The following is a 72,089-nucleotide window of genomic DNA, read 5'->3' as shown; positions in this document are numbered from 1 at the left end:
TGTTCAGAACATGCACTGTAGTGTAGTTACTTCAAGCAGCTGCACAGTAGCAGAATAAAGGCAAAAGCACAGCATAATAAAAATTCATAAAACCATTACAGCCTATAGCTCCAACCAAAAGTAAGGAAGTTAATTAAAATTAAATATAAGGGCTGAACCTAAGAGCTGTCTGTTTCCAAACTCCATGCCTAAAGTTTGCACTGATTACCCTAAAACTACAGCAATTTCCACTATTGTGCAGCCCTTTGAGAGAAGAGAGGGCCAGAGTTTAGAACAATAGGATGTCATGGTGTGCAAGAAGCAGGGACCTCTTTAACATGAGCTCTTTTCACAGAGCCCAATCCACTGTACAACTGAGGTTTTGCTTGTTCTTTTTGGCCTTGAATGTTAAATTGATCTTTATCCTAATAGGTCATGCCACTGAATGGCAGGTCCAGTGCAATGGACAACCCTGTCATGAATCTTATTTTCCTATGAGCAACTCCTTTCCCCCAGTGTATCATCTAAATAATTAGACTATTCCCTATGGAGGTCTCCAAGGGGAATATCAGGAACTCCTACAGCTGAATTAGACTATAAAGCAGAATAAATACCTGTGAGCTTTTTCTTTTAAGGCACCTGTGTCCAGTTTGATAAAGGATCCTGTTGGCCCCAATTAGGGTGGAGTAAATTAAGAGGAAGTTCACCTGTGGGCTATTCTGGCTCTGCTTGAAATTATAAAAGCCTCAAGGGCCGGGGAGGGAAGTAGAATTAGTAAGGGTTATGTTAGGAGAGGTAGTGCCTAGAAAGTAGCTCATTTAGTAGAAGTTTGTTAGAGGTATTTTCTAGTTGTGTTTTTCCTTTAGGGGTAGTTTGTTTGGAGGAGTGTTCCTCTTCCTCAGCAGAGGACATTCTCTGGGGCATAGTGTCTTTGATGATTTTTAAAGATATATTTACTTCTGTATAAGATGTGAGGCATTCTTTACATGAAAAAACACTCAAGTAGAAAATGATAGTAGCCTTGGATTTGTTTGACTTAGGCTGATAGCCTCTTCTTCTCTTTTCTCCTACTCAAAAGTACCTTCCTCTATAGCTGGTGTATCCACATGCTTGTGTACAGAATCCAAGAATCTGTAGAGCAGAACTCTATAGGCTGCAGGTAACACACGTAATGTGCCTTCCACTCACACTGCACAAATGCACTGGTTCCACTACATTTGCCTATACAGTCAGGAACTCTGATTTTTCTGTTTTTTTGGGGGGTGTTAAATCTTAAATTTAAAATTGCATTAATAGCTCATTTTTACATTGAATTCTTATTTTCAGAGGAAAATAAGAAAGTTAAATCTTACAAACAATCCTTATGAAATCATCCTGTAATCCTTTTTTTAATGCCTGAGTAATTGATAAAATGATTCCAGAGCCTTTTAGATCAGGATTGGCCAAATATTTTTTTACAGACACCAATTCATTCAAGTGAAAAGTAGTAGAAAAGAAGTGTCAGTTCCACACTTGTGTGTGATTCTGTCACAGAACCATGGGCCTTTCTGAAATGAGCTCCAGGACAAAGGAGCCATCAGCCAACCCAACATTTAGAGAGAGATGGAAATATGTGTTCCACTAGATTGATGCATGTTATTGGCATTTAAAAGCCTCAGGCTTGGTTCCCCCATACATTGTGTTTATATGAAGCTGGATATGAAACAATAATAATAAATATTTTGCCAAGCAGGGTTCTGTTTCCAAGCAAATCAAAATTAAGGTTATTCAACTGTTTTTGCTTTTTTGGCTCAAAGGATACAAAACATATAGCTGCAGCAAACCTAAATGTGCTTTTGAAAGAGTGTAGGTGTTCTGTGCTGGATCCAACAGATAAGGAGTTAATTCCTTCCTCATGTCTCTGGTTGCCCACAGTCACACAGATTGTGCGGCAATGAGGCAGGTCTCCACAATGGAATTAATGTGGAGCTAAGGGCTTAAACTGCAGAATCCTAGACTAATGGCTCCTGGGGATAAGATACAGGGTGTCTTATACTGGGTCACAGGTGGGTTTGCTTTTTAAAACTTTCCCCTGCTTTTCCTTTCTCCACTTTACTCCTCTCCTTTTACTGGGAGATCTAAAGGCTTCTGGCTTGCTCCCTATTGCTGTCCAGAATCTGGGAGTAGCTGTATTAAGCATCTGTATTACACACGCCACATTCTGCCCATCCAGAGGCAATCAGAATGATTCTGGAGAACCTCCTCCAAAGTCTGGGGCAGCCGTAATAACTGTCCTGACCACCCAGCGGGGGCAGCCCTCACCACTGATGGAAATAAAAGTCATGGAAGTTACCTCAGGTTCCTGTCAAACCTTTGGGAGAAAAGCTCTTTCTGTGCAAGGCTTGGCTGCTGGGCTGCACTAGCTGAATCTGTCCAAAAAAATGTGTTGTTCTAAATAGCATCTATCTTAATGTAACAACCTATTCCAATGTCACAGAACAAAGTGTTCGGACTGATTAGCTTTTCTGTGTCTTTAAAGCTGCTGCCCTTAGATTTTCCTGTATGGTTTTGGCATGCTGGATACACTTTAAAGGGAATAATAATAATACCAAGCTATTATATAGCACTTTTCATCAGTAGTTCACAAAGTGCTTCCCAAGGAGGTCAATACTATTATCCCAATTTTACAGAAGGGAAACTGAGGCACTGTGAGGGGCAGTGTTTTGCCCAAGGTCACCCAGCATGCCAGTGGCAGAAATGGGAACAGAACGCAGGTCTCCTGAAACCCTAGCCAGTGCTCGCTCCACTAGGCCAAAAGGAAAGAGCATTATTAGTGAGTAGAGCTGTACAATGATTTAGCTTCCTGGGTTTCTTTCCCAGCTGTGCCACTGACTCATTCTATGACCGGGGATAGTCGTAACTTCTCCATGCTTCAGGTTACACATTTATGAAGTAATACCTACCTACCTGCCCCCGCTCATTCACACAGAGTGGGTGATTAGAGATTGGAAAAACACTTTGAGATCCTCAGATGAAAGGTGTTATACACCATAAAAAGAAAGTATGGTTATATATTATGTAAGATTTACCCAAAGACTAACTTAAGGGGATGACAACTCAGCTAAAGGCTGGGGAAAGTAAAATATGATCACTTCAAAGATGTTCTGACTTGCTTTTCAATATGCTTAATAATTTTGGAATGCATCTTTGAAAAAAGGGCATTTGCCTTATAATGTACCATCTACCTTCTCTATATATTTTACTGCTTCATTTTATGTAGAATTAATGTTTATAGTGTAATTATTTTACTCTTTGGGGTTCTTTTATGTTTAAATATGCACAATTGAAAAGATTTTTTTTCATAAAAATATGTAGAAAGCAACAAAACCACATTATATCCTGGGCATTATATCAGAAAACTTGTGTTAAGGTCTTTTTTTCCATGTCAGTTCCTTAGGGGAGTACATATTAAATCACATAGTTTGTATGGCAAAATATCTATGGCTTTTCATAATCAGTGATTCTCAGAAAGAACTTGGCATTCTAATGGGACACACACCAGATGATGGGTGGCTCTGAAAACAACTTATGTATTTCCTCATTAGATAATTATGAACATGACAACCACTCCTAGTTTTGCCATTAAAAAGTCCACGTATGAACTCATGCAGAATTTGGGCTGAAGCTCGTTTTCAAATTCATAACAGATTAAAAAATATATATGCTCCTGGTCAAACATCAGGGAAAGGAAACTGGCTGTGTTTTGGCTTAGATTGGCAAAGAAGAAATTAAATGCTCCAAAAGGATAAATAAACCATTCTAAAAAATAAAACACTTAAATGAGAATGGGAAGAACATGAAACAAACCATGAAGAGAAATGAGAAAGGCACAAAGGTAAAGCCAAACCTAACAGATAAGTATCCTTCTTCATTCAGACTTGAAGTAAATGTTCACTGATGATTCCATCTCCTTCTCATTACAGAGAAATAAGGTTTTAAGTTACAGACCAGACTTCGTACCCTATGTAGCCCATTAGCTTTGAATTACGTGACACTGGCCCCCAAGTCCTCTCTCCTCTAGTCAGTATGGTACAGATTTTTATACTGAAGTGCTTCTTTGTGCTTCAGAAGTTGTTGGAGGAAAACAAGAAGTTGTAACCCCTGGCTAAGGGAGGTAGGGTCATTTAGGACCCAGGAAGATGTGGGAACCAGGTTTGGTTTGGGGCAGCTAGGAGATAGTTGAAGCTATTGTAGTAGGGAGGGGGGATGTATCCCCTCTCCCCCCAGCCCGCTTTTGGACAGTGATGTAAGATTTGTCTTGACTAGGATTTAAAGGTGTGTCATTAGAAAATAGTAGCTTTCCAAGGAGAGTATTCTAACGTAGGCAAGGCAGGTTGTTACTTTTAACATGTACTAGAGCATCAAGTTGAAGCCTTCAATCCCCTACTCTTTAAACTGATCAGTTTAGCAGATGCTAAAGTAGAGCTTTGGGTTGTGTACACTAGAATGTTAGAACATGCTAGCTAACATTCTAGCAACACATCTGCCTCCTAGTCAACCCCATCCCACATTTTAGTTAAGGAGGCTGAATCCTCATTCTCCACTCCAGCAAGGACTAGTTGCCACACTGCACCTTGTTCTAATATCTGCAGTACTTTCTTCAAGGATGGAGAAGTACATTAGCTTGACATTTCTGCAAAATAATCAGCAATAGAATAGTTAACGTCAACATTTTAAGTATCCCTCATTAGGCTTTGGAGTGATTACCCCATTGTGATTACTGGGAGCAATTCTCACCTCTCAGAGGGCCTGGTTTTCTTCCTCCATGTCCTCTGATCTGAGTTCCGGATCACTTTCCGAAGCTGCTATGTCCAGGGCTTTTAAGATTGTTCAGAAGTTTATTAAATCTACATTTGTGATATCATTCACACTTAGGCCATGTGATAATTCTATTATTCCTTTGTACAGCTAGTTGAATTTTTTTGTTGGGAATCAAATATCCAACACATTTAGTTCTTTTTTTCTTTTCATTGGTGAATCATTCCCAAACTGATCCTGATTTTTGCCAATTCATTCATTATTTGCACATGTGCACTGGATAATTTAAGTGACGGTTATTAAATAGAATAAAGTGAAATAAATAAGTGAGGGTGATTAACAACTTACCCAGGATTGTAGTGGAGTCGCCATCACTGGAAATGTTAAAATCTAAATATTTTTTTCTAAAAGATATATTCTAGTTCAAACAGGAACTATTTTGGGAAAGTTCTATGGCCTGTGTTATGCAGAAGGTCAGACTAAATTATCAGAGTTGTACCTTCTGGCCTTATAATCTATGAAATCTATGAACAAACTTCAGCGTATAGGGAATTTGCAAATTGTTCACATTGACTGTTCATTCTTAGTTATTCATGGTCACCTAAATCACATAGTTAGACTTCTAAGAATTCGGGGGGGCAGGTTAAATATAATTTTGATAAATATCATCAATGTTTCTTTTTCAGCTTTTAAAAATTTATCATTTTAAAATTTTACAGTTGCACAAAGTTATGGGTTTTAAGCATTTTTTTTATTTTTATCAATTTAAATGTTCACAGTAGTGGGAAATTATGCAAGAGAGGGTCAGACGACAATTTGATGACAGTAGTGTGACATTCCCCTGGTGTTATCCGGACCAGTGATCTGCTAGGTCACTCCAATCCTCGACTCTGGAAGCCAGCCTTACTCTGCTCTGCTGTGAGAACCCCAACTCCCAGGCTGTTCATGCACAGTCTCTGGCATGTAAGCTTCTCCCAGCATGTGAGTGAGCACTTTTGGCCAGCCACTGCTTGCATTGTGCAACCGAATGACACTAGCCAATATCTCCGATCCCAGACACAACTCTAGGAATCTCCGCCTTGCAGTGTCCAGTTATGCCTGCTGGATGTTGCAAGTGTATATGAGTTCATCAATTTAACAAAGAAATTGATCTGTACCGGGCTTGTTATACCAAGGGGAATCTTTGACACGCTTCAAACCAAACGCACTGCTTCAGGTAGAACAGTGGCTCTCAAACATTTTTACTGGTGACCTCTTTCACATAGCAAGCCTCTGACTGTGACCCCCCCTTATAAATTAAAAACACTTTTTTATATATTTAACACCATTATAAATGCTGGAGGCAAAGTGGGGTTTGGGGTAGAGGTTGACAGCTCGCAACCCCCCATGTAATAACCTCGTGACCCCCTGAGGGGTCCCAACCCCCTGAGGTAGAATAAAGAAACAAATGTATTAAACTACAAAAGATAGATTTTCAGTGATTATAAGTCAAAGCACAAGTCAGATTTGGTCAAATTAAATAAAAGCAAAATGCATTCTAAGCTGATCTTAACACTTTCAGTGCCCTTACAAACTTAGATGCATCTCACCACGGGCTGGCTGGTTGCCCTTCAGCCAGGCTCTCTCCTTTGATCAGTGCTTCAGTCGCTTGGTGGTGGTGTCTGTAGATGTAGGTGGAAGAGAGAGGAAGAGCCTGGCAAATGTCTCTCCCTTTTATCATGTTCTTTCTTCCCCCTTGGCTTTGCCCCCCGCCCCCTTCAGGGTCAGATGAGCATTACCTCATCGTAGTGCCAAACTGACCAAGGGAAGGGGGGTGACTCACTGAAGAGTCCAACAGATCCTTTGTTGCTGCCTAGGCCTGTGTCCTTTGTTCCTTGGAGGCTGGGCTGGGTTTGTACCATACATGCCCTGATGAGATGTGAACTGCCCCTGTGTTCCTGGAGAGTTTTGCCTGGGCTTGTTTTAAGCCATGAGGACACATTTTCAGCCTCATAACTATATACTTGAAATTACAACCTATAACATTACTGTAACAACAATGCTCAGTGCATCATGAGCCTTCTAGAGACATTCGACATGACAAACTTTTCATTGGCTACCACACAATCATATTATAAGGATGAACATGGGGGTGCAGGGTTTTCCCCCAAGATAAGAGTGTCACAAGTAGATGTTGAGATTCAACAAGTTACAACTTTATAATCATTAAAACAAATTGTCAACATCACATTTCAAAATATACACAGTCAATATCCCTAAATCAAACTCTAATACATTCTCACACAGCATTTTTCTTTCTTTGCCTATTTGTAAATTTTGATTATTATCGATGGAAATATTTTTCATCAGTTTGTGTGTGTACAATGAAATTGATGTTTACCAACAAAAATCTAATCCTTCCAAGGCTACACATAGTATTGCTTCTGCTCCCTAATTAGATAAATGATTTTTTAAAAATAAGAGAATAACAATGGAAAATAATGAATAACTAATAGCTAATACAGTAGTTCAAGCATGAATAGCCTAGTTTGCTTACAAATACAAGTATCTATATGAAGAATAGCTGTTCCTTCTGTTCAAATAAAAATCCCTCCATGCAAATATTTGCAAATAGCGAGTAATATGGTCTATAAACATGGTCAAATTAAGCAGTTATTGGGAATTTTAATGAATATCCAGAAACACTATTTTTTTCCAGGCAACTTTATTCATTTGATTAAACCACTGGAGATGGCCCTGGTCCAGAAAATTCAGATCTAGATTTTAACCCTTTCCCAAACGTATAAGTGTTCAAACCTAGGGATTTGATTTGAATGTGTCTTTAGTTAAGACATATGGGCTTTGTGGTGAAAGTATGTTTTGCCTAGTCACTGTTCTCATTTACTCAGTGTTCTCAAACAAGAAGTTAAATGAAGGATCTAGTAGTGAGGTTTCTTGGTGATCTTTCAGACTGTCATCTTATCACAGTTCAGCCTCCATCCAGATGCTATGTTTCCAGTAGTCTCTCTGTCGTATTTTCCCCTACTGTGGACACCATGATGTTGACCGTAGTTGTGCCAAAAGCTAGGATAAAAAATATAAATTTTTACTACATGAAACAGATGTTCCTCTTCACTCAGTGCTGATTTAAAGTCAATCTGCAATGTCTTCAGAATAGTCTCATCTGTGAAACACAGATGCTTAGGAAGTGTGGTTGGGACTTTGATTAAATTTATGTACATTACTTTGCTCCTCTTTTAAGGGTGTGAATTAAGGGTAAGTGAAATGGCACCTGATCCTTGCCTGTTTCTACAACTGAGTCTACTTGGAGGTTCCAAAATGTTCAGTTAACTTTTCCTTTTTCATTATTGTACATTATTATGTGTCTCTACACATCTAGGCTTTAGAAAGAATCAGAAGTTGATGTGTCAAATTACCATGGGAATGGGATGATTGCATGTTTGAATATTGTTGGTGATAATGAGATGAAACACCTTGACTTCTGAGCCTTCAGAGGGGGACTCACCAGTGAAGAATTTTAAAGAGTATAGGGAAGGAGATCAGAAAAGCATCAGTTCCCAGAGAGTCACCTACAAGTCCTGCATGTCTTCTGCTTTTAAACAAACTTCCCACTTTTAGGGCAACAGCCAGAGCCTGTGTTTACAAGTAGCCCGTGCTGTTCCAGATGATGATACTTCTGGTGCCACACCTCTTAATGTCATAGGGCAAAACCCCCATTGACTTTAAAGAGAACTGGATCAGGTAATGCCCAATAGGAGCTAGGCCTTGAAAAACACCTACAAGGTCCCTTAATGTTGCAGGGGGGGAAGGAAGGGGACTAAATGATAGGTTGATTACTTACCTAAATTGGTCATTCAGCTGCTCAGGCAGGAGGAGTTACTTGCCTGGGTGGAAAGATGGGCGGGAGGCTGCTGGAGGGTGTTGGTATCTTGAAGGAGGGAATGAGTTCTCGCATCTTCTCTCTCTTTTTGGACAATATGGGTACTTGTTTACCAAATGCTTCTAAAACACTAAGGGTTGACTTGCTGCATGGGCCTATGTGTATATTGGCAATGCTGGGGGATGGCTTGCTGCATATATCTGTGTGTATTCTGCCATTGCTGGGTAATGGCTAAGTGCATGATCCAAGAGTAGGAGATTGGTGCTGTTCTTGGAAAGGTAAAACATGATTATTAGGGTTTTGCCAAAAACAAAACACAAACATACAGTCACCTGAGCTTATCTGTAGTAGATAGCAAGTCACCTTCTTGGGGCTGCCTCTAGTCATAGAAGCGAGGGGCATGCATTACATTAGCATAAATAGTAATTAAATCTCTCCCAGTAGTTTACCTGATACTGTAACCACTTAAATCAACGGGAGCAAGAAATTAAAAGGAAAAATTGGTTAGTGAAGAATATTCAGTAGAAAAAAACCACACTGTAACTCTTTGGTAAGATTCTGTTATGAGTAGCATTTTTGTGTCACATTAGAGAAAATACTTCTTTTGCTGCTTTTAACTGAGGTTGATGTTTGACTACTTGCAGTACATAGTGAAGTTCATGAGAGCAGTAGTTCAGATACAGTAGCTCTGCCTTGCAATCTGAACGAAGGGCTCTTTATATCAAGTGCCATAATAACTTCAACTTTAAAAGATGGAAAAAGGAGAGTTGGGTAGTTGGGGGAATTCATTTACCCCATTATAGAAAATCAGATCCCACAGATTGGTTGTCTCTTTTCAGTGGTGAGTAAAATATTCCTTGAATACATACCATCCTGATTCTGAAGCTAAATTAATAAAAGGAGCAAGGTCCATTTTTTCATCAACACCACACACACACACACACACACACACACACACACACACACACACAAAATTTGGAACATCAGGATCCAGGTCCAGCAGTTAATTTTGGAGGATGATGTTTTAACATTTGGAAGAACTCAGATGATAGATTTGTTTTAGATTTTGTTTTTAAAAAATCAAATAAAAAACATTGGCTTGCCCTGTCCTTTGAAAGATTGTTTTTATTACCTGTGTTCTATTATAAAAAACATATTTTAATCATGCCATATTTTTCTGCAAATTTGTATTGCCCTTGTAATACAGCAATATTATTAAGGACAAGGAAATTCCTTTTTTTAAAGTCATGAGACAACATAAGATTTTGAAAATATGGTTTATAGTTAAACAAAGAATCCATCATGAAATTAATGGAGTACCTGTCTATGGTCATGTTTTTTCCCATATGAATGCAACAGATAAAAAATGTAATAAATTCATTCATCTACAGCCACTTTAAATATCTGAGCTGATCAGCAGTTTCACTGATGTGTGGCCAGACTTTGAAGTCTATCTTAGCTCTCTGGAATTCGACCAGCCACTTTCCAGACCATGTAATGCATTCCAGATCTTTCCACATTATACATTCCAGATGGCCATATGAATTCTTTGTACATTTTCTCCTTTCTTATTTAGGTTATTGGGGTAATTTGGGAATAAAATGTGCATGGTACAAAGTGACAATTGACATATTGTTATGCTATCGTGCTGCTTAAACACTGATGATGGACTTTAATGAATGTTTATGAAGTTTGGGTTTGTTGGTTTTTTCCCCTCTCTTTCAATCATTTTTAAGCTCCTGAATAATGAGACACTAAACATACTGGATTCTCCTCAGGCCACATGGGGCCTGATTTTCAAAAGTGCTGAGCACCCACAACCTTGATTGAATTCAATGCAAGCTAAGAGTGCTTAGCACCTTTGAAGATCAGGTCTCTTGTGAACACAGTCTTCCCCCATGGCTCTGTCTGCGCACCATCATGACCTAGAGAAGAAGCTTTCTAGTGGGATGTTAAAATGGATTTAACACCATTCAAATTCAATCCAGTTCTTACTTAAAGGAGAGGAAAAAACCCACGCCACAATATCAGCTGGTGGTTTCTATAATATGGGTAGTAGCCCATAAGCTGAATTAAAAGAGGCCACCAAGTTTATTTTGGGGGCCAAAAACCCCATATCTTCATAATAATCTTTTGCCTCTATGTCAGAGGAATCTGAGTCAGGTCTTATGCACAACCACACGAAGAAAAAAAGGTAGGCAGCCAAGTAATGTAGGGCTATAATCTGATTGAAAGTTTCTGATATCATCACAAACCTGGAAAGTCACATTAAAGTGGTTTGTCACCCAAACCTCAAGATGGAATTTTTGTATATCATATTACTGCATGTGGCTTTTTTCAGAGACATGGAACAAAGCCTTGGTTAAGGCTACACTGCTCTTGTCCTCCACTGCATCCTCAGATAAGTCTCCCATTATTTTTTAATCTGATTTGAAAAAGGAGGGGTGGGAAAAGGCTGGGAATCAGCTCAGAAAGATGTGAGCAATACCAGAAATCATTTCATTTACACATACTACCAGGGCAAATGAAAAATGCCTACAGAATTTAAGAAATATAGGTCCTGATCCTGCAAACAGTAAGCAGGAGCATAACTTTATCCAAGTGAATAAAATTCCTTATGTTTACAGAATTGGGCTATCAAGGCTATTAACTAAGAATAATATGGACAATGAACAGCTAGTATATTTCCACTATGTTTCATAGAATCATAGGACTGGAAGGGGCCTCAAGAGGTCATCTAGTCCAGTCCCCTGCACCCATGGTAGGACTAAGTATTATCTAGACCAGTGGTGGGCAACCTGTGCCCTGTGGGCCGCATGCAGCCCATCAGGGTAATCTGAAGGCAGGCCATGAGACATTTTGCTGATGTTGTCCGTCACAGGCATGGCTCCCTGCAGCTCCCAGTGGCCACGGTTCTCCGTTCCTGGTCAATGGGAGTTGCAGGAAGCGGCGGGCTGCAGGGACATGCTGGCTGCCACTTCCCACAGCTCCCATTGGCTGAGGAAAGTGAAACGCGGCCACTGGAAGCTGCGGGGAGCTGTGCCTGTGGTTGGTCAATGTCAACAAAATGTCTCGTGGCCCCCAATCAGATTACTCTGATGGGCCGCATGTGGCCCGTGGGCTGCAGTTGCCGACCACTGATCTAGACCATCCCTGACAGGTGTTCAGGAGTGGCTCCAGGCATCAGCACGCCAAGCGCGTGCCTGGGGCGGCAAGCCACGGGGGGTACTCTGCCGGTCGCTGCGAGGGCGGCAGGCAGGCTGCCTTCAGTGGCATGCCTGCAGGAAGTCCGCCGAAGCCGCAGGACTGGGGACATCCCGCAGGCAAGCCGCCGAAGGCAGCCTGCCTGCCGTGCTTGGGGCAGCAAAATACCTAGAGCCACCCCTGCAGGTCTTTGTGTAATCTGCTCTTTAAAATCTCCAATGATGGTGATTCCACAACCTCCCTAGGCAATTTATTCCAGTGCTTAACCACCCTGACAGGAAGTTTTTCCTAATGTCCAACCTAAACCTCCCTTGCTGCAATTTAAGTCCATTGCTTCTTGTCCTATCCTTGGAGGTTAAGAACAATTTTTCTCTCTCCTCCTTGTAACAACCTTTTATGTACTTGAAAAGTGTTATCATGTCCCCTCTCAGTCTTCTCTTTTCCAGACTAAACAAACCCAGTTTTTTCAATCTTCCCTCATAGGTCATGTTTTCTAGATCTTTAATCATTTTTGTTGCTTCCCCAGTAAGCAGATTAAAACTTGTGGTGTTGTGAATGTATTTTTGTTCCCTGAATATGAGGGAGGACCAACTTCTGTCTGTGAAAGAGACAAGCTTTCAAACTCCATAGAAGAAGAGCTCTCTGGAGCTTGAAATCTTGTCTCTTTCACCAGTAGAAGTTGGTCCAAGAAAAAAATATTACCTCACCTACTTTGTCTCTCTCAGATTAAAATCTACTTACTTTGAACAAACATATATGCCCTTTTGAAACTGCTTCTAACACAGTTTCTATCTTTTAAAAAAAATTATTGCTGACTGAGCAGCGAGCTAATCAAAATGGCTCATTTACACTGATATTCAGTTAGTGCTATCTGGAAACACCGGGAATGTGCAATGTGGAAATGGGTTCTCATTCTAATGAATTTCCTTTGCCACAGGATTACAGTAATCACTGTAAATCTACTGTGTCCACTAAAACTTACATCACTATTGGCTAGTATTCCTTTATCTTAATATACGCCTGGGCTTGTTGTGGGACACACACAACTAGTACATGGGTTTTATCACTGGTACCTTAATAGTTCAAGAACCGAAACTGTTGTGGTGGGTTCTCCATTACTGACCATTTTAAAATCAAGATTGGATGTTTTTATAAAAGATGACTTCTAGGAATATTCTGGGGAAATTCTGTGGCTTGTACTGTACAAGAGGTCAGACTAGATGATTACAGTGGTCCCTTCTGACCTTAGAAAATGTGAATCTATGAAATCTTTCAATGTTCTCTGGCATTTTTGCCACTTTGACCACAAGATCCTGCAACATACTACCTATTTTGCTTGCAAACCTCGTCCACAAGTGCTTCCAACCTCAACTTGGTGCTCCACTGAACAGTGACTATCCAGCTTCCATGGGGTAATTGCCACTGTTTTCCACAGCATTCTCCCGGGTGAGCTGATTCCATGGTGTCAGGGCTGGCTCACCAAAGAAATACAGAAAATTTTCCTTCCTCATCCTGAAATTATGGAACCACTGATGCCCATCCCACCAGTCTGTGATTGTGGACATGTCCAAAAAATTGTACTCTACCCACTGAAGACCATCCACAGATACAAGCACAATGCTGTCTACTGAGGTGGCGGTGGGGAAACCGCTATGACAACCTGAAATCTGTCTCTCAGTAGGTACTGCTGGGACCATCTGCCCACAGCCACCTCAGATATCTCATGATTGGTTTCCCAGACCTCCAGTAGAAATCTTACCTGCTGTGCCAAGAGTGAGAGATGAGTTTTCTTCCTGGCCTCCATTTTGAGGAAAAAATTAGGAAACTGCACTGGCATGAGAGTTTATAGGAGTTCCCCAAGGAATTATGGAAACTTGACTTCTTCTCGCACAATTTTCCTGAGCTACAAGGTCTTCCAGACTCTGAAAAGCCACTACTTCACAGAGCTGGAAAGGCATTACTACTGCACTAGTGTGGACATGAAGCAAAACTCCAACTCTCCTGCACCCAAAATAGCACAGCTAGTGTGGAGACACTGCACAATTGTTTCATTTTTTTAAAGTTCTCTGTTTGCAAATAAAAATTATGTTGGCTTGAGTCTCTTCTGGAATACTGTTTACACAACACCTTGTCCATAAGGAGCATTTCAAATCAGAGCAAATTAAGTACTCTCCCAATGTGGTATTAAAATAACAAAGAGCTCCTCAGTACATTTCAGTGGGACTGGTGGTTTCCTTTGCCAGCACCTGTGACTCACCAGCTGTTAGTGTGGAAAAAAGCTATGAAGCTGAAGTGTACTTATTCCAACAGTCATTTGACAGATGTTAATACACAGAACAACAGAAGTCAGCCCCCAGAGAACTTTTTCTTTCTTTCTTTCTTTCTTTCTTTCTTTCTTTCTTTCTTTCTTTCTTTCTTTCTTTCTTTCTTTCTTTCTTTCTTTCTTTCTTTACTGGACAGGAAATGAAGCTATATTCACATCCACTGCAGGGTATAACATCAAAAAAATATACAACCATCTTCCTTAAAAGATGAATCTGGGCTCTTCACTGTGAGAATTGTCATGTCTTTGGAACAGAAGGTATGCGTCGCTGAAAATCTTCTCTCTTTCCCACCTAATGTAATCCCAATTTCAGTTATGTGTTTTCATTCTGAATATAGATGTGACTCTACAGATAAAACCTTTATAAAAATGCCATGTTGTGAGTGTGCATATTCTTAACATACATAAACTAATAGTAACATACCTATGCTAATCCTTTGTATATATTCATTATGGATGCTTTGTTGCAGCTCCATGGTTAAGTTTTTTTTCACTTAAGCAGGAATTCAACCTCTTAGTTTTGTATAAAGAATTCATAGACTTTAAGGTCAGAAGGAACCATTGTTATCATCTAATCTGACCTCCTGCACATTGTAGGCCACAGAACCTCATCCACTCATGCCTGTAATAGAACGCTAATCTCTGGCTGAGTTACTGAAGTCCTCAAATCATAGTTTAAAGACTTCAAGTTACAGAGAGTTCACCATTTACATTAATTTAAATGTGCAAGTGCCCCATGCTGCAGAAGAAGGTGAAACCCCCCCAGGGTCTCTACCAATCTGACCTGGGGAAAATTCCTTCCCAATCCTAAATATGGTGATCAGTTAGACCCTGAGCATGTGGGCAAGACCCACCATGCAGATACCTGGGAAAGAATTCACTGTACTAACTCAGAGCCCTCCCCATCTAGTGGCCCATCTTCAGCCATTGGGGATTTTTGCTATTGGCAGTTGCCAGTGGGCCACATGCCATTGTAGGCATTCCAATTATACTGCCCCCTCCATAAACTTATCAAGGTCAGTCTTGAGGCCAGTTAGGATTTTTGCCCCCACTGCTCCCCTTGGGAGGCTATTCCAGAACTTCACTCCTTTGATAGTTAGAAACCTTCACCTAATTTCAGACCTAAACTTGTTGATGGCCAATTGCCCACATTGGTGCTTAACTTAAATAACTTCTCTCTCTCACTGGTATTTATTCCTCTGATGTATTTATAGAGAGCAATCATATCTCCCCTCAGCCTTCTTTTGGTTAACCTAAACTAGCCAAGCTCTTTGAGTCTCCTCTCATAAAGTAGATTTTCCATTCCTCGGACCAGTCTGTAGCCCTTCTCTGCACCTGTTCCAGTTTGAATTAATCTTTCTTAAACATGGGAAACCAGAATTGCACACAGTATTCCAGATGAGGTCTCATCAGTGCCTGGTATAATGGTACTAACACTTCCCTGTCTCTACTGGAAATACCTCACCTGATGCATCCTAGGACCGCATTAGCCTTTTTCATGGCCACATCACATTCACGGCTCATAGTTATTCTGTGATCAACCAATACACCCAGGTTTTTCTCCTCCTCTGTCACTTCCAACTGATATGTCCCCATCTTATAGCAAAATTCTTGTTGTTAGTTCCTAAATGCATGACCTTGCATTTTGCAATATTAAATTTCATCTAATTTCTATTACTCCAGTTTACAAGGTCATCCAGATTTTCTTGTATGATATTCCGGTCTTCCTCCGTATTGGCAATACCTCCCAACTTTGTATCACTTGCAGATTTTATGAGCACACACTCACTTTTTGTGGCAAGATCCGTAATAAAAATGTTAAGATTGGTCCCAAGATCAATCCCTGAGGAATTCCACTAGTAACCTCCCTCCAGATTGACAGTTCATCTTTCAGTATCACCCATTGTAGTCACCCCTTTAACCAGTTCCTTATCCACCTTTCAGTTCTCATATTAATCACCATCTTCTACAACTTAACTAATAATTTCTCATGTGGAACTGTATTAAATATCTTACAGTAGATTAGATCATCTGCATTTCCTTTGTCTAAAAAATCAGTTATCTTCTCAAAGAAGGAGATCAAGTTGATCTGGCATGATCTACCTTTTGTAAAATCATATTATATTTTATCCCTATTACTGTTACCTGTATGTCCTTAACTAATTTCTCTTTCAAAATTCCAAAACCTTGCATACAATTGAGGTCAAATTAACAGGCCTGTAGTTTCCTGGATCACTTTTTCCCCCATTCTTCAAAATAGGAACTATATTAGCAATGCTCCAGTCACAGGGTACAACCCTCAAGTTTACAGATTCATTAAAAATCTTGCTATGGGGCTTGCAATTTCATGTGCCAGTTCCTTTAATATTCTTGGATGGAGATTATCCAGGCTCCCTGATTTAGTCCCATTAAGCTGTTTGAGTTTGACTTCAGTGTATCATCTCCCAAATTATACCATCCAATCTATGAGAAAAGACTGAATAGTCTGAGGATTTTCAGGTAAATCTGACAATTTATACAGCATTTTGAAATTTTGAAGATAGTTCAAAACCTAAAACTTTGAAATTGAAAAATAAATTGGTTTATTTTTGTGAAATGTTAAAAAAAATTACATACTTTAAGAAAGCCAGGAAAACAATTTGAAAAAACTCTTTGCATTTAAATAAATAAATATCAATTAAATCTCTCCCCGTAATTTACATGATACAGCATCCATTTAAAACTTCTGGGGCAGGAAATTAAAAGGAAAAATTGGTTAGTGAAGAATGGACAATTCAAGATGGCTTACTTTTTTGGATCTGATGATTTTTTGGGTTCCTTTAGCAAATTAATTACTGATTTTTGAGATTTGAAAAAAAGACTGTTTTTTTATATTTAGCCATACGTAAGGGAAAAGCTAATTTTAATGTTTGTGGGTTTTTTATTTATTTATTGGCAATATTTGGCATGCATATTTTTGTTTGGCTAGTGTTGATCAACAAATATTTTTCACATGAAATGAATTCTCCAGAATCTATTGTTCTTTTTTAAAAAAATGTTTCTAGTCCTTATGATCATAGAAAAAACCTTGAAAATATGAAGCGGGTATTGCATTTCCTGACTAGTGATGTATATATTGATGGCTAGTACTACTGTAAGACACATTGTGTCAGTGTTTGATGGAAAATGAGAAAATTGGCATAAAATGATTGTTGCTACTTTTGATTTGTTTATAGGCATTTTTGATACTCATCTCTCAAAATATGTGCATACTCCATCACCATGAATGAACTTAGCCTTACAATGCTCCTGTGAGGTAGACAGAAAACTGAAGCACTGAGACATTAAGCTACTTTCCCAGGTCCCACAGGGAGTTTGTGTCAGAAGCAAAGGCCAAATTACAGATCTCCTTGCTTTCTATCCTGTGCCTTAGCCACAAGCTCACCCTTCCGTTATTTTAGGGAATACGTGCCTTCAGTACCTAGCTCTGCCTCCAGCATTGCTGGAGTCAGTAAGGGTCTGAGTCTCTTTTCAGGGTGTTTTTCTCCTGCATAATTCCATTGATTTCCTTGAAGTTACTTCTCATTTACACGAGTGTATCTGAGAGGAGAATCTTGCTCTCAGTTTATAAAGTGAACTTTTAAATGCAACCGAATTGATGTGATATTTATCCCCCCCAAAAGTGTGTTTAAATGTCTATGGTTTTATTCTCCACTTTTTAAAAAAAAGAATACCAATTAGCTCCACTAGGTCTGGAGCGTCCCCCGCTAATTGGCAAGAATGAGCCAGTACAAAAAGAATAATGCATCAGTTATTGTGGGTCTGATTCTAATCCCAATTATCATAATGGCAAGCTTCCCACTGATTTCAATGAGAGCAGAATTGGGCCCTACATCAATGTCTTCTAAATAAGATGCAATTTAAACTAACTATAACATCTGGGCTCTGATTTGCTTCTCATTGACACTATTATAAATGAAGAATCATTTCAGTGCCGTTATTGGAATTACAACAGTTTAAAACTGGTGTGAGAGAGAATCAGATCTTTGATTTTCTTGTTTGTGTAAAGCACTCAATCTCTTCCTAGGTAAATAAAATGGTGGATAAACATCCATAATACACAGATATTCATGGCCATCCTCTATTCAGCTATATCAAAACATCTGCGGAAGATCTGCTCTAATACACTCACACACACTAACCCCCTCCCTGCAAAAACCCTGTGTTAATTATTTCAGAAATGCAGATTCCTCCCTTCAAGCCTCTTCTAGAAACAGAATAGCACCAACATAGACTTCACCTTCTGGTTTTTCAAACCTTAAACTGTACTTCAAATGCAATTGCTATGGGGGGCCACAATAATAAATTCTCCCACAATCTGCATCTACAAATGCTTAACCCTGTGTACAACAGTGACTATTGTATAACAATTCAACATGCTCTGTTTCTCTCTGGAATAATTGTACAAGCAGGTCTCTCCCTGACTACCACAGAGAGAGCAGACAAGCTGTGTGGGTGGTCTGGGGCTAGGGAAGCCAGAACTGTGAAGGAATGAATGACCTCATGGATTCAGATGTCGGGTTTATGAATCCATGGGTCTCCTCCATCAGTGGCATACAGAAATATATGTTAGGTTGGAGCATTTGATACAATGTTCATCTGCAATACTAATGGTACAGCACATGTATAAAAAGTAATTAAGAGGACAGAACTGTTTATCAAAGTTTCCTTGTTGACATACTTACAATATTATTAATGTATTCATTGTCATTTGTTAAAATATAACACCATATATGTGCACGTCTTGACAGACATAGGCCCCAATCTTGCAATCTTATTAATTAGTGTGGATGTGTGAACCGGTGTGGTCACCTGTCCCCCTCCCCCCCCGATCTGCACTGCCCTGGGAAGTCAATGAGGTTCTGCATAAGTGAAGGGGTTCCTGCTAATGGTGTCACCTGCAGGATCATGACCATAGAGTAAGAGATGCTCCCTGCCCTAAACAACTCATGATATAAGATAGACAAGAGAGCCAAATAAAGACAAGACACAGGCCTATAATTCAAGCAAGGATCAGCATGCAAGCTGATTGGTGAGGGGAAGAGAGACACATTGGGTTTTAAGCAGAGATTGGAAAGGAGCAGTGGGAGATGGGCCCAAGTGCAAGAGACAACATGACAGGAGAGGCAAAGCCACATGAGTGGGGAAGTGATGAAGGGAGCAGTAATTTTTATACAGTGCAACAATCATAATACCTCACGGCACACGCACAAATGTTAAAATCCATAAGAATCATAATTCTAACTTATTATCATGGGACTCATTTTCAAAAGTGCAAGTTTTCCTATGCAGCCATGTGTGCAAAGGTTAGAATTGACAGGCACACTGTTATCCCAACCAGTAAGAAAAGATTAAAGAAAAGAAACTAGTGAACTGCAATCAAGATGCTTCACTACCAAGGAGCATGTAAAGCTGCAATAAGAACTGTGAGACTTTGCTAGTATCATGTAGCTACTCTACAATTAGACCAAAGCCAAGATGCCAAAGAGCACTGCAGGCATCCTTCTCTGGAGACGTAATTTAACATGAATGCTTGTTGTGTTGTGATACCAAAGGGAATTGATCTTGCATATTCCCTAGAAACCTTTAGATTCTCATGATATGGGTTTCCTTGCTGCAGCTCAGGTTATAGGCGGAACATTGCAAGCATGATATTAGAGATCCTCACTCCCTCCTTGGCGTTGGAAGACTCTACTGGCGTTCTGGCTGCTGACCAAGAATGAGATACGTGGGGTAGAGTGACTCTGAGCATAACATGCCTCTTCCTGGAAGAGGGCCTACTTGAAAGGATTCCCATCAGATTGAAGATGTGAGCAGCTACAGGATTGGTATGACATCAGCATCTATGATCCTTAGATGGTCATCCCATCCAGAGTGAATGACAGAATGTGAACCACAGGCGCTGCACTTTCCATCTCCTCTAGAAGGAGGGAGATCTAGTGATAGTAATGAGGTCCGCTAGAAAATGTGCTTGCTTTGGCAGAGATTGACAGTGATTTATTCAGCTGAAGAAGCAGAAGGAGCAGAGCTGCACCCCCACCAGTTAGAAAGTGTTCAGAGCATCAAGTTTTTACAGTGCTGTTGACAATTCTTGCTGCCGTGTCTAGGATAACAAAATTATGAATAATTCTTAGCATTTATACAAGGTAAATTGATGCAGTCTAGACAGAAATGTGTGTCTAGAGAGACTTGTTTCTGACTTATACTGTATATGATCCAAAGTTGGTATCACTGTAATAGGTTCCGTTTAGGGAGCTGCCATGCCAGGTCAAAAGCTAACAAACGACAATGTTTCATCATTCTCTTCTGAGCAGAAGTAGCAGCCTGGACAAAGGGTGGTTGGTCAGACTGTGCCATTTATTGGCTGTAAATTGAATGTTTTAAGGTACAATTAAAAAAGTTTAAAAAACCCAGCCTTTTGGTCCCTCTTAACTGATGCCTTTTTTTCTTTTCCATAAGACAACAAATGTTTTGCAGCTTGGTTCTCAAATACCTAGCCAGCTGGCTCATACACAGAGTCTGAGTTGTTATTATTTGGCAATTTCCTGATGGATGATCTATTCGTGGTCACAGATCAGAGACTTTATATTCGTGCTGGGGGATCATTTACAGCTAAAGGTCTCAGCCTTTTCATGAGGAGTCCCAGCCACCGTGTGTCTACTGCACTCCAGCCGGCATAGCATGAAAGCCAATGACATCAAATAATCCTACATTCTTGCTTTAACCTCAGACATACTAGTTTTATTATAACAATAGTTTGTGATAGAAAACCATGTACTGTACAGGAAGGTACATTTACATTAATAAAATATCTAAGCATATGACAAATATTTCCTTTAGGAATATCCATTTTTCTTGATTCTCTTTCTCGTCACACAAATCAGCAATTTGCAATAGAACTAGCAATAGGTGTTAAATTTGGTGGTTATATGAGGTACGGTTCATATTCTAATTTGCCATTCACATATTTTTTAAATCAGCTTTTCAATGAAAACCTGCAGCTACAGGTGCACCTCAGACAGCAGAACTAATAATCCAGCATAATTCATTTATTGAAGATCTAACACCTCAAGGCATTCTTTTAAAGTGTTGCTGCCATTTAGTTAATATTTTCCACCTTTTCTTTAGGTAATTTCCTAGTTTTCTATAGAGAAAGAAAACACTGCAAAATAATTACACCCACAGTTCCAAAACCACTACTTAGCACATAGTGAACTAATTTAAACCTGGGCAATTTGATTCCAACTTTTCCCCCATGTGAAGCAGATGCTTTGCCAAGTCTGCAAGCTGGACAAAAAAGTAGAACAGTAGCATGTGAGCACATCCCTTAAATCTAGGTGTAAATTATACCCATACAGTGGTATATCTCGGTGTGTGCATATAAAAATATAATATAAAAATAGAAAATATTTTATTTATATATATGATATCCTAACATAGGGAAACAAATTAATTTCACAACCTGACCACTGTACATTTACAATTTCATTTCAGGCCATTTCATAGTCACAAAATATTGCTGTTTGTGTGTGTTTTGTGAAATAATGCTTTTGTATCAAAACATTCAATTTTAAAAATGTTTTGGTGAAAATATTGATCCTTTATTGTAACACACTTTTGGAATTGGAAATTTAGAATATCAAAGCTTTTGCTAAAAAAATAGGACCAGTCTTTAACATGAGAGACTAAGTCGTACTGCAGCTTCCTATTCATAAATAAGCAAAGTTGGTCACAATAGGTAAGAAGAAACAACCAACTCCTGAAAAAATGTGCTAGTTCATTGATCAATTCACATATCAATATACCTTGCAAGGCAAGATTTGGTTTGATTTTTAATCTTCACACTGTATCACAGTCAGAGGTTAGACTTACTAAAAATGCAAAATACACGATGATACCTTTCTAATACCACAACACGTGGCTTGCAATAGGACTGTTATAACTAACTCTTCATTTAAAACTGAAGGTCCCAGGTTTTTAAAAAACAGATTATAAAGAACACTTTCTAACACAATCAGCTTGTCTCAACAAAAATGTAATGCTAGTTAAGGAAAATATCTGAAGCCCAATTGTAACTGCCAGCAGACTAGGCCCTTATATTATGGGTGTTGTTTTGGGGCACCTGACTGGCTGCTGATTCCCTTTTTCAAGTGGTGACAGAGGGGCTGTAACCTAACAAAATCTATGCTAAAAGAGCAACATTTGGGTTCTCAAGAGGAAAAAAGGAGTTAATCAACTGTTGGGTAGGTTGTGCCTAAACAAACAGGACAGAAGTCTGTCAGCAACTCTAAGGTATGTGAGAAGTGATTGCCTGAGGAAAAGAGGTGAAGGAATTCACTGCATGATGTTCTCTTAATTCATATTAGTACTATAGCAGATCCAGCTGCTATGCTTTATTTTGTTGTTTTATTGCCAGCTCTAGGCTTCATTGGACATCAACCATAAGTGAAGTCAGAGGAAAAAGAGCAAGCAAAGTAACTCAGACTAATGGCCCAACCTATGAGGGGATGAGCACTCCCAACACTCCTCGAAGTCACATAGAACCTTGCTAGCAATAACATGACACGTGTAAATACAGTTATGTCTGATATCACCTAGTGTGGACGGGGTCTCAATTCTGAAATCATAACGAACAAGGAAAGTGTGAAAATTTCAAATCACACGTTCAGCGGTTAAGGCCCTGCAATTTTACCAGCAGGACTAGCCTTCAATGTAACAAGTAAGGAGCTGGAAGGCACAGCTACAAACACTACCGGTTTCCCTGATATCATAAAAACGCGATTCACTCTTTCTGTGCGGGTAGGTTTGCAGTGTATTTTAACTTTGTTCCTGATCCATGTTACAGCCTTGAGGCCTGATTATGATCTGAGAAATTCCATTGAAGTCACTTTAGGCTGTGGATACATTAAGCTCTTATTTAAAACTAGCCAATGTTGCATTATGATGGGTGCAGCTCCACTGGTAAGAGTAGTGATGGTGTTAATACAGCATCTGTGTTTTTGCCACTATCTCATCTAACTTTGTTCAGAACAGGTCTAGATAGCAAAGTTAAAATCCCCAGTGACCACTAGCTCCTTGTCTAGACTAGCACTGCCACTGTTGCTTCCATTAGAGGAGCTGACTAGTGGTCATGCAACAGTGAGGAATGTTAAGAGCAAGCTAAATGTATATGCACATCTTATGGTACTGAACCTCACCTCACTACACTGGTTTTATAGCGGTGTCACTCTGTTGTCATCACTGAAGTTCCTCAGATGCAGTTGAAGGCTAATTTAGTTGTACTATTTAAGTACTTCAGCTTCGATGTTGTTAACCTTTGCACACGTATGTATGTACATGACAGCTCAACTTGCACATGTATCAGAGGATTTGCCGAACTAAGCTGGGCACATTTACTCTTTGAAAATCTAGGGTTGGGGCCATATTATTCCCTGATGTGACTCTATTGGCTTCAGCGGAGTTGCACCTGTAAGCAACCCACAAGAACTGAATCTGTTCCAAGGGACCAAATTCTGCCCTAATCTATATCCTATGAAACCACACTGAAGTCAAAGTAGTTGCATGGGATGTAAGTCATGGCAGAAGAAGGCACATGGTCAGGCAGACCCCTAGAGTAACTGGCCACCTGTGTGTGCTATTACCTGATTTGCATCAATGGAGCTGAATCCAAGTATGTGGGAGAAGAATTTTTCTTTTCCAAACCCTCTGATCATTAGACTAACCAACAGAGGCATAAGTGCATTTCAGGACCAAAGATAACCTTTGCAAACAAGTATTCAAAATTCTCCAACACTCTAACAAATCCAGGGACGCTGGAAGAAAAGTTTAATTTTTTCCAGCATTCAGACGGCAACAATCAAGACCAGCATTCCTTGATTCAGAAAATGATACTCAATTTTTCTCTTCTCAAATTACATGAATTTCCTCATGGGGATCTCCAGGAAGACTGTTCAGCAGAATACTGTTCTCATAATTTTCTTCCCTAAAGGCCTGGTCCTTCAGCCCTCACTCTGGCAAAAGTCCCACTGACTGTAACAGACATTTTGCTTGAGTCAGTACTGCTCACTGGGCCCTTAAAGAATAATATAATCTCTACAGTACCCACAGATAAAGAGCTGCCATGAAGTCCTCAGCTGTTCTTTCAAGTTAAGCTGCTCCCTTTTAGCAATTTAGAAATCTGTGGGGTGGACAAGCTGACTCTGAGACCAGCCACATTTCCCAAAAGCCTAAAGCACCCAAGAGATCTGTCTCAATCTGCTAAATGTCCACACATTTTATCTTTCAGTCAGCACTCTGATAAACAAGGGAGTGTCCAGATGGGCCTTGTGGCTCTTACCTTGGGTAGCTGATTGCTTTACAAAAAGTTTGTTTGTTTGCCACTTCATAGTGCTAAGAGAAAGTTGATTCATATTGTGCTTTTCATCCCAAAGGATCCAAAAGCACATATCTCATATATATGAATTACTTCACCAACCAATAAATGCTCGAGGGGGAAATGTTGCAGCTGTTTAATAATGCACAGCCACACTGCATACCAGTTCAGGACAGGAAGTGGAGGGTAGCATAGTCAATTGATATGGCAGAGGGAAGCCAGGCAGGCAGAATATAATTATTTGATTTGGAATTTAGCCAGAGCAGGGGGATTAACACTTCTAGTTTGGAGAAAAATGCTATGTGTTGATCATGCCCTTGATTTTTCATCTCATCCAAAGCACCATACACAGGGCTCTCTTAAAACTATGCTCAGGAATTGGTTTAGTTTTGAAACAAAGGGAAGAATGTCACCTACGCAGTTAGCAGTACTACTTGGTTTATAAAAAGAAGAGCTTACCAGACTGTTGTTGTGCTTTTAAACGGGACAATTTCCTATATCTAACAGAGGAAAATAAACTCCTCTGGACTAGGCGCTGGGGATGAAGATTTTCACTGCTGCCAGCAGAATTCAAAGGTGTCAGAAAGCAAGAGGGTGTTTTAGGAATTCAGGAAATAAGTGCATAGTCCTAAGCACAAGGACAAAGTGTTCCACTAGAAATGCCTGATGACTACCTGAATAATCATCAGCTGACGTAACAGTTTCTCTCAGAGGGCGCTTGTCCTATTACACACTTATGGGTTTGAGCTGAGGTTTTGCTGTTGAGCACATCAGAATGCTGTTTCCTACTCAGGCACTTGTAATTAGTTCCTGAAGAGCAGGAATGATCTATAGTGACCAGCCAGCTTCCCTTTATGTAATGTCATTTGCATCACTAAGTGGTGGTACAACATCACAACAAAACATCTTAATGCAACACAGTGTCATAACACAACATCACAATAGTTTCCGTCTCACTGGATTTCCAATGTTCAGGTTCAGCCTGGTAGACTGGGTCAGACAGATTCACTTTTCTGCCCATGCTGTTTGCCCAACCCTAATAATTTAGTGGAAGATGTTTTAGAATCATACTGAGTTTTAAAAATTAGAGTGCTTGCATATGATGCTAAAAATAATATAATAAAAAGTAAATAACATAGCATTTTATGGATTGAGCTACATATTAAACAATCTGTTTGATTTTTTTCTTATCTTAGCATGGGTCTAGCTGGAAATTTAAATCTTTTCACTATGAAATTCTAGCTGAGGAAGAATGAAAATTGATTTAATAATGATTAGTTATGGTTTAATATGCCAGATCAGAACACTCTCATTTTTCATTCTGGAGCTCAGGGTGAAAGAACCAAAGGGAAAAGAGAGAGGATTGATTGAGCGTCAAGTGAAATGTTCCCATGCCAAAAGATGTAAATATTCCTGATGGTCTTTATTATAGAATATTAAGAATCCATGACAAAAGCAAGGAAATGAGAGAACTAACAAAGGTAGAGAATAAAAGAGGGCATTTTTGTTATGGCTGTAGGTCAGGCACCTAAGCACATAAAATGCTAGCTAGTCATTTCTGGAGATCATGTTCCTAGGCCAGTTTGAAGTTACAAGAGTATGAGTCCTGTTTTGACAGACTTCATGCTTAGAAGTAACAGGATGAGTTCATACATAAATACATGAACTTGTTATAAAACATGGAGAGCAGGGTCTGCATGCCTGATATTTTGTGTGGGAGCCCTGCTGCCATTTTCCATTACTCACTGGTAGAGTAGTTGGGCTGCACCAAAAGGGGTAAGTAGCAGTAATCTGCTCCCTTAAAAGGAGTGAAGTAATCTCTCCTTGGAGCAAGGAAAGAACTGAGAAGGAATCGTGATTCAAAATGCATCCTCTGGTCTGCCCCTGGGGCAACTGCATAAGGCCATGGCTACACTTGCAAATTTGCAGCGCTGCAGCAGGGTGTGAAAACACACCCTCTCCAGCGCTGCAAATTGCGGCGCTGCAAAGCGCCAGTGTGGTCAAAGCCCCAGCGCTGGAAGCGCGGCTCCCAGCGCTGTCCGTTATTCCCCACAGGGAGGTGGAGTACGGACAGTGCTGGGAGAGCTCTCTCCCAGCGCTGGCGCTTTGACTACACTTAGCGCTTCAAAGCGCTGCCGCGGCAGCGCTTTGAAGTGCAAGTGTAGCCATAGCGTCACAGCAGATTGGAACGTTCCAATCTAACCCTAAGCTAGGGGCTTGGCTACACTTGAAAGTTGCAGCGCTGGGAGTTACAGCGCTGGTCGTGCAGCTGTGCAGGAACAGCGCTGGTGTGTGGCCACACTCACAGCTACCAGCGCTGGTGTGTGGCCACATTTGCAGCATTTGCAGCGCTGTTGGGAGTGATGCATTATGGGCAGCTATCCCAGCTTTCAAGTGGCAGCAACATGCTTTTCAAAAGAGGGGGGTGGAGTGGGGTCTAGTGTGACAGGGAGCGGGGGGAGAGAGAGAGTGGATTTTTGGAGCCAACACTGTGTGTTTAGCTTCCTGCCTTGAAAAAATCAGAAAATGTTTCCAACCCCTTAGTCTTAACTCTTAATTGCAAACAGCCTGCCTCCAACACGACTCCCCGCTGTTTCACTCACTCCCTGCCTGCCTCTCATTTGATTGTTTACAGCCAGGTACAGATTGATCACAGCAAACAGGAGCTCTGTTTGTTTTTTAGATAAGCAACACCGGCAACGCGGAGCTCGTTCACAACAAAACAAAGAGAGGCTGCATAACAAAACAAAGAGAGTAATTTAGTTAAAAGCATTCTGGGATATCTCCTAATACCCTGGAGGCCAATTAAAGCGCTGGTGTGTGGCCACACTTGACGAGCAGCGCTGGATCACCAGCGCTGCAATGCTTATTCCCCAAGCAGACCAGGTGTTCAGCCAGCGCTGCAGCCAGGGAGTTGCAGCGCTGGATGTGCCTTGCAGGTGTGGACAGTTACTAATTGCAGTGCTGGAAAGCCTCCACCAGCGCTACAACTTGCAAGTGTAGCCAAGCCCTAGGAACTGTTGCAGGCACAATTGCTTGAAATGGTTGGTTGCCTTGCTTGGCCTTGCAACCGTCTAGCATGTTGTGCACAGAGCACTTCACAACTGCTGTCATACTGGTGTATTTGGGGACTCCTGTAGCACCTGTGCCATAATTCCCAGCACTGTTGCTGGGAGCAGGGGCTTTTGCATAATTTCGAATGTGTAGCACTTGCACTGTATGATAGATTAAGGGCTCCTCTTAACGGGGCCTAGATAAGATATCATGATGATAGGCACATTATAAATGCAATATAGTGGTAGGTTAGCTAGCACCCAGTGAACTGGCATAGCTGCTATGCTTTTGGTTTCTTGTCCACACAGTAAGGAGAAATCATGGTAGACTGTGCAGTTTAAGCTGGACCTGTGCCAAAGACACATACCCATGTATTGCAGCCTACCATTACAAGTAACGTGTAAAATGCTTGAGATGGCTGTTGTGTATATTGTGCCCATATTCAACCTACTCCAAGGAATGGTTTCTTGAAATACATAGATACAGCCAAACATATCTGTTTTTATGATCTCGGCATCCCTTTAATGCTATCTACTCCAAGAGCACTGGAGTTATTTTGGGTCTAATCTTGCAACCCGTAGTCCTGCTCAATCAGGTAAAATTCTCACTTAAGTCAATGGAAGTTTTGCAGTAGGATTGGGCCCTCTTCCTTTTACTTTAGATCAGTTCTTTTAAAGCAGTTGCAGTTTGTCTCCTTCAGGCATTTGCTCAGACAACTATAATTTTTTACTCAACAAACTTTTGAAAATCCACTCAGCTAATCTTTTAGGCTCTGATTCAGGAAAGCACTTGAGCACATGGTTAAACCTATGCACATACTTAAGTGGTTTCCTGAATAGGAACACTTTCCTGAATTGAGTCTTTAATAATGACATTTTAGATGAGCATAAACTGCTATTTAGAATTTACAAGGACACCCTAAGGAAAATACGGTTGGTAGAGAACTAAATCTTGTGAAAAATACTGTTGATGCATATTATTAAATTAAAAATAGGTGATTAGGTTTTGGGACAAGATACTACAGAGTGCTGAGTATTTCCTGCAAGGTTCTGAGTGTTCCTAGGTCCCACTGACATCAAGCATGCTGAGCACCTTGCAAGATCATGCTTCGACTGGACAATATTTTAAAACATGCCTGTTATGACACGAGAGAATTGTATAATTTACTATCTTCTTCTGTTCATGTGTAAGACACAATTACTTCAATCTGATTGATAGTTACATGGGAAAGGGAGATTAAAAATAATAGTCAAAGGTTGAATAATATTTCCCAATTAATTTTCTACAGCTATAGCTGTAGGAATTGAGCTTCAGAGCAAACATTTGTAACCTTTGATTTATGTGTTCCCAATTAGTAATACTGGATGAAGCCAAACAACGAAGATGGAGGTGGCTGGGGCATGTGTTGAGAATGGATGCTGACAGACACCCTCGTATTGCCCTACGATGGACACCACAAGGAAGAAGGAGGAGAGGTAGACCATTGGGGACGTGGCGAAGGACCATTGAAGAGGAAATGAAAGGTATGGGAATGAAGTGGGATGAAATCTGCTGTCTCGCTCAAGAACAAAATGAATGGAGGAGAGTGGTTGGCGCCTTATGCTCCACAGGGAGTGAATAAGAAGAAGAAGAATTAGTCATTTAAAGATAAGGAATAAAACCAAACTGAATTTTTTATGGTTTGAGCCTCCAGAGTAGTTACAGATAATTTAATTTAGTGGAGGGCTGTGAATGACCTAATGAGTGATAAAATTAAAGCCTATTTAATATAAAATAGTTAGTGCAAACGGGAATTACAATATAGCCATACACTGCATTTATACTCACATTCTAAGATGAAATGATGCATGCAGGGGTGATCAGCGCCTGAATGAGATGAATGGGAATAATCCTTTCTCTAACAGTACTTGATTGTGCCTAGGCACACCTAATCTAAAATTAGCATTTTTACAATCAGTTACAATAACACTCCACAATTAATTAGGATTATGTCTGTCTTTTACCATATCTATATGTCTGCAGCCATAATTAAAATACCTTCTACTCCCTCATTTATTTAATGTTAAGCTCATCTTTAATTAACATCTGCGTAAATGCCATACCAAAAGCTATTAATATAGATGGCATTTTCCAAATATTAACATTTTATCAAAAACACTTGTAAAAAACAGTTAGGACCAAAACATGTTTACAACATGACCTGGGATTATGTCCTAACTTCTCTCTAATTTGCCTCTGAGCTGTCTCACTTCACTCAGCTATTACCAGGCTTTGCCTGACTATTGTCAAACATATTTTTATGAAATAGATTTTTGGGCCTACTTACATTTCAACACATTTTATATAACATAAGTAAGCATCACCTCTATAAGTATATACTGATGGCAGCATTTACTACTGGGAACACTCTGACAGTCTTAAGTGAAACTACTCATGCACTATGCTTTGTAGTGTTTGCAGGATCAAGCCCTTAGGTAGTATTATCTTTCCTCCAAAGTCAAGAGAAATTTCATGAGCCCTTTAACAGCAGGCATTTGTCACATGATACCTTGAACAGTCTTCCAAATGTCAGCTGTAATGTAACACTCTTCAGCTAAGACAATAAATTGGTCCAAATTTAGCAGGAGAAAGACACCTGGCTCTGTACGTGGTTCTACAAGGAAGAAATAAAGTGTAGTATATCAGGAAATCATGATTAATATTTTTCCCCTTTGGACTTAATTTTGCCATTCTCTCATCAGGTGTGTTGATGGAAGCTGGTAATATATAGCCCTGATAATTACCCCAGATTCCAATGCTGTCCTTCATCAGGGCCTGTGTGATGAAGTCTGAGTGTAGGCCATGATCCTGGCTGCCAGACTGGAATGTGACTGAGGCTGAAAGCTGACACCAGCTCGCTAGGAAAAGGACTGTGCATGAAGGCTGTATCCAAGACAACAGATTATTTTCCATGTGATGCATTTATGCAGCAGAGTTAAAGTTCTGTGAAAGCAACAGCTGTTGCAAAAACATTGTGCTTAGAACTGTAATATGTGTATTACTCATGTGGCACTCCATATATGTTCCATGCTCAACTGTTTCAAACAGAGTGAGTTTCTTCTACTGCTCATTTTTTCTGTAAAGTTGACTGTCATGTTAAGAAAGTAATGGTTCAAGTATGACCAGCTTTGTGCTCCAGTTTATCCCCTTTAAACTGAACCATCTGCTAGAAAGCTATAATCTCACTAGATGTGTGTGCACTCACATATGTTGGTGCATAATGTCGGCAACCAAAACCTGCTGCCACAATTACCATTCATCTAGGCTTTCCAGCTCCCATTCTCAATTTCGTTAACTTCTCCATTGCTAATGTTTTCCATTCCCACATAGCCACTACCTGACCCTGTTCTTGTGGTACCACTTTCCCTTACCCCAACACCCTTCCACATAGGTGAAATGGTTTTGAGTTAGAAACTACAAGACCTGGGCAGAACGGGGACTTCTTCAGATCAGTTCCTTCATAAAGGCCTTTACATTTTCTTTTGCAACCTTCCTCAGCATGTCAAGACTCTCATGCAATTAACTGTCAAGGAGGGAAGAACAGAATTCTGTAAGGACCAAATCTTGTCTCCTCACCAAGCTGGAGTGCAGGAATTTTGCTTAGAAGTACTCTGTGCTGCCCAGCAGCCACAAGAGTCTTCTCCGTACAGGGGAGGCAGGTGGATCTGTCTAGCTACAAATATGCTAGCCATACCATTGCTTCTCTCTGCAAAAGCATAAAAAGAGACCCCCATCGAGAGAGACTCTATGGCATTCAAAGAATGCTTACTTCATGTATAAGTTCCTGGTGTCTTTTCTCCCCTTCTGTTAGAGTTTGCAATTTTCCTTTTTCCAAAAAAGTAAACGCTTTTATGTATTTATTTGCTAAGATTCCTTCTCTTTTAACTCATTTTCTTTTAAGATAAAGAGAAGTATGGACAATGCTAGAAGAACCCCCACAGACAGGGCTGCCGAGAGCAGGTTCGGGCTTTTTTTGGGCCCCCCAGCAAGGGCAGACCGGCTAAACAGGGCCTACGGAGTCGGGGAAGCTGGGCCACGGGCCCCCTTCCGGACCGCCAGGCCTCGGTAGTTTCTACTGTTTCCCCCCCACTTCGTCAACCCTGCCCGCAGAAAGCAAGGCTGCAACAATTGGGTGCCTTACATCCTGCATTTATTTTTCTCTTTTCCTTTCTCTCTTTTCCTTTCTACCTCTTATTTCAGTCTCTCTGCATTTATTTTTTTCACCCTGCTCCATTTTAGACCCTATCTTTTCACTTGATGTTTTACCCTCTGTCTCTATCTCTGCTCCATTTTCAGAGATGCTCTAAAGCACAAAGAATATTTGAATCTGAGTTGAATTTTGAGTTCACTTGAAATTAGGCCAATAAATCTGTCCATTCCAGGCAAGTGTACTGGTAGGAAATTACTCTTCCACCCAGATTGCATTCCAGTATCTGGAGACAGCCTCTCCTAATGGACTTGGTTGAAGTGCGAAAGCAGCTTCTCCATTCTTCACCCAGCAGCTGCTGTCGTCCCAACCATCCAACTCTCACCAGGATGGCTAAACATTCCTTTAAAGCTATTTGATAATGATTCAGGAATCCTAGGAAGCCTGGTAAGTAAATGTGCTTGAGGGAAGTGGGTTACTTGCACATATAAACTCACAAATACACAAAAGAGGGGAGAAAGAAAATGTAATAATACCATTCCTTCCTCACCTCTCAAAAAAACCTTAAAATTTGCAGATCTGATTAAGATAATTAGTTTGAAGATTAATTATGACCATATGAATATGTATGGAAAAAACATAATGATTTACACATATGTTCTTATGTTTTGGAAAAGATCACTCAAAGACGTCTGAACATTCTCAGAGAGAGAGAGAGAGAGAGAATAATGCACAGGCTTGATTCACTCCCACTTTGTTGGTGGTGTAAATTGCACACTATGCCCCTGGTGGAGTGGAAGTTGCAGGGTTTTTACTTTTGCTGCCAGAGTCTTTATGTGCTGAGCATGCCCTCTTGCAGCAGGCCAGTCCCTTGCCTCAGTTTCCCTCTGAGTGTCAGAAAGAATCAACTCACGCTTTAAAACAATATTCCTCCTCTCCTGGGATCTATGCTGTTAAACATAGTCCAGCTCCCAGATGAGCCCCTGTACTATCCTCCCCGCCTGTAGGTTCAGGGCTCCATGGTCTTCCTTATAAGGACTATGTTGTTCCAGTGCTGGCCTCCCAAGCATGGCGGCACGCCGCGGGGGGTGCTCTGCCAGTCGCCGGTCCCGCGGCTCCGGTGGACCTCCCGCAGGCGTGCCTGCGGATGCTCCTCCGGAGCCGTGGGACCAGCGGACCCTCCGCAGGGAGGCCTGCGGGAGGTCCACCGGAGCCGCCTGCCACCCTCCCGGCGACCGGCAGAGCGCCCCCCGCAACATGCTGCCCCAAGCATGCACTTGGTGTGGTGGGGCCTGGAGCCGCCCCGGTAACTGGCCTGTCAGACTACCTCCTGGGGCCTTAAAAGGCCAGTGAAAATTACAATCCCCAACATATTGTGGGCAAACCCCAAAAAGTTTTACCTTAAACATAGAGGCTAAGGGCCAAATCTCCAAAAGTTACTTCTGACTGTGGGTATTTCAATTTGGGAGGTGGGGGAAGAACAGTTTCTCAATCTGGGCATTCAAAATTTGAGGCATTCAGAATTAGAGGATATTTTGAAATAGGCCCAAATGTGTGGTATTCTTTGGTTCAGTTGACTAGGGGCTGAACTACTATTAATTATATTATATAGAATTTATTATTCAGCTGAAGGGTGCGATTTTCAAAAATGCTCCATGTTGTCCTAACTCTGCTGCCCACTGGAGTCAATGGAAGTTTTATCATCGACTCCAGTGAAAGCAAAATTAGGTCAACACTGAGCATTTATTTCAAACTCCACCCTAAATGTTTAGTAAACCTTTATCTTTGTTTTAGGAAAGTAACAGATTTGTATTTTTTATTATTTTTATAAATCCAAAGAAACAATAATGATTTTTAATTAGACATATTTATTTTTAAAATAAGCTCAGATATGAAATTATACTCACAACATCACCAAAAGAAGGGTTCTATTATTCTACCTGTTTGAAAACTCTTTGCCTCTATACAGTTCTTGGTTTTATATCAGAGACTGTTAAAAGGACATTATACCTTTTCTAAGCCCCGAGTTATATTTAGGCTTGAAAGGATTCGTTTTTTTTTTAATCAGAAAATGCTGGTAAATGTTGATTTCACCAGACATGCAGAAACGATAATAATCAAAATGTATAGCTAGGCAAAATAAGAAAAGTGCTGCTTGAGAACTTATTAGAGTTTGATTTAAGCATATTTACTTTGTATGTTTTGACATTTTAGTGGTTATAAATCTTTAACTTTTTGAATCTCAGCATCAACTGTCATTAAATAATCATCCGACACCTCCCATTGTCTGACTCTCCCATAATTTTCTGAAACTGTGAAAATTTAAATCAATAAAAACTGAAAAAATGCTTAAAAATTAAACATAGGTATTATCCATTAAAATTATTTTTAAAAAAATGAATTCTTCCAAGCCTAGTTATATTAATCCCCATTGTTATGGATTTCACTATAACCGCCCTTTGAAACACTCAAAATGCCTGGCTTTCAAATAGATTATGATAAAGAGGGAGAAGTGTATTGTTTACATCTCAATGCAGCATCAGTGAAGGTATATGCATTAGCCAAATGAATGCATATGCATCAGTAGTTCAATGTAACCCAAGTTATTACCATGAATACCAAATAGATCTATAGTGATGGAACATGCAGGTACCAGGCTATGTCAGGTGGCTCATCATTTGGTATTCACTGATTTACGATATGGTATGTTTGATAGATTGGCAGTACTCAGGATAGAATATCGCCTCCTGGGGAAGGATGGAGATGGGAAGGGGAATTCAAAGATACCTAACAGCCTGTCACTGACCCATTGAAAATAAGGAAACAGTTTCATACAGACTCCCCATTTGCCTTTGTTATTAGGAAATAAATCAGCCTTTGTTTTTTTTCTGGACAAAGTGAAGGAATGTCATTATGACTAATAAATTGTGGTGTTCCAAAACAATCAGGATATCTTCCCATTTAAATCTAAATAACTTTGATTGTTTGGAGTTTAAATTTTAGTCCACTGCAAGGAAACAAATGTTAGCTAGGGCTCTTCATTGAAATTCTGAGTCTGATCTAAAAGCGGACATAAAATAAACAGAGGACGATAAATCCAGGGAAATCCTACAGTTTCATATCTCATAATAACCTTTTTCTTATGAAGATGTTAAATCCTATACTCCTTTTAAACAATAAAAATAAAAACAGTTGAAGAAGAAACCAAAAGGTGGCAAAATAGAAATTAGTATGCTTGATAGCACTTTAACTTTTTTGTACTTTTATAGACATACTCAACACATTGATTTTACTTAAAATCTCTACATGACTTATCTTGCTGTAAGGACCCAATCCTGAAAACACATCTGCACATAAGTAACTTTACTCACAGGCTCATCTCATTGAAGTCAATGGGACTATTCACATGAGAAAGTTACTTACTTGTTTCCAGGTTTGGGCCATACTTTTTTATACTGTGCTCACCACTCTGGTATCTAAGTATCTCCAGAGAAATTATGACAATGTCAGTGGGCTAAACTTCCGTTGTCTTCGATGGCAGCAGGATAAGGCTCATAATTTCTACTTTGGAAACAATATTAGAGGAACTGCTGGAGTTCAAGAAATTTGTAGAATTGTTGTTGTTTTATATTATTTTTTAAACAACAAAAAGGGAATCCTTTGTTTAAAAAATACCTCTTGTTGCTAGATAGACCAACTACCATCACTCATCTTCTAGCAAATGGAACTATGGTTTGAGTTGATCTGTGAATGCCCTCTGTATTTTCATAGCTATGATTTTATTGGTGCTTTAGTTGTGTTACAGCTTTATTACTTCTAGAATTTCCTTTTTCCATCCTTTATCTTTTGCCAAGCTCTTCCCTTTGTGGTTTTTCACACTGTGCCTTCTCTGTGATGACCTCTCTTCCACCTCTGAACTCTTCCAGAGTTTTCACCCTTGCTTTAACAATTGATCTATGACGTGCACATGAAAGGGTCAAGCCCACTTTTACGGTTTGCTTAAAATATGTCTTTTTTGGGTAGATACAGAAGTGGTGCTTAATAAGTGCTAAGTAAATAAACTAAGGGCTTGAGACAGCTTCCCTTTTCTGCTAACTACTAGATCTCTTTAAAACTCTCTGTATCAAGTGTTTACCCAGTCTTCAAACAAATTAACAGATACCTATAATCATTTTGTGGTTAATGAAATGTGTCAAGTGTTTAGGATTTCCAGAAAGAGTAATTTCAAATTAAGTTGTCTCACAGTTCAGTGAAAAGGCAACTGCTAAAGATAATTCAAGGACTTGGCTATGTATTGAACAGGAAGTCTATTTTTCTTGTAGTTTGACAGCTCAATCTTTCACAGAAAAAAGCAAGAGAGGCTACCAGGCATAAACTTGCTCTGGGCCCAGCCTCACTTAGGCAAAACTCCTTGTGACTTCTGTGATAGCTAAGTAAGGACTGCAGGTTTGTGCCAATCACCTTCAAAGTAACGTTGGGCGGGAGGGGGGGGGATTGTTGTATATAATTTCTGCATTATTGCTTATCAACCACTCTAATTTATTATGAAATCTTAACAGTGATTTTTGTATCCTACATAATTAATTAAGTGTAGACAGCTTGATACATATGTTTAGGTACAAAAAGTAAAGTAGATATGGAAATTTTTACATATGGGTGCTGAGTTCTAAATGGAAAGCTCTGGCTGCAGTTCTCACCAAAGATCAAATCAAAAAATAAGCAAGCTGGAAACTTGCAGAGCGTGCTCCAAAATTTTCTATTTCAAACTGAACTACAATGACATTTTCTTAAACTTTGTCACATGTGCCTATCCCTGAGTTAAATAGTACCAGATGATATTTTTACAGATGCCACAAGAGACATTTTCTTGGTTTCTTAAACGTACTGCATTTTTTCCCCTGGCCATTAAAAACTTGATTTACTTTTCTGACAGTTTGAATAGGGAAAGAGACAGAGGTTTATTGCTAAAGTTTCCTCATTTCCATGTTTCCTTTAAATGCTACCAAAGGTTAAAACCTGCCAAGATAACACCTACTGTATTATAGTCACATTTTGACTTGCAGAGCCATGTTCAAAGAGCCTCGTTTAAATTACCTTAGACCTTACAAGGATATTGATTAATTTTTCTCTTTTATCTTCAGCAATATCTTTTCTGGAAAGTGAGATGTTTTAGCATTCATGTGCTTTTAAGGCACAGCCTGGGGTTGTGGGGTGGTACCCAGGCACACCAGTGCAGGCAGAGTACCCAGAGGCACAGTGCTGGAGCTCAGACAGCCCTTCGTAAGTGTGTACTCACTGCTATACTACTTTATGGGGTACAGCATATTCCCTCCTGCACTGTGCTAGTCCCCCTCTGGAAGCCAGAGAGGAAGGGGTTCAGACAAGGCTCTCCACCCACCATCTACTGGCCAGTATGAAGGGATTAGACCCTGTACCTCCTGAGCACAAGTACTGCAACTGTGCCTTGGAATTAGACAGCTCTTTGACTCCTCCTTACCATTCCATAGCTGCACCATCACCATACAAGCACAATGTGGATCTTATTCAGTAAGGGCCTGATCCTGCTTTCTTTGGCTACATAAAACTTCCATTGACATCAGGGGTATTTGGGGTGTGAAAAGAATGCAGGACAGTGCCATAATTCTGTTTTTGTTGCAACTGTGTTCATGTGAAGGAGTCAAATCCTGGAGACTCTCTCAGACCTTGCTTACTCCTAGAGCTGAATGAACAGTGAAAAAAAAAGATCCACAAATCAAAGCACAGAGTTTGTTTCTCTGTGATTCATGGGGTTGTGTTATTCATTACAAACCAGTATTTGGAGAACTGCCTTCAATCCTGAAAGTGTCACACATTTTTGAACTGTTGTATTATTCTTCCATAAATTCATACAAGAACTGAGCTATTCCGCTTTTTTGTGTTCAGGACATTTCAGTCAGGTAGCTGCAATGATGCCATGAAAGTTAGGTGACCCAGCCACTCCTCTGGAATCACAAACAGTGAATAGTCAAGGAAGACAGTTTGTGAACACCTGAAAATACTTAGATATGAATATGGCTGATGAAAACCAGAAGGGTTTGTGAACAAGTCATTAACCAAAAAGTTGGTATGGATCGGTGTAGCTGCACTGAAGACAATGGAGTTTTGCTGCTTTACGCCAGCTCAGGGGCTGGTCACATGTACACAATGAAAACTATTCTTGATGAATAGCCCACCAACAATTCTCATTCCTTTTCCAAAAAATATTCCCATTGACTTCAATTAGAGTTTTGACCGACAAATATTTTGAATGTATTTTTGTTTGTTGGTTAATAATAAATAGTAATAAATCTATTATATAATCACATCATTAATATACGTACACAAACAGCCAAAGCTTGTGTTTGCAACTTTAACTTCGGCATTTCTCCCCTTTCGGCGCTTAACCATGTAGCTTTAATGATCTCTTAACATAATTTTAAATGGAATTTTCTGTATTAAAAAAGAGGAAATTCCATAATCTGGAATTCTGTGGTGAGACAACATTGGAATACCCTGTCCCACATCCACCCTGTCCAATCCTGCTTCTTTTGAAATCAATACCAATGTCTTAAAAACTCTGGGATTAAGACCCTGCAATATTGAAAATGTTATGTGCCAGGGGCATAACATTATAAGCAATGCAGGTGTGTACTTAATGACGCAAAGACTCTAAAGAAGGTGAGCTATACTATCCACATTGGAAAGTTATGAGGAACTGAAGACAGGGATATAACTAAAATTGTTAGGCATCCTTAACTGGAATATTATGATCAAGTGAAAACAGGATTATAATGGAAATATATAGGCAATCACCTTAATGAGTTAAAACCCTCAAAGCTAATTGGAAACATTAAATTCCTAATATTGGGCTTGATCTTGCAAGCCCTTCATGAGTAGAAATGCTTACTACTCTGTACATGCATTATTTACTCTTTTACTTTTACTTTTTAAAAACAAAAGATATGGGGACATTCATTGCCTCTTTTTTCCTGTGTAGGAGACAGGAAACTTGGAGTTTCCACTGGGAGCATGTTTTTTTCTCCCCTCCCTACTACAGAAGTAGCTGATCGTCATCCTGGGTCGTCTTCCTTCTGTGAACTTTTACTGACATAACTATTACCAACAAGTGTCTCCCCACTCTGTGAAAACGGGGCATTAGCTGAGACTGTTTCTTCTCTGCCTTGTGGAGAAATGGAGGGAGAAGAGTAGACTATAGGGGGGATATGCTCACCTGCCTACACATACATTCCAACCCTTGAGAAAATTGTTCTGAAAGTTAATTGACCCAAAGACTTAGTTATTTCTGCAGTGCCCCTTCCACACTCGGGAACCTTAAAGAAGGGCCCTCTGGACAGCCACTAACAGGAATCTCTGACTGTGGTTTCATTGGAACTGCATTTTGGGGAGCTGGGTAGAGCTGACTGAAAGCTTTTCACCAGAACTTTTGACCAAAAATTGCTTTTTTGAAGGGAATGAAAAAATTCACAGAAAATGTTAGTTTCCTGATTTTTTTCAATTAACGTAACAAAACCCAAACCAATTTCAGTCAAAATGTTTAATTTTTGGTTTTCTAAACTAATCTTCCCCCACCCCGAAATTTCTCATGAAAATCAACCAGTATTTTTCAACCAGCCCTGCAGAACTGCAGATGGACTGGGATCAGTGCAGAGGCCTTGTATCTCTAGTGAGTCTTGGAAGTCAGACATAGAGGAGTCTCCAGAATTTGGATTAAACTTTCAAAAGGAAACCTTACAGATTTTCCTCCCCCTCTGCTACCTCCTGACAGTTTTCTTATAGGAAGATAGAAATAGGCCCTGAAAACACACAGATAGGACTGAGGAAAGACTGTAGGGGCAAATCCTGTCCTAATTGACAGCCTGTGCAATCACTTTTGATGTTAGTGGAGGATATAAATCAGGTCAGGATTTGACCTATAATGTAAAACTAATCACAATGATCTTGGTTGGAGTCCTAAATCTTCCTGTAATTTTGTGTAACTTCACTATCATGGTAAATGATTCGACTTTGTGAAAAGAAGAATTCAGTTCCAAAGAAAATGTTATTAGTGAGTTATCAGTTCAATTATCTCTGAAACCAGTTCCCACATGAAAACTGTTTCAGGAAAATGTAAGTATTTGGCGTGTCGTGATCATCCTGCTGGAATGAATGTTAAAAAAAAAGAAGAGAAAAAACAATTTAAAAAACTTTAGGGGAGAAAGAAATGTGAATTTCCTCTTAAAACATTGCTATCATGCTGCTTCATATTCATTAATTAGTCTGCGGTTTCCTTCGTGTTTAGTTTACAAAGCCACTTAAACCCACGCACTCATTTAACATATTTATGACCCCAGTTTTCTTTCTTTTCTCTGAGACTGTACCGTAATTGTTCTCTGGTCTCAGAGACTGCAGAGTGCCTTCCCTGATGAAAAGAGACAACATAAAGAAGGAAATGAATGTGTGAGGGATGAATACCTTCCACAAAACAACTGGGTGCAATTTGGCCCATGGCCCTGGGGGTCACTTTAATAGAGTGGAGCCTCAGCCTCTATTGAGTGTATGGGAGACTATTAACTCTTAACAACTCACAGTCTCAGGTTATTTATTTATTGCTTAAATGATTTGTTATTGCTACTTGAATTTAATATACCCTCTGGGAACTGAGATGGCAGCATCATGTTACAGAAAAACTACAAGTTATTTTAAAACTGTAATTGAGTTTTTATGAGCTCCATAAAATCTTTCTGAACAAATAACTTACCGTTAGTCAGAAACTTCAGCAGCAGATCTGTAAAATGAAGCATGTATTAGAACAGTACGGGTATTTGTGTTTCTCTTGGGGGCAGGCGTTGAATATTTGTTACTTTGTGTATTTTGATTATTTGAATATAATAATACTTTACACTTATGTAGCACTTTATGCTTTCAAGGGGCTATACAGATAAAGTACTAAGCATCTAAATTACTCATTTCAATTCAGAAGCACCGCACTTTCAGGGATAGTCCTCTACAAACTGGTCCACAGCTTAGCTAGGAAAAAATCTTTCAAACCATGGCACAGCTTCTCCATCTGGCAACTACAAATCAAAATGCCATTTTTGTTTGGCAGACTGTTATTTTTGATACAATTTTCTATCTCTGTGTGTGTGTATTTGCCCTGCCTCCATTGCAAATGTGCCCCCCCCCCACACACTGCACATCCATCTTCCCTCTGTGCTCTTGTAGTGACCTAATGTAGCCAGATGCAACCCAAACTTCTTTTGTCTTCTCTGCTACCAAAGCACTTAGCTCAGTAGCAGGAGTACCTGCACCTCAGCCTCACAACGCTCTCTAAAGGCCCCCACCCCAAGCAGCAGCATGTAGTCTTTCAGGTGAGTGGGAGGCTGGGGAAGGGATGATGAAGTGAAGCCACCAGCAGAATAGTAATAAAAATATACAGTGAAAAAAATCACAGAAAAGAAAAATAAGGCAAGAAGCTGTGCATAGAGAAAGGTACCAGGTAGGAGTGGCAGGGAAAATATAAATATAATATTCAGGGACTGAAGACAAGAAATAGACAGAAAGGCAAAACACTGGCATCTGTAGTGGAGCATGCCAGGAGGTGTTATGAAGACTTACGTCCACCACAAGGGAGCTTCATTGAAAAAAAGTTTGCAAACTACTAAACTAAATAGACGTAGTAGTTTTAATCTCTCATTGGTTGAAATCCCTGTCAAGCCTCTAATCATTTTTGGGGCCATGGTATGGACTTTTCTATATTTACTTTGTCTTTTTCTTTGAGATGAAGTGACCAAATCCAAATATAATATTCAAGCTCAGGGCACCTTATTGATGTATATAATATAATATTTCCCATATTTCTCTTATCTGTTCTTAATGCAGCCTGACATGTTCATTTTTTTGATTGCCACTTCACATAGCTTGGGCATCTTCACTGACTCGCAGAGCTGGTCAGAACATTTTAAATTTTAGAATCATAGAAGATTATGGTTGGAAGAAACCTCAGGAGGTCATCTAGTCCAATCCTCTGCTCAAAGCAGGACCAACACCAACTAAAACATCCCAGCCAGGGCTTTGTCAAGCCGGGCCTTAAAAACCATGAAGGATGGAGATTCCACCACCTCTCTAGGTACCCCATTCCAGTGCTTCACCACCCCTAGTGAAATAGTGTTTCCTAATATCCAACCTAGACCTCCCCCACTGCAACTGGAGGCCATTGCTTCTTTTTCTGTCATCTGCCACAACTGAGAACATCTGCCATCCTCTTTGGAACCCCCCTTCAGGTAGTTGAAGGCTGCTATCAAATCCCCCCTCAGTCTTCTCTTCTGCAGACTAAATAATCCCAGTTCCCTCAACCTCTCCTCATAAATCATGTGCCCTAGTCCCCTAATCATTTTTGTTGCCCTCCGCTGGACTCTCTCCAATTTGTCCACATCCTTTCTGTAGTGGGGGGACCAAAACTGGATACAGTACTCCAGATGTGGCCTCACCAATGCCGAATAGAGGGGAAAAATCACTTCCCTCAATCTGCTGGCAATGCTCCCACAAATTCAACCCAATGTGCCATTGGCCTTCTTGGCAACAAGGGCACACTGCTGACTCATATCCAGCTTCTCATCCACTGTAATCCCCAGGTCCTTTTCTGCAGAACTGCTGCTTAGCCAGTCGGTCCCCAGCCTGTAGTGGCATGGGATTCTTCCTTCCTAAATACAGGACTCTGCACTTGTCCTTGTTGAACCTCATCAGATTTCTTTTGGCCCAATCTTCCAATTTGTCTAGCTCATTCTGGAATCTATCTCTACCCAAATTTTGTCAAACCCAAATCTTTTTGGCTCGAGACAGAGAGAGAGAGAGAGAGCACAAGAGACAGACTCTCTAACCTGCTGGTTAAGACACTGGCTTGGAATCTGGGAAACCTAGGTGCAAGCCCTTGCTCTGCCTGAATTAGAGTGATCTGGGATGAAAAACTCTGCTCTGATTTAGTTGTAACCTCTCAGGAAAATAATCCAGGTGTCATTGTGGGCAAGCAATAGAGATGACCAGAGGATGACAAATTGGTTTCTTAGCTACTTTTGAGGTTTCAAAATTTCTTTTAATTTTGCATTAGAATGAAAACAAAATCTTTTGAACATATTTGCAAAACCAGAAGAGTTGGCGGGGCAGGTGAGGACAGAGAGTTGCTAGAGCACTGAATTGGGATACAGGACATCCAGTTTCAAATCCTACCCTGTCTGAATCAGAGTAATCTGGGATGAAAACTCAGCTCTACTGCCTCTCCACAATGATGCCTGGATTATTTTCCTGAGAGGTTACAATTAACACAGAACCAGTCTGAGTGGATGGGTAGTTTAAAATATTGCTTGCAATGTGTACTACCTTTATCTTGTCAGCAATGAATTTCATGTAGCCTTTTTTTTTTTTTTTTTTGCCTGTTCTCTTCTTGGAGTTCCCCACAATCCTCCTGAGGTTGACAAACCTGTATAATTTTGTGTGCCATCTCACTAGTCTATAATTTCTAGAATCCCTAGCATTTTATTTAAAGAAGGGTAGAACTCTAACTACCCTTCAGTATAGCAGTTGAGTTTTTGTCCTTGTATTTTGGAGGGGTCTAAATTATATATTTTTGATAGTAGCCCACCTGGTTAGTTATTTTGTTCTTTATAACTCTTAGATGAATGCAGTAGGTCCTGGTGATATTTTGTAACTGAGTTTCGCAAATTGTTCTGTCACATCCATTTTTGGCTACTTCTGTCTCTGATAGTATCCTGGTACTATTTTTGGTATGATTTTCCCTGGGAGAATGTTGAACTTTATTATACTATTTCCAGTCATTGATAAAAAACATTTTTTTGTTTTTTGGGGGGGTTTTGTACCTAGCTTTTTGTGTGCATACAGTACCAATTAGACTGCAGGCCAGGACAAAAAAACCCCACCAACCTGCTCCCTCAATTATCATGAAAATATGTTGTACCACCCAGACACCTCCATTCTGATTAACTGTGTGTGAGAAAATGCCATATTTTCTGTTCCATGTTTTTAAAGTCACATATGGGCGAAATCTTGGCCCAATGGTAGTTTTGCCATTGACTTCAATGGGGCTAGGATTTCACTCATGTACTTTATCTTTTAAGCTTCCCTAAATCTATAAGGATCTAGAGATATGCAGACCAACATACTAGGAAAAGTTTAGAGAACTAAGGGGCAAATTGTCCTCTACTTGGGCATGGGGAGGCAGGGAGAGGCAGAAAAGCAGCAAGTTTGAATTCTCTGACATTCTGACTGATAATTTTCCCCCATACAAGAGAACAGTAAAAGGATTTCCCCTCCCCCCAAACCTCTGGATCTCCCAAGACCTGCCAGAAACCAGAGCCATCTGCACAAAGCCCCTGTGCTTCACCACCACCTCCATCTGCACACAGGAGCTGTGCTCCCATGTTATCCTTGAATGCTGCTGCCCCTTCTTGCCTGATCTATGAGATGTGTATTAATCATAGTGATTACTTACGAATTCTCACTAACACTCTGAGGTTTGGTAGGTTCTTGTCCCAAGGTCAGGCCAAGTATTATTAAAATTACTGTTCAGCTGGGAGCCCTGATGTGCATGATTGCAAAACTCAAACTTAGGAAAATCCTTCTGTATTTGTAATAGTATATTAATACAGTTGGCAAAGTCACCAACACTCTCAGCCAGCAAGGTAGATAGAGATAATACAGAATGTGCATCTGAACATCCATATACTCACAACATCCCTTGCAGAACAACCTGACATGTTAACCATCACCTTCCTCAGCACCATCACTTTCCTCATCAACATTGTCATCCTGGCACCTCCCAAAGGCTACATCTCTCCCTTCCCCCAGCACACCAGCTGGGATACAACTTTTGTAGTGTGTTACGCTTATGCTGTTACGTCTAATGCATATTTAGTAGGGCTTTCTCCCCTCTTCCTCATTTGTATTTCCTCACACTACTAATGTAGGGGTGCCTTTCTCTTATAGGATAGTGTATTAATCATCTCAATTTATGATCATATACATCAATTCGTTACCATGGTGCTTTTGTGGTCAGACACCTACAGACGTTCCTATCCTAAAGTATCCCAAAGCTAGTGTCAGTTCCATGTTTTTGAGGTTACCTGTTATAAACTTTCCCCTTTCCCAGTTCCCCAAAACTCAGGATAACTATTGGGTCATTTATCTGTGCCGAAGTTCACAGGCCTCAAAGCCTTATGCTAACTGCTTAAGCCAATGTTTTATAGGATACACACCTGAAGCAGGCTCATTGCTTTACTGCCGTAACTTATGGCTATGCCTTACCTAGCAAATACCTATACCAATAGGCTACACCCTCAAGCTCCCCTCTCTCCCTCCTCCCCCCCGAAAATGGATGGCCACACATTGCAGTGAGGGAACTGGCATAAATTAATATAGGCACAGTCACAATTAATCTTGATGGGATTGAAGAGGAACAATGCTGAAGAAAGCTGCCAGGCCTCTCCCACACCAGGATAGCCCCTCCCTACAGAGTACCCACAGATGTGCTGTACCCCTTACCTGCTGCTGCTTTTTGTTCCACTCCCCTTCCAGAGGGAAAGCTGAATAAAATCCCCATATTCTATGTTACACACACACACACACACCCTATACAAGTACATTAAAAGAATGTTAGGTTGAGAAGTCATGAGCTTGGAAGTTAAGGAATGTTACATTTCTGGTTGCCTGTGCAATCAGAATTCTGTCTCTTTCTGCATCTAATATGTACAGTGAAGGAGGCAGAGGTCTCGTAAAAAATGCTATGTGTAATTGTGTAATTAAAGATTGTACCTTAAAGGATATGTACAATGGAGCACAGACAACCACATATCTGGTATTTCCTAATTTTCAAATATATGACTTAGTTACCTAAATAATGTTCTTTTGATGTACTTTTTAAATGAAAAAAAATTATACTATATGTCAGGAAGCAGGGCCTGCAACAAGCCAGTCTCCCATCAGCCTAAGGAGCACAACTAGCCTGTAGTAAACTGCCTTATTAGCTACATGACCTGATTGGTGGGAAGAGCAGACCAACTCTCAAGGCAGTGACTGTTCAAAGCATTTGTCCCTGGCTGCAATAGCTCTTGTGCCAGCTTGTTCCCAACCCTGTTCTTGCCTTGCTTCACTCCAGGTAACCTGGCCCTGACCCTCTGCTCTGATTCCCAACTTTGGCTTTGATCCTTGGCTTTGGTGCCTGGCTTTTGACTCCAGCTGTGACCCTGGGCTCTGATTCCTGACTACCACTACTGCTCTAACCACTGGGCACAACCATCCATGTTCCAGTTACTGACACTATATACATTTCTCCCTCATTAGCAAGACTTCAGCATGGTACTACAGACTTCTGTCACTTGAGCTGCAGAACTAACCACTTTAGGTGGTAGTTGACTGTTAGGAGAAGGCTGCTATCCCAGAGGTTGGTCTGGTGTCATGTGCAGGGTGTAATATGAGGCAGCCCAGCCCAGTTGACTCTCCCTCTCCCCAAGAGATGGAGAGTTCCTGGTCCATGTAGTGCCCACAGAGGCAGGAATGGGTGACTGGGGCCATAGTGTATACTTTGAAGCAAAGGGAGCCAAGCCCAGCCCCACTCCCTTTTCCCACAGCTAAAGTTGCTCCAGCAGCTCCAACTACAGTGTTGTCTGCTGTGGATTTTGCTTTGGTAGTGATATAAGTCTGGCCTCCGATGCTGATTGCTATTTATTATTTTGGTGGGCTGCCTACTTTTTCCAGAGGACTGTAAATGAGAAAAGGGAAATGGCAATTTTTAACAGTTTATAACTTAGCAACGCCAGAATGGAATTTCCAGGGACAAAGAAAAAGGCACTTTCTAACATGAGCACTTTTCCCTTGTTAAATGGCAAAGGCCTGATGCAAACAATGGAGGTGTTAGAACATCTCAAAAAAGGTTGCAAGAATCTTTACTAATGGAAAGGGTTAAGCAACCTAAACATAGCGGTTGCTTCAGTAAAAATCCCCGAACCCAACATTATAAATCCAGGAAATGCAAAGTTACATTTTAAAAGAAATACAAAATTGTTAAGATTATGAAATGCACAGTGGGAACACCCAGAAAATCTTAACTCTTCCTTGTAGTGACACCATGCAATAACTATATGATTATGATTAAGGAATTTTAGCATTAGTGGTCCCAGATTAGATTAGACACATTTTTAAAGACACATTCAATTTTTTTTCTTTTATTTCCCATTACATCAACATAGGACAGAAATAAGGTTGTCTGGGTACCGTAACTGTGCATTTCCATAAGCTTAGTATATTTGGATTTCCTTGAAATTTAACCTTAACTCTGAATTTATAACACTTGGTTTTGGGATAATTACAACATCCCTGTCCAGTATTTTATTCTAAATTACTGATAAATACTCTCAGCTTTAACTCCTTCTTAACATAATTTTTATCTGGGAATTTCCTTGGTGTTTGTTTAATGTTTACTGTTTATTTATGATTTTTAATCAAACTCAGCATGTTACCATGTGATATTTCTAATGATTTGAAGATTTGAAGGATCAACCTTAAGTTGCTTTTTTATTTTAATGTTTATGGCTAGATTCATCAGTACACTCTGGATGGTTTTTGTCATGCTGGTGCATCACAAAGTGCATAGGGGCCAGCTAGGTTTACAGCTGCTTCGTACCTGAAACAAATATTTTTTAATTTTCAGTGACCTGAAAAAAATTGTTATTCACCCAGATCTAATTTAGAACTCACTCATGTCTGTAGGATCCAACCCTGTGGTAAGAGTGGTATGGGTTGCAATGGATGCAAAATGGGTGGCATTCTGCTTAGGATATTACTAAGATTGCAAAGTCACACACTCAAAAGTTAAGTCGTGTTAGAATTACGGTTGCCTGTGCACCCTTAATTTGTTCCCCCTTGTGCAAATGCATTATGATGTTGTCTTCAGGTACCTGATCACATAGTATTTTCTCACGAGACCTCTGCTTCATTCAGTGCACAGAGTGGATAGTACTCAGTGAAGAAAATAGCTATTCAATATTTCTGTTTTCCCCATCAGTCAGTCTATGGCCCCATGTCTTATTTCCTGCACACCATCTAAGACTGCACTGAATATCAAATTATTAATTTCCTCATAGGCTTTTCTTTGACACTCATTGCCCTGGTATCTGAATAATTCACAAACATTAGTGAATTTATCTTCACAACCCCATTGTGAGATAAGAAAGTATTACCCTCATTTTACGTGTGTGGAACTTAGGCAGTAAATAGGGTAAGGTCAAAATGTATAGGTGTCCACTAATTTTGGATGCTTTGCTGATTGGGTGCCCAGTCTGAGATTTGATTTTTTCAGAGGTGATGAGCATTCATAGTTCCCATTGACTTCAATTGGACTTGCTAGTGCTCAGTACTTCTGAATGTCAGACCTTGGGTGTCTAAATATGTACACACAGAAAATAAAGGACACATAAATAGTGGATATCTGTCAATATTTTCACATAGGAGACTTGTCCAGCAACACTATATAGGAAGTCTATGACAGAGCTACAGCTATAACCAAGTTCTCCTGGATCCCAGTCAACTACCTTAACTGTAAAACAATCCTTTCCTTTCATGCATATCTCTGTCCCCCCAGTTACCAACTTTTGCAATGAATGGCCCTGAATGCTGTGGGCAATATCTTCATTCATTTCACAGCCTAATTCATTCAATGAGTACAGTCAAGCCTGTGCATTGAATGAATCATGGCTGCTATGGAAAAAATAGCAAGACTGTATCATAATGCAGGATACCCACTAGACCACCAGAGAGACCTACAATATAGATAAAGAAAATCTAGTGAGGGAATGGAACTCCCCACCAAGTAATGAGTCTTTATTATAATAGAATGATTTTTAATTGACTCAAGTCTGAGACCTACAAGGCCTGGACCTAATGTAGTGTTACTTCTGGGCCGGGGAATAATTTCCCCATGATAGTTTTTAGTGTGACTTCAGTAGCCCACCAAGGAATGGTGGACCCATAAACAAACTGGACCCAAGGGGCTAAAGCCTCACAGGGAATACCTAGCAAAGAGCCAACAATTCACTGGTTTCATTCCAGCTGCAAAAATCTTACCAAAGCTCTACTTCTGATAAGTGATGGACTAACATCAAGTATTTTGAAGGGTCTCTTTGGATGGGAATTTTCAGAGAACTGCTGAACCTATTGAAATACCTCCGGGGAGCTAGAACTCTCTTCTCTCCACCACCATAACCACCCAGAATGCTTTATCTCCACCATGAGTCTTTATAGAATTCTCCATGGTCTCCCCAATAAACAGGATTTAGCGGGGAGGTGCTGGCTCTTTCACCACCCACCAGCAGCAGACTACCTTAGAGGCAGGCTCCACAACCCTTCCCCTGAACCCTGGGGCAGCACCAGGTCCTGCAGCTGTCCATTTTAAATGTTGTGCGTAATAACTGAATCTGGACCATTAGCTCCAAATTTCCTGATTTTTAACCATTCAGAGTGCTGTGGTTTTTTTTAAATCAAACTAAAGTATTCTTATGAGATTCTGTTGGTTGAAGGTATATTGATTTCTCACCTAACCTATCTGAGCAAAAAGAAATTTGAGAATTTCCTTAGTTGTTTTTCAAATTTTATCATAATAATTTGTATATAACAATACATAAAAGTCAATGCATTATAGAAACATTAACCAATTAAATTTTTCATCAATAAATCCCATGAAGGCATTTCTATTTCATATTATAATTAGTAATGCAACACCTGAATTGGAAGTTCTGACTTTCTTATACAGACATCTAGCACTTATTTGTCTTCCCTTTTAAGTATATGCAACTCTCAACAGGATAAAAAGCGATGTGCAGATTATGACAAAATAAATGGTTGTTCCACTACCAGAAGGTTTCTCTAGCACAGTTTGGATGTTCTTTTAACCAAAGTTTGGTTTATGACTATGTAAGGTCCACCAGTTCCTGCAGCGGAACATGTTAATTTCTTGAACAGGAAGAGCTATTTATCTTCTGGAGTTTGCTATGGGAGCCGTGTCTGTGGATTTCTTGCACCTGAGCTTTTCGGTTCACTGAATCTACACTCTCTACCATGTGTGTCTGTACCACTTACAGGGTCTTTAAACCTGAGCTTTGTACCTAGCAGGGCTTGTTAACTCAGCTGGGTTAGTAGTTTGCAAGAATCATGATTCTTAAACCAGAATTTTAAAACAGTGATTATTTGAGAATTTTTGCTCGCTAAAAATGGCAGGATTGAACCTTCTGCTTTCATAGATCTGTGATCTGATTTGACATTATCAATGATATATGCCTATGATGATAGATAAAATATCAGACTGGATTTTTGTGCCCACCTGAAATGGATTTGAGGTATATAACTTGTATTACCATGACTTATACCAAAGATCCCCAAACTGTGGAGCGCACCTCACTAAGGGGGTGTGGAGGAGCCTTCGGGGGGAGCATGGGAACTGGGTCAGCCCCCACAGGGCACGGGGAGGGAGCGCCACCCAGCCCTTCCCCACCCCCACCTTTGCTCTGGTCTCACCTGCAACTGCATCCCCGGCTCCCAGCCCCACGCCTGTCCCTGTCCCCAGACTCGGCACAGCTCTGCTTCCAGCCCCACAACTGCCCCCTCACCTCCAGCCTCGGCCTCTGGCTCCAGCTCCATCCCTGTCCCTGCTTCCAGCACCAGACCCACCCCTAGCTGCGGCCCCCTTGCCCTGTCTGTTTCACCCATCCCCTGAGCCATGGCCCTGGCTCGGGGGTGCGGGGGCGGACAGAGGTAAGAGTGGGCGCGACCCTCAAAGGTTTGGGGACCACTGATTTATACTGTAGCGTGTTTCCCTTAAAAGATCAAACAATATATTCTTAATGTAATAACTTTTGTTTCCTTCATCTTGGAAAAAACCAACAGCCTTCACAGTAATTCTACTGGGGAAGAATTCATTTACACTTTAGACCTTAATTTTGACTGGATTCATACATTCATACATTCTATTTTATAGCATTTATAGCATCTATTTTATAGATGGGAAAATAGCTACCTATATCTCTCCTGTGTGCATTATATGAACAGCTGTTCTGTTCTGCCATTTGGGTTTTTCATTTCAAGTTAGGATATAGCTTGAGATTTTCCATCTTTCCTTCAACTCCATGCTTTTGGGGTCAGATAGAAATCCAAAGAAGGACCACAGAAAAGAGAAAAAGAGGAGTGTCTCACCCAGATAGGCAAGTGAAATGAATTCCCAAATACATACAGCACTGTTTTCAAAATCTCTGCTGAACAAGCTAAAACTGCCTTCTCACCTCTACCTACAGCATTGTTCCCTACACTCTCTGCACATACTCTATGTGGGAAACAACTCAAAGTCTCACTGATCATGGCAACGTACTGGGGCAATATTTACATAAAAACACCAGTTTTCTCAGTGTATTAGGCACAATCAAGCTTTGGCTTCTTATTTAATTCCTTTGTTTTCCTGAACAAAGTCTTTTTTCTTGCACAATGCAAAGAGAACTCTGCTTCCTCATTTCTGTTCTTCACACAGTAGCAAAGGTGATGTCAGGTGGACATGTGCTATTGAGGGTCTTGCTCTAAATCACCACGTTTCTCTATGCATGTAAGCATCCTGCCATAAGGCAACAATATGTATTTAGTGTCCTTGTGCACCAGTGTGTTCACCTTCTGAGTCTTGAAATGGAACTTGCTAAATTTGGGTTATGAGGAGCCAGTGGGTGCCTTGTGCTCCATCCTCCAGGAATGTTCAACCATACTCAGATTTCAAGGTTACTCAAACAGGGCTGGGTGAATAAAAGGGAAGCTCAGGAGATGCAGCCCAGAATCTGGCCGAATACACAAATACAAATAACACAAATACACAACTGTGACTCTAATCCTATAAACTCACCCGCTCTCCACGTAATGAGAGCGGAGATCTCAAAAGTATTGCAACTCTGGAAACTTTTCATACCATTGATTATAAATGAGAGAGTCGTGTACATTCTTCACACGTGCTTTCTCACAACTTTCCTCCGGGGAAAGAAATAAGGCCTCAGCCTGTTTCAGTGAGTGTAATGCACTGACACCTGCATCTAAGTGGCCAGTCTTCACCGGCTTAGAGAGTACAGGGTAAAGATGAGGGGTGAAAGTAAGCTGGTACGGGCCGGTATGGTGAACCGGGGAGAAGCCAGTACCAGCCCATATGCAGCCCATGTTAAAGCACTGCCATGGCAGCACTTTAACATCCCTGTCTCTTTTGCCTCCCCTGTCAGCGGCTCTGCCGGTAGGGCCCATACTGGCAGGGCTGCTGATGGGGGAGGCGGCGGGAAGGAGCAGCAATGTTAAAACGCAACCGTGGCAAAGGACCCTCCTTAAAGCGCTGCCACAGCAGCGCTTTAATGGCGCTGCCCCTTTTCCCCCCACCCCCAGGCTGCTAACAGGGCAGCTGCCCAGGGGCCAGCAATTTAAAAGGGCCTGGGGCTTGGAATCAAGGGCCCTTTTAAATCACCATCAGAGCCCCGGGCGGCAGGGGCCAGGCAGCATGGATGGGCTGGCTGGGGGAGGCTGACCCTCCTCAACCCTGCCCCTTCTGCCCTAGGCCCCGGCCCCCGTACCGGTAAGAATTTATTATTACTTTCACCCCTGGTAAAGATGTATATCTGGTTTGTATCTAAAGGGCACAGGATCACTTAGCCAGGAGGAAATCAATGGGGGAAATCAGATAGGCACCATGAGATTTCTAGTCTGTATATAGAGTATGAATAGTGAAGACTTGGTACCTAGCTCATAATGGAATGAGTGATGGGAAAAGGTGCTTATAGACTGTCCGTATGTAAAGGGAAAAATCCAAATCTGGCAAACTGGTAGCACAGAGGATGGGCATATCTGTGGACAGAATGTGGTGGCTGGATAGTGATTCACATGTCAACATGGAGTGTATGGGGGTGGAAAATGGTGAAATGTAAATGGGGACTAGGGGGTTTCTGGTTGTAGGTGGAACATTAGCATGGATATGAGGTCAGAGTTAAACTTGTTTGTGGAACCTTACCACCCACCATAAGCGATTATTCCAATAAATCCTCAAATGTACTTCATACCATTCTGTTCTGCCTTTGTTAGAAGCCCACCTCTGTTGAGCAGCCAATTTTTGTCAGTCTCTTGAATGATCACTTAAGATACTTGTCGTAATTAACTATTCAAAGGACTGGCAAAACTGGCTGCTGAACAGAGATGGACTTCTAGCAAAGGTAGAGTAGAATGATAGCACATTTTGAGAGTCATTGGAATTGTTTCTTAAGGTAGGTGATTGCCTAATTAATTCAGATCTTATGTTCAAAGAAGTTTAATTCTGACCTCATATCTTATTCTCATATCTCACTTTTTATTTCCAGCAATAACCCTGCCTTAATGAAGCTTTTTGTTTGGCTTAAGTTGCAAGAGAGAGGGTCCCCTTAATGCTTTCACTGCAGAGAGCAAATTAGTGTTGATGCTCAGAGACACTGAAAGTTGTAAGGAAATGTACATTATTGGTACCTTACTCTGCATCTTTGTATTGCATGGTCATTTATTATCATTGCAGTTTTTAAAAAATATACAAAGAAATGCTCCTGACCAAGTGAACTTGGAAATCTTCTGTGGCAAGTGCTGAAGAGAGGGAACTGGAGACTCATCTGGGGTAAATCACCATAGCACCACTGAAGACAATGGAGATAGGCCTATTTACACCAGCTGAGGATCTAGCCTGGGAATTCTTGTTGTAAATCCTGCCTGTTTTGCTAGGAACACTGTAAGGAAGTGTTTTATCTACACTTCCTTACAACAGACATTTTTTATGATTTCCAAATTGTTTAAATTTTATTAGGGTGAGTTTAGAACTCTTTGTTCTCTGGACTGTGCAAAGAATGGGTGCTGGGGAAATAGCTGCAATTTTGTTTTTAGCTGCTGAATCATAGATGATGTCTCACATTTCATTAGTGTTCAAGATCTTAACTCCTCATATTTCTCAGGTTCTTTTCCTTTTTGCACAATGTATGGAAGGACAAGAATGTGTAAGCCCCACAGCTACCCCATTCAAACTTTCACTGAGTCGGTGTAATTGGATTTTGCACCTCAATTTGCAAGATACAGTTCCTCTGCACTCCAAGCTTTTTAGTGGGCAGAAAAATAAAATAAAATAAAAATAATAATAAAGACAGGGCAGGCATTCACAAGGTACCAGGTCTCCACACTCTTCAGCTGAGACCCCAGATTTCAATGTACCCTGAAAAGAGTGATTAATTTAAAGTGAGTGGAGTCTGTTTCTTTAAGACAAGCTCATAAATCGTGAAAGATCACCACTTCTTTTCAAAAGACTCTCCACGGTCTGAGTTTCCCTTCTGGGTCAGTAAAGGCATTGAAGTTTTAATGGCATGCCATGGCAGATTACACGATACAGCTGTCCCGGCACCGTGAAAATTAAGTTATGCCCCGTGTCAGCAAGAGTTTTTTCCCTTTTCTTTCCCTACCCTCCCCCCTTCCCTCGCCTTCTTTCTTTCTCTTTCTCTGTCTCCTTCTTCATTCTCCTTTCTGCTGGGAAGTGCGCATCTGAGGGGGAGCTGGGAGCTCGGCGGGAGCTGCTACTACTGCTGCTGTTGGGCCTCAGCTATTGAGTGTTAGTAAATGGAGCTGATGGGGTATTAGTGAAGAAGAGCCATCAAAATGGAGGCTTTTGTTCCTTCTCTTCTAAGCAAGGCCAAGCCACAGAAGCCACCCCTCCCTACACACAAACACACCTACCCCTCCATTCTGCTTTCCCTTTCCCTTCCAAATCTATACAACAACCATGCCCAGCCACCTCTCTCTCTTTCTCTCTCTCTCTGAGCGCAGTGAGCTTGCTACTGACCACCCCTCCCCCAGCCCAGCTTTTTGGCTCATGACACCAGACCAGCTCAGTTAGACAGAGAAACTGTTACAGGAGGTTTTACGATCTCTCATTGCCAATGATGCCTGTTTCTTCCAGGACGGGGCCTCAGAAGGGAGAACCCCCTTTGCTTTATTGGGCCTTTTGCATTTTAAAAAACCCTTTGGGGCCATCATAGATTCCCCTGTATCCCTCCCCCCACCCCCACCCACCCCAAGAGAGAAGAAATCAGTACAGTACTATAAATACACCCCCCTAGCCCTTTTACAAGCTCTAATGGGAGTCCGCATGTGTGAGAGTGAGAAGAAGAATGGGGAGAATTAAGTGGCAGGTTTCTTGCTGCTCTAGGTGATACTTTCCCCAGCTCAGAAGACCCACTTATTGCAGGAAATAACCCTCTTTATCCCTCCCCAATCAAGTCACAGCTATTTGGCATGTCTTTGTTATGGAAGCTTTGTAAGTTAATTAAGACAAGTAATAAAAGCTGAGTTAAAAGCACACATTCTCTAATGGCATAAAGGTTTTACACTCACTTTTGATATCACACGATTGCAGTAATTTTATGGTTTAACAGGTAAGAAGTAAAGATGGACCCAAGTTAGATCCAAATCTAAAGTTTCTCAAATTTCATAACATACAAAAATATTACCAATATAAAATGCTTGCAGCATACAATATACAATCATTTGCATGTCAACAGTTTCTGTCTTAATTCTTTTGCACATTGCTTAATAGCCCTCATTCATGTTAACGATCACTTCCTCATATGAGTCATTAACATAAGTGGGACTGTTTGTGTCAGTGCTCACCAATGCCAGGGTACCACAAGTGGGCTCTTTGTAGCTTTATTTCTATCCATTCCAGGTTAACTGGTTAGAGCATGAGGGTTTGATGCTTGCATAATTCATTTACCGTAGTTTATAAAGGTTTGCTGGCTATTAAAGCATCCCATATATACAGGTTATTTTCTTCCATAGGAAAACTTTTCCATATCTTTAAACATCAGTCAGCTGAAGGTATAGTCACACTTTTGCAGTGAGTTACACCAGTGACTCAGCGTGCAAGAAACAAGAATTAAAACCTTTTTAAGATTTTAATACAAATACTTTAATATTAACTCATCTTTATGTAGTTTTTTTCTCCTTGATAAATGGACATGTAGATAATTCAGACAGTGCATAAGACCACGAAGATATCAGTCCAGTACATCATGAGCCAAATTCCACCTGATGTTTGGGCTCTCATGTGTACCAGAAAATCTGCAGTCAGACATAGGACAGAACAGAAGTGTTTTGCTCTTTTGCTTGATCCCTCAAAATCTTCAGAGAATTGGTTCTGCTGGTCTTTGACAGGTACTCCATGCGTGTTTCCACAGAGAGGACATGCACGTTGAGGATATAGTTTGTGAATTTTTAGCAACTATATCCCCTGATCACACGTGCTCCACACTCCCACACAGATTGCTACTTGGCACAAATAATATCAGTTGAGAGACTGTGCATGGGATGGGGGAGTGTTGTATCCACCTCTTATATAGATACAGAATTAATGCTGGTTTTGCAACATTAGTGTAAATCTATTTTTTGGGCGGAAACTGTGACATTTTTCTCTGTAAATGTTAGAGGAGGAAAAAATAAGGGCTGATTTGCTACTGCCCTGCACCTTGTGTAGTCATTTACATGTGTGCAAAGTGGGTGTAAAACATTACAGCCTGGTCAACACACAAAATATGTACTGTTTCGACTATACTAGTATAGCTAAATCAGTTAGGGTTACCAATCCTCCAGGATAGTCCTGGAGTCTCCAGGAATTGCAGATTAATCTTTAATTTAAAGATTATGTCATGTGATGAAACCTCCAGGAACATATCCAACCAAAACTGCAGTACATTTTTTATGTGTACTATAAACTATATCAGTATCATTAAGGCACTACAACCCTCTAGTCTGCAGTCATGAAAGTGCTTAAACTGGCATAATTTATTCCCTCACATTTAAAGATAACGTGTTTATATATTCTTGGATTCCTCAGTTGATTACTGCTTGTTGGTGTGAGGTAGGGAATGGGTTGTTGTTTTGCTTTGTTGTTGTTATTCACTACAAGGGAACCCTTCTTCTTACTTCTTGACCCAGATTGAGGCTCTTGGTGTGTGAGGGGAGCATGGGGTTAAGGGGAATTGTCTGTCATAGTAATTATCTGGCCCTGAGTGCTCAGAAAGGAGGTGCCTAGAGACTGGCCACTTCACTCACTCACACATGCCTACACATACACACACCAAAACAGTTCACAGTTTGATTGGAAGCTTTTCTCTTCCCCTCTCTCTCTCAGTTGTGCTGCAATCCATGTTAAATCAGCTCATTCCTCCTTCTCAGTAAATCTAGACAGGCCTCCGCTTTAAATACGCTGGACCACACAAGGGAGAAATATCAATTCCCCCATCCCTACCCCTCCTTTCCTTAGCCATTTGGAAGCCTGTGTTCTAATAATAAATGGTGGTTTTGGAGAAAAAAAAGAGACAATCCTCCCCTTTTCCCACTTTTGGAGTGACAGTTCTGGGGCTTGGTCTGGGGAGCCCATGAATTGGACTTGCAAAGGGGGGTCCCTATAAATCTGGGCCTTTGCTCATTGTGCTGAAAGTTTAACTGCTTTACTCTCACTCACAAGGGGAGGGAAAGAAAATGACTTGTAAACATGGGGTTTAGAGATATTGCTTTTTTTTTTTTAAGGTGCTTGTTGCCTGTCTTTTTGTTCCTTGGAAAAGTAACAATGTGACACAAAGTTTACCACTTTCTCCCCCACCTAGTTCTGTTAGTTTGTCTCTGCCTCTGTCATTGCTTATAATACAGCTTGGGAATTACATTATATAAGTATTTGGGGATACAGTTTGAATGAAATATACTATACAAATTATAATTGTATTGTGCTGAAAAACAACTACAATTCTTGCCGACTCAGTTCTGGATAATTTAGACAATAAAAAAACGATTAAACAAACAAATGAAAAATACACAGACATACAACCCTTCCTCCCAATACACACATACCTTGGAGGAATGCCAACTGCAATTGCCACAAACTAAACACAGCTTTATGTTTTTTCACTGATGCTTTTACCCATCTCATATTCTGCCTTTCTGCTCATGACTAATTTCTTGATCCCATTTCATGGGTCACAGAGCAACATACCAACCATTTAGTAGCAATACATGTATACATACTTTGTGGATATAGTTTGAATATGATTTTATCAAATTTACCAAAATCCAGGAATTGCTAAACATGGCTAATGTATGTGAGTTCTTATAATTATACTAGTGGATTATTCAGCTTTATAATGTAATATTTGTCCCCCAAAAATTATTTGAATCTGAGACATTAACTATGATCCCTTGTCTCTAATAACTGCAAATAGGATAAAGGAACTAGCTAGTTTCTACTTCCATGCAACATTTAGTGTAAAAAATAAAGTTTAACACAGACTGAATCAGAGATCACTTTTTTATTTATGGGTAAAAAGGAAGTGAAAAAAGTGTGAAACAAAATTTGCTTAACCCTATTGAAAATAATATCATGATTATATGGAGATTTATGCTGTATCACATTTACTGTAAAGTCATAGTTTGAATTTCATCAATCCTTGAAATCATTTGATTGAATAATAAAAGTAAGACATGCAAAATAATCCCAGAAATAACCATATGGTGAGTATGAATGTTCATAGATCAGAAAAGAGAGAGAAAGGCTGCCCACTTTTTGTACAGTGGCTGATTTAGAATACATCTTATTAAAAATGTTTAAAGGAGTTAGACAGTACATTTGTGTGTATGTTTGTGACTCTGTGTGTGTGCATGTGTGGGTAGGGGGAAGGGAGGTTTGAGAAATTCTAATCCTGTAGCTCTCAGGACCTGGAGAGTTGGACCCCATCTGGTGTAACTGGATTAAAAATCTTTTCTCATTTCAAAGGTTTGATCTCCATGAGGGTTTGATGTGATGAAATCAAAGTGGCAGCTTGGATTTGAAAACTATTTGGATTTGAACTTCCTAATGTCTAGTTCTGAGGGAATGATTGGAATGGATATAAATGTGTGGTAAACACCAATGCATTTATAAAGAATGAGTTATGCTTGAGACAACATAAGGATATTATATTGCTAAAATAATAGCGATTATAACAATAATAAAACTGTTAAAATTAAAAGAAAAGAACTTTCATTTTGAAATGATTGGGTCGTATTGTGCCATCACAATACGACCCATTTTAGCAGAACTCCCCAATGGCACCAATGGAAAATTCCACTGTAAAATTCATAGCACTACATTAATAGTAATAATAATCAATAATAGTTGTTTTTATCCAGTGATTCAGGCATGAGCTTGGGACTTTGGAAACATGGGCTCAATTCTTGCCATACCTCAGACTTCCTGTGTGATCTTTGGCTAGTCACCTAGTCTTTCTGTGCCTCAGTTACCCATCTGTATAATGGGGATAATACTTCCCTATCTACCAGGGGAATTGTGAGGATAAATACATTAAAGATTGTGAAGCATTCAGATACTGTGATAATGGGGGCCACATAAGAATAAGTATATAAGATATTGTTATTACCAAACTTGTGTTGTGCTTCACAAAATCAAAGAATAATATATGGTTTAAAGTGAAATGGTACATACATTAAGAAATACAAGTTTAGAGTTGGATTCATTAAACAATAACCATGCATTTAAAAGAATATATGTACAACCACTTGTAGGTGGAGTGCACAACATTCATATACTTACCTGTATCAAGGGATACAATACTTTTGCATGCTACCTTATTTAACACAGAAAAGATCAATCAAACCTTGCTTGGCTGCAACTGCAAGAAAATTATTGTAGGTGATAGTCTCAAAATCCCTGGGCCCAGTTCTTCACTCCTGAAGTTAATGACAAAACAACCACTGACTTAATGATGAAAGATCAGATCCCTGAAGCTAAAGGCCAATTGATAGCTACTCAGTGGTCCAGAGGAAGGTGAAAAAGCTACAAGGCTCCTACCCTGTTGCCATTTTTCTACATCATCTTGCACAAAACATCAAGCAGTATAATGGAATGGATTTAACAGCTCCCTCTATGGATCATCTGAGAGGTGTGAAAGAAACCAATTCTCATCATTTAATCAATAAGGACATGCCAGTAAAATTCATGAAGTGCAGTTTGGGCACTGGATATCCAGAAATTTGCTCTGAGCACCAAAATGAGAATGGTAGTCAGGAGCTCTGCTCCTCAGGCATTACAGAGCTGCCTATTTATTGCTAGAGATAAAGCTTCTCTGTGCAGGAGACAGAAATTTCTCAGGGGCCAGTCCAAGACTATAGAACAAACAGCCACAGGAACTAAAGACCATCACAACATCAGCTGCAAGAGATGATGCATTTCTTTGACCTTGTTTTTGCTAATATAAACATATAGTGCAGTGTATATATAATATATTACATTATTATTAAAAAAAACAGAGATAACCCCTCCCAAAAAATAAATCTCCTTGTGAAAAAGAAGAGAGAAAGAAAGAACCACACATGGCAGATTCTACTTACATTATTCAATGCACTCCTGGAAGGATCTCATCTACTACTGTGATGAAGGCCATATAAGAATCTGACCAGAGTAGACAAAAATATTTATGTCCCATGTCAATCGTTTCATTTTTAAATACAAATTCTTCCTAAGGTGGCTGTGATCCAAACTGGTTCTTGAAAATACACTAATGAATATATTTCATTTTAGAGAGAAAACAGAGTTTGTCTAAAGTGTCAAAAAGCAGTAGCAGATTGTATGAATTAATAAGCAAAATCCAACATTATTGAAACTACACATGATAGTATCCAGCGAGGAGATGGGGAAACATGCCACAGCAGCCACAACACTAATAAATTATTTGAGAACATGAACTACATTAAGTTAAACAACAGTAGCTTTGTCCTCTAGAAGGCATTTCAGAGCTAAAATGAGGATTTAGTATTCATCTGTACTACCATCATCTGTTTAATCTGATGCATCTCAATTTACTATCCAATGCCGCTTGGTACGAGTTTTCCATTTCCACCTTTTAATTATCCCTCCATGTTAAGGTCTCATAATTTCTTACCAGGGTTTACCTTCACTGGGAAAACTGTCCCCCAGTAGGGTTTAACCAACACTAGCTGGTCAGTGTAGACCCATCGGTCCTGGCCAGCATTGTGTCAGCTAATTTGATTCCTCACAATTGTATTTAAACATGCCCAGTGTGAACACTCCATTATATTGCTACATGTTGCTGTACAGTTACAGGTGACAATGTTTGGATAAGATATTAAATAGAGGTGGGGGGTTCTCCTGCTTCTGATGGCTGTTGAAAGGGAAGTTAAAGATCCCATGGAACCTTTTAAAAGGAGTAGGTTATAACCCTCATGTCTAGTCACCTATTTTCTCTCAGACTTAAAAAAAAAAAAGAATTATAATGTCCATGGCTGTATGTGAGCTATAGCTGAATGTACAAAAAGGCTGATTTTTCAGAGGAGCTGAACACCTGCAGTTTCCATTGATGCCAGTTGGAGCTATGGTACTCAGCTCCTCTGAAAATCTAGCCCCACTTTGCTGATCTAATAATTGCTGTTACTGGACTGGTTTCTGGGTTTATGATGTCACTGCACTCCCAGTATCTAAATCACTGCTTTGAAAAGCTCTTTGACATACTTTAAGTATGGAAGGTACTATGTAAAATCAAGCTCCATTAATCTCAAAAGCCTATAAAATTCTGAAATTAAAGCCATAATCCAGGGAATGGGCTAGATCAATGGTCCTTAATTTGTGGGTCTGGCCCAAAAGTGGGTTGTGGCTTGGCAGGGACTATCTTTGTATCTTCACAGTGCCTCTCACAATGGAATTCAGATCATCCACTGGTGTTCATAAGTGCTACATTAATGATGATTATGATACTGAATTGATGATGAGTGAGTGAGTTCTGGGATTGCCGCCTTTACACACAGTACTGCTTTAACCTCTCCAAATAGTGGGAAAGCAAAAGGAGAGGAAACAGAACACTAGACCAGATGCCAAAATGCTAGAGGGGCCAAGAGCAGAGAAGATAAAATGTAAATTTTGTTTTTTAAATAGGAAGCTCATGGCAAGAACCTAATAGGGAGAGGAATCTATGGCAGGAGCCAGAAGGGTGTGTGAGTGGTGGGAACCTGAATGATGAGAGTGTGAGAAATCTCTTTGTGAGTGAGTGAGAGACTGAAGTGGAATTTGCCCTTAATAATTCAGAATGCTCAATGTTTTGTTCTTTCTTGTCCCATATCATGTTCTCTTGGCCGTCCATAAGAAGACTACAGTCCCAGCGGAAGGCCCAGGCTGTGTTAGGATACCTGCTAGATGAAACAAACAAATGGAAAGAGAATTCATGGGGTTTTGTAGATTTGATTAATAGGACATGAGTCAATAACATTCATTTTATATGATGTAAATATTAGAGCAGAATGTTGATAGGGAAACTTTTTTCATAGATGGAATCTATAACTAACTTCAATTTTGTGAAGGATGTCCTCGAGAATTTCAAAGAACCCAAGTGCACTGATACCATGTTAAAAAGCAAAATTAAGGGCACCCTCATCTTTCTTTCTTTCTTTCTTTCTGAAAGATGCCAGATAGATAACATCTTTGAAGCTATTTTTAACTTTATTGTTAGTTATAATAATCTTAGATCTTATTTGTAAGACATTAGAGAAAATAAAAATTTTCAATTTATGTATTTTGTGCATTTCACAATACTCTGTGTGCAGTGAGTTTCAGTGCATACTATAGTAATTTTCTGTGTTGTTTGTGTGGGTCGTCCATACAGCAACAGAAGAATGAAAAATATTTTAAAAGATAGGAAATATATTTGTAAAACCAGAAAAATTGGTAGAGGGATTCAGAGACAAGTATAGTACCAGAAATCACTTTTAAGGTTTTTTTTTTAATTTACTAGATTTCAAGTTGATAGTGTTCCTTTAACAATTTGTACTTCTATAGCAATTTCTACCTGAGGAGCTCCAAGTACTTAACAAACATTAATGAATTTAACCTCACAACACTCCATATGATTGGCACTTTCTTCAACTTTTTGGAGAAATCAAATTACAGAGAGGATAAGTGACTTGCCCAGTCATGCTGCAAACCTCTGTCAGAACCAAAGAATCCAGACGTCCTGACTCCACACTGCTGTACTTTAACCATGTCATCATGAAGTCCTGTATCCACAGAACTGATGCACCATGGACAGTATCAAGGCAGACTTCCAGACATTGACCAACCAATATTACCCTTAATATTGATCGGGAGAGCCCTTCTATATGGGGGAAAAAGATAATTCTCTCTCCTTGGCCATTCAATTCTTTGTCACTCCACTGAGTCTTCCAACAAAAGTGCCAACTAATGGCAATTTGTGGCAGTTGCTTGAATCATAATGTCTCATTGTGATGTAGAAACTTATCAGCTGGGAACTGGAATGAGACAGCTAACTCATTTCACTTAGGACACTCATAACTACTGACGTTCGCTACTAATTCAGGTATTCTGAGGTTGAAAGGACTCTAAATGTCATGACTAATCCCCATCCATTTTATTATATGTAGACCTCCTAGAGGAAGGGGAAGAAGTAGTGCCTCCATCTTCTCTCTAAACAGAGTAAGGAAAGGCCACTTCTTCCCTTCAAGCAATACGATTCTGTCTGGAAAAAAATAAATAAAAAGATCCTCACTGTTACTCTGATTGTTTCAAGACATTGGTATTCAGTTAAATAGAGATAGTTGAGAGTGCATGTGCATCTTTATGTGGATGCAAAACCCCCTTCTTGAAGGGTTGGATGAGAGACTCAGTGAAAGGGGCCTTTGCGGATTTTCACTTGGGCTGATTTGGCTGTAGGAGTATTTCTTCCCTTGCCTAACTGGTGAGGATTCCAATGGCATGAGTGTGCCCTAGTGACTCTATAGCTCCACTGTGTTAATCTGAAATATCAGGGCAAAACATATCACAAGAACTCAGGTATCAGAGAGGAGAAGCAGTGCACGGGGCATGATAGCACAGTAAATGTGATCGCACTAGTATAGGTTAACTTACATCAGGATTGCTTGATGCCTTGCTTAGCATGCAGTGAACCCATAGGCTCACAGAGTACCAGCCTGCCCACCAGCCCCCCATTAACAACTCAACCCCCCAAAACACACATTTTCTCCCCCACATGGTCCCAATCTCACAATCCTTTTCAACTATAAGCAAAATTCTTACTTCACCTGGAAATGACAAGAAACTACTTTGCGGATAATTTAGCAAGTTAAATGAACTCGTGGTTAAGGGAGATTGCATTGTAATTCCAAATGAAATGAGAGAAGAAATCCTAAACCTCATCCATGAGGGACATCAGGTACTAACTAAATGTGGTGCATGGGCCAACCAGCCAGCGTGGTGGCCACGCATCAGCAAGGACATAAAGTATCTGCATCCGAATGTTGCAGAAATAACAGACCAAACCAATGCAAGGAACTTTTAATAACAATATCTCTACCGGATAGATCTTGGAGGAAACTAACTGCAGATTTATGTGAATTCAGAGGACATCATTACCTGGTTGTAGTGGACTATTTTTGTAGGTATCTAGAAATAATGTACTTGAAAGACATAATGTGGCACAGTATTATCAAGAAACTGAAGTGCACTTTTGCTCATTTGGGTATTCAAGAACAACTAGTGATGGACAATGGACCACAATTCACCCCAGAGGAATTAAAGTAATTCCAAACTAAATATGATTTTGACCATATTATTAGCAGCCCACATTGCCCACAAGTGAATGGAGACACTGAAAAAGCTGTACAGACAGCCAAGAAAATACTACAGCAGGAAGATACATTCCTTGCTCTGCTGAGCTACAGTTCAACATCACCAGCGGCTATTGGATATAATCCAGCACAAATCCTGATGGGAAGACAACTCAGAACTACAGTCCTGACTCAAGTTCTTTTCCAATCTCCAAAGTGGCCAGACATGAAGAGAATAGCCAAATTAAATAAAAGGCAAAAAGAGTCTATGAACACTTTTATAACAGATGTCATTTAGTTAGAGATCTGCTTAGTCTAGAATCTAACGTCTGTGTTTGCATCAAACTGGATGGAGAAAAAGGATGAGGAATGCCAGCTGGCGTAAAGAAAAGGAATTAATCACCCAGACCATATGTGATTGAGGCTGATAGTGGAGAGTCCAACAGCAATCAACAACATCTAGGGTTTGTTCCTCAGAAAGAACAATCAATAGAGCAAACTCTAGAGGTGGTAGATGTAGAACAAGAAGAAGATGACTCAAAGATTCCAAACTGACCACAGAGAGTCAGTGCAGCTGTGAACAGCCAGATGACCAAGCTGTTATATGGTCAGGTTGTATAATTAGAAAGCCAGTATGATTCAGAGATATCTGACAGAGTGATACATGCTGATCTTTAAAGACATGATAATGGACATTTTGTAACATTTTGTAAGTGATAGGAATGTAAAACTTGAAGGGGGGATGGAATGGAATGCTAGACTGTATTTGCCGTTACATGGTGGTTTGTGTAACATACGTTACCTGAGAGTAGCTCAGCTACACTTGGCAGTGCATTGAGGTAGCTCATGGAAGTCACATCTCTAGTATCTCTCTGTAAAGGAAGCTCTGTAGGCCATCTCTATCTGGGTATATGACAGTGTGGTTGGGTGGGACATATCAAGAAACCTTGGGTGTTTTTGGGGTCCCAAGTGGTGAAAAAGTTGAGACCCACTTCTATAGGTACGTATTATATCTCCATTTAAAGACAGGGAAGCTGAGGGGACAGTTGAATAACTTGTCAAAGGTCTCACAGTGGCAGAACCAAATACAGATCCCAGATCTCCTTACACCCAGTCCTGTGTCTACCCACAGGAGCACTTGTGTCTTTGTTTTGGTTCCAGTGACCAATAATGGATGACAGTAGTTTTTTAAATGTGTAATTGTTTCTCTTTTTCCTGACTCTTTGGATGCATCATGAAAAAGAGACCACTCACCACCTAGAAGAAGTAAAAGCAATGAAGGGAAAGAACAGTGAAGGCAGGAAAAAAACACACAGCAGGTACTTTGCACTGAATAAATATTGCACATTCCCCACCTTTTAAAAGATTTCCTTCATAAATCCCACATAGATGGTAATTTTGTTCATCGTGGACACGAGAATATAAATTTTATTACATTGAGACACATATAATTAAAAGTATTTAAATGGTTTTTGTTTTGTTTTGTTTTTTTGGTCTCCAGATGGGTCATTCAAAAGTGCAAGTTACAATGGCATTTCAGTTTTAAAAGATCTGGGAAAAATAGTTGTGGAGTCAGTTCCTACAGAGACTACAGAAAGGAGTTGTCTGAAGGATAAAGTCTCTCCTAAAGTCTCGTCAGTTCTGCCTCTTATCTAGTAGTCACAGTTATGCCAAATGTCTTACCATTTTTTCATCATAGAGCAGATAATAAGTCAAAGGCCTGGGCCAAAACAAACTCTCTGAAAAGATCTTATGAAATCATTTCTCTTTGCAAATCCATAAAAATCGCCTTGGATTCCTTATCAATAGAAAGGCTTAAAGAGGGTGCAGAAGTCGTTGAATTATGATGTGCTTGTTTTAATGAAATTCCACTCCTGCTGAGATGTTCCCTGCAGATTTTCCATATTTCAGCATGGGAAAGGTTTGAAGCTTTCCTGACGGTGCCAAGAGTTAATTGAAAACATTTCAGGATAAATTCAGCTCAGGGCCAATGCTGCCATTCCTTCATTATTCTTAACAATAATAGAGGAGTAATACAATTATTAATAGGCATGTTGTATCCTCTTAAAGTGGCAGTGTGTTTCTGAAACCGTCTCTTTCACATTCTTTTTCTTTTTTTTTTTAACAAATCTGAAACAAATGGGAGAATAGAAAACCTAGGAAAAAAGCAAGCCTAGCTGATATATTATACCATTTATTACTTTTCCTTCACACTAAACATTCAGCCACAGTTATTTATAAGCAGTTTTTTTTAAAAAGTAAACTTGTTAGTCAAAGGTTTTCTCCATTTGTTTGTTTGTTTTTTGTTTTGTTTGGTTAGTTGGTTGGTAGGTTTATGTTTTTTTGGTTTTTGTATTTAAAGTCGCAGCTTTAGTATGGCATTAATTATTTTATTTGCAAATGTGTTTGTGTATATCCTCTGCATTACACAAGGAATTTCAGACTAGTATAATATGAATAGAATAGAGCTACTAGCATGTACAAGGTTAAATTAGCTTTGAAATAATGACCCCTTCTAAGGATTAATGATTTTAGTATTTTGACACTTCAGATAAGAAATTGTAGTTTTCTCCTCCATAAATTAGATTGCCTTGTTGGCCAAGTGTTAGTTACCTATTATCTCCCAAGGTGAGCAATTAATGTCACCATTTCCCAGCAAACAGCATTTTTGGTTTCATCGCTTTTTATTCTAGCCTTGAGTCTTGGCACTTTCATTGATGTTTTTGCAGTATTTATGTACTCTCATTAAATCAAGTGTTAAAATTCAAATCTATCATGAGCTACTATGTTACCATTTCAGAAATAATGGCATCATGCATACTTATGTTATTATCATCATATAGAACCAAAACAGACAATAAAATAGTTGTACACTAATTATTTCCAGATTTTAAGAAATCTATATTTCTGCCTCATTGATAAATGAATGCTCAGACAGAATATAGAAGTGACAATTGAACTAAAGAAAAAATACCCATCCCAGTTAATTGCAGAATTGTTTATGCTGTAAATTTTGCCTAATTAAGGACCATGAGCTCAATTCAAGGACAACTGAAGTCAATGCAAGGACTTCTGACAACCTAATCACAGCCCATTGAAGTTGAATTAGTAACATTTCAGGAGTCCAAAAGCCATATCTGATTTACTATAGTCATCCTTATTTTTAATGTAGGTCCTGCCAAAACAGACTATGGGCCAGATCTAAGCCCTTTTTGGCAACAAAAAGAGACTTAAAGCTGCCACATTGTGGAAGAATCTTCAGCTGCAGCAGACCTGGCAGAACCCATTCTATGCCACCCCCTCTTAGTCCCCTGTCATAGGAGAAGTTCCAAGGGTAGGAAGGGGGTATGGCTGGAGCACATTTTGTTCCAGCAATCTCCAGTGTTGTAACAGCCCCAGAGGCCAATGAAAAACAGGTGTAGTTTAGAGTAGCCCTTAGGCCTTACTCTGGGGTTAGGGGTGATGTAAAACTAAGTCCAGATTGGGGGCCTGCATACAGCTCCTTTGTTGCTTCCCTCTCAGCTGTCCTCAGTGCTTAGTGGGCAAATCTACAACTCCCAGAATAACTGTCCCTTTTCATTTGAACAGCAGTGGGCCACATTTGGCTTTTGGGCACCAGAGTGGTCACCCTTGGATAACATGTAGGACTAGGTGAATAATGAAAAACATTTCTGCAACTATTTGCTCAATAATATTAAAAATAATATTCCATTAGTCCCTTTTGTGTCCACTTTCTGAAAGCATTCAAGAAAATGAGCTTTGTTCCCATGAATGCTTGTGGAAAGTGAATTTTAAGCTGGCATAGCTGTGTATTTGCATGTATACTTTATACAAGATGGCATGCTGCTTGATACAGGTGGAGGAGCATGGCTCCTAAAAGCCCTTGCCTTTGTTAGCACAGAAAGATTTAGACAAACCAGAGAAAACCCAGCCCATACCCTTCCCACCTAGGCCCAAGCACCATTACAGTTATTTGTGAATGTGATAATAAAAAATTACACTTTAGACTCTACATCCAGTCAGTAAATCTTACAGTTTAGCCTAAGTTCTCCAGGAATGAAACCACAGGCAAAGCCTGTATGGCCCAACAGATAAATAATTTCTAAAATTCCCTAATTGTTCTTTTCTACTCCCTGTTTCTGAATCTTTGTCTTCACTAGAGAAATAACTTGTGTCTAATAACAATTGTTTTCTCTAACTGGACTCTAACATGCTTATGCCTCAACAAAAAAAATGCTTTGATCACACTACGAATCATGCTAGATACCATAGGTCTCCCCCCAGGGTTAACCTCATTAGTTCAAAGCCCCTGTGTCTTCTTCAAACTTTTCTTAATATAGAAGTTTCAGTCTTTCAGAATAATGCCATGGATCAATTTCTGCTGTTGTTTACATTGTTGTAAATCCAGAGTAACTCCACTGAAATCTAGACCCAGGTAACTGAAAATGGAATTTTATATCATAAATAAAGGCTAAATTTGTTGAGTAAATTATTTGTGATGGTTATTTGCTCACCTCCATTCATGTGTATACCCTTTCGAGGCCTCCACACACTGAAGGGCAAGACCAGGACACAGAGGGATAGATCCAGTTTTGGGTTTTTTTTTCTTCTCCTTGTATCAGGTACCTGTTTACCAATATACACCCACAATATATTTAGATGCATAAGAATTTATGGTGAGATTTTTAAAAAGTGCCTAAGTGAATTAGGGTCACAGGTCCCACTGAAACTGACTACAGTGTGATACCAAAAATATTTAAACATGTTTAGAATGACCTCTTCCAGCATATTGAAGGGACAAGGAGGGCTGCTCCTGTATTGGTGAACCTCAGTCCATCCTCTTCTCTGCCTGTGGGTACTAAGCACCCACTAATTTTTCCCTGGAGCACCTGTGGAGTTGGCGCCTATGAGAGACCAATGTGGCTGCATCAGGAACTCTTTAAGGATCTAAAAATAAAAAAGGAATCATACAAAAAGTGGAAACAAGGAAAAATTGCTACGAATGAGTATAACAGACTAGCATAAGCATGTAGGGACAAAATCAGAAAGGCTAAGACACAAAATGAATTACATCCAGCAAGAGACATAAAAGGCAATAAGACGTTTTATAAATAGATTGGAAGTAAGAGAATGATGAAGGAATGCATAGGCTGAAGCATTTAGTGCCTTATTTACTTCAGTCTTCATTTAAAAGATTAATTGTGACCAGATGCTTAACATAATTAATATTAATAACAAGGGGAAAGGCTCTCAGGCCGGAATAGGAAAAGAACAAATTAGAGAAAATTAAGATAAATTGAATGTAGTTAAGTCAATAGGGTCTGATGAAATTCACCCTATAGTACTTAAAGAACCAGCCAAAGCAGTCTCTGAACCATTAGCAATTATCTTCAAGAACAGGTGAGATCCCAGAGGACCAAAGAAGGACAAATATAGTACCTGTTTTTTTAAAAGAGGGAAAAAAGAGGACATAGAGAATTATAGACCAGTCATCTTAACTTTGATACCTGGAAAAATACGTGAACAAATTATTAAACAATCAGTTTGTTCAAACCTGGAGAATAAGATAATAAATAGCCAACATGTATCATTCAAGAACAAATCATGCCGATCCAATCTAATTTCCTTCTTTGATGGGATAACTGGACTAATGGTTGAGGGGAAGCAGTAGACATAATGTTTCTTGATTTTAGTAAGGCTTTGACACTGTCTCACATGATTTTCTCATTAGCAAACTAAGGGAATATGGTCTAGATGAAATTACTATAAAGTGGGTGCATAGCTGGTTGAAAGACCATTCTCAAAGAGTAGTTATCAACGGTTTGCTGTCAAACTGGAAGGACATATGAAGCGGGGTCCTGCAGGGGTCTGTCTTGAGTTTGGTACTATTCAATATTTTCATTACCGACTTGGATGATAGAGTGGAGAGTATGCTTACAAAATTTGTGGATAACATGATGCTGGGAAGTATTGTAAACATTTCCAAGGACCAGATTAGAATCCAGAATGATCTTGATAAATTGGAGAATTGGTCTGAAATCAATAAAATGAAATTCAATACACACAAGTGCAAAGTTCTACAGATAGGAAGGAAAATCAAATGCACAAATAAAAAATGGGAATGACTGGGTACACAGCACTACTGCAGAAAAGGATTTGGAATTTATAGTGGCTCATATATTGAATATAAGACCAGAGTGCAATGTTGTGGCAACAAATGCAATTGTCATTCTGAGATGAATTAACAGGAATGTTGTATGTAAGCCAAAGGAGATAATTGTCCACCTGTAGTTGGCACTGGTGAGGCCTCAGATGGAGTACTGTGTCCAGTTTGGGACATCACAAGTTACAAAAGATGTGAACAAATTGTAGAAAGTCCAGAGGAGAGTAACAAAAATGATAAGAGGTTTGGAAAACATAACCTGTGAGGAAAGGTTGAATAAACTGGGTATGTTTAGCCTACAGAAGAGAAGGCTAAAGAGGGTTGTAACAGTCTTCAAATATGTAAAAGGTTGTTATAATGAGAGTGATGATCAGTTGTTCTCCATATCCACCAAGGATAGGGCAAACAGTAATCTATTTAGTTTGCAGCAAGAGGGATTAGATATTAGGAAAAACTTTCTAACTATAATTAATTATAGTCAGTTCCAGTTAAGCACCGGAACAGGTTACCTAGAGGAATTCCTAGGAATTACCTTGTTGAATGCCCGTCTCTGAAGGTTTTTAAGAACTGGTTAGCCAAACACCTGTCAGAGACAGTCTAGATATACTTAATCTTGCCTTAGCATGATGACATGCGGTAGATCAGTGTTTCTCAACGGCTAGCCTGTGAACTGGCTCCAGTCTCTGAGATCTCTATGACACAGTTTAGGAAAGCAGCAAGCCGGTCCCTAGTATCAAAAAGATTGAGAGACACTGGACTACATGACCTCTTGACAGCCTTTCCAGCCCTACATTTCTATGATTACACAAAAAGAAAAAGATGTTTGTGAAGGATTTTAATGTAATGCATTTTAAACAGATGTGGCTTGATTTTTGTAGTTTTTGATTATACCTAGCACAATATGTGCATTTCCATGATATGCGTTTTGGAATGACATTGAGCACCATATTTTCTCAGGATACACATTGTGGTAAAAAGATACAAGATGTATGGGGGAACTGTGAAGTCTTTTGTATATTTAAATGTTCTGAGATACTCAGAACATACTAAGAAATGCTCAGAAACAATACAATATTTCCTATAATGAAGGAGAAGCGAAATCTCTTTTCTAATTCCAATTATGTTTTAAAGCCCTTTTCCCAGCTGGCTGTCACCTTCTTCCACCTAATCCTTCTGTCCAGAGTACAGCTAATTTCTTCAATTCAAAATTGACATCATCGAATAAGAATTCTCATTCCATACCTAATTTTTGCCTCTCCTTCTTTACTCATTTTTTGGCTCTATTTTCTACTTTCTGCCTCTTTCAGCCTGTATCCTGGAGCCCACTCCTTT

At 39.9% G+C, this 72,089-nt stretch overlaps 1 long non-coding RNA gene across 1 annotated transcript; it reads right to left on the bottom strand.

The window, feature by feature from the left end:
- Window positions 1-40,174: 40,174 nt before the first annotated feature.
- LOC120408719 lies at window positions 40,175-60,989 on the bottom strand. The gene is made up of 5 exons (XR_005600913.1): window positions 60,907-60,989; window positions 60,356-60,416; window positions 59,623-59,695; window positions 40,611-40,637; window positions 40,175-40,271 (listed from the first exon to the last, which is right to left on the bottom strand). It is a non-coding gene; the product is annotated as an uncharacterized LOC120408719 (long non-coding RNA).
- Between the last annotated feature and the right edge of the window lie 11,100 nt (window positions 60,990-72,089).

This window comes from Mauremys reevesii, linkage group 6 (genome assembly GCF_016161935.1).
Source record: "Mauremys reevesii isolate NIE-2019 linkage group 6, ASM1616193v1, whole genome shotgun sequence".
Lineage (NCBI taxonomy): Eukaryota > Metazoa > Chordata > Testudines > Geoemydidae > Mauremys > Mauremys reevesii.
Note: the sequence above shows the minus strand (reverse complement) of the source record. Positions and strands in the feature narration are given on the sequence as shown.